The sequence below is a fragment of the Hesperophylax consimilis genome, chromosome 25 (genome assembly GCF_061612785.1).
Source record: "Hesperophylax consimilis isolate HC1 chromosome 25, BYU_Hcon_1.0, whole genome shotgun sequence".
Taxonomy (NCBI): domain Eukaryota; kingdom Metazoa; phylum Arthropoda; class Insecta; order Trichoptera; family Limnephilidae; genus Hesperophylax; species Hesperophylax consimilis.
The window spans coordinates 19,760,474-19,832,562 of NC_142860.1; the positions used below are offsets into that span (position 1 = coordinate 19,760,474).

The following is a 72,089-nucleotide window of genomic DNA, read 5'->3' on the forward strand; positions in this document are numbered from 1 at the left end:
TTATACTGCTTTTCCATTACATCAGTATTATAATTGACACTTTTAGGGAATATCTATTCAGTGGTGTTGCCTATTTTAAATATGCTTCAAACCCTTTTGGGATGTTAGAAAAATCTTTTAAATATTTTACAATTTTTGGAGAGCGGCAAACTTCTCTAACAGCTAAATTAATTTGATTACCAGCTCTATCAATAGATTTTGAATGTGGTTTCCACAAACCCTCTGAGCAATTAGTTTTTTTCATTGCAACTTTTAAAATAACATTAAAACTAGAACAAATATTTGACTTGGATGAAAAAAGGCTTAGTGCTTTATAAGCTAAAAATCTTAAATGATTTATGCAAAAATCAAAATTTATAATCATCGGTTTACTATCGACAATTCTTTTAACAATTAAATCACACATTCTAACAGCCACTTTTCTTTTGTACACACAAAAAATATTTTCTGCATCGAAATTAGTTTTATCGGAATAAATTAGAGTTATTATTGAACAAAATTTATTGGCAGATATGCAAAGAGTTGAAAAAATGTTTTTCCAAAGGGTTTCTTCAGAGTTGATTTCAAGATTAAAAAATAATGGCGTTAGAGGAACTGTTGTTTGAGCTATTCTGTTTTCTAGAAACTTAATAGGTTCTGAAATACCACTGGTAAACGAAATCCTGTAACAGATTTGACCGCTGTAGACTTTACCGTCCCTCGTTACATCTAAAGTATGGGTGTCAAGAATGTAACCAAGAAACGAAATGCTGGAACAAGTTTCTATACCCTCAAACATAAAATTACATACTGTTTTCTTTGGGTTTATTTTACCAGAGTCAATCATTGAATTGAGAAACTGAAATGCTGACTGAATGTTGTCAGTTATAAAAAGATAATCGTCGACAAAACGAACAAATAAACTGATTTCATCGGAAGACGTTTTTGAAAAATCTGATAAATTTTGAACATCGGAATCATTGTAAAAAATTTCACATAAGATGGGAGAAAATCTCATTCCTTGTACAAGACCACGTTTCCATTCATAGGTACATGAGCCCATCCTCACCAAAACTGGTTTTCTTAAATCTGCTATCAATTTTTGGTACTCTTTTGCAACCGCCTTTTTCTTTTCAAAACATTTCTCATTCCTTTGAAAATCGTTGTGTAATTTAGCAAGTATTGTTCTCAAATGTTCAACATCCACAGAGCCGAAAGCATCTGTTAAATCTGCTTTTACAAAGTATAATTTAGGTTCTCCGGCCATTTTCCATTTTGAATTAAGTTCTACGTATTTCTGATCAAAGTTTCCTGTTTTAATGTTAGGAAAAATACATTTAAACATATTTCTTCTATTTTTAATGATCTTTTTCTCTAAATAGCCAAGTTTTTTATATCTAATGATTACTCTGACAGAAGAATTAGATTTTAACATTAATCGCATAACAGGTAAGCGTTTAAGGAAAAACTTTCTTTCAGATCGAGCATCACTTGGTAACTTCTTTTTACGCTGACTTCCTAAACTGAAACTATCAGACTTAACAATATCTTCTTTCTTAATTAAATCCAAAATTACCTCATCGCTCATTCTCTGCCAATCTTCTTTGAAATAGAAGTACAATTTCCTCATTTCGTGAGATATTTTTGTAACAGTTACATAAAACCGAACAGCAACAATAGAACATACAGTATTTTTAAAGAGCCAGATCAAAACTTTACAAAGGGTATCCACTTTACAATCATTGCTAGAAGAACCATTTAACCATGGAATTTTCTCGACATCCCAAAGATAAACAATTCTCTCAAAAGTTACGTGTTGGTGTAACATCCCTTTCATAATAAAACGTATAAGATTAAAAAATGATTTCTTATTTTTATTACATCCATAAAACTGAGCAGGAACCACCTTTTCAATTATAACTAATAATATTTTTGTTATCTCTGATACATCAATAGATTTCAATTCTCTTTCAACAGATTTAAGAGGCACAAAAAAGCTTTTAAAATCATCTTTCGCAAGATGGCGAAAATTCTCTTTTATTTCACGAAGTATTTTATGAATATCAGAAAACAATGACTGGCTAGAATTACTTTCTTCTACTTTGAAACATTTATGCTTTAGTATATCTTTGATCATATTAGTTGGGGTGGCATTTTTCTTAATTAAAATGTTGAATTTATTATTTGTTGCACCACGGCAAAATGATTTATTGCAAATAAAATTTGTGAAACATATACTTTTGGGATTGCTTTTTTGTTGACTGCTACCAAAATACATAATAGAAATTACAATAATATTATGAATAAGAAAATTTTTAATAAAAACTGAATTTACTAGAATTGAAGACAAAATAAAGTAGTTAAGTAATGAAAATATGTAAAATGTTTGATGTAAATTCTTAAAAACAATAAATGCAGTTATTTATTTCGCTGCAGTAAAAATAACAGACAATAAACAAAACAACAAGGTAACAAATAATATCTGCAGTTCACGCAAAAAAATTATTCTGTCTTTATATGAAAGACATATGTGTTAATTTATCAAATATAAATATAAGAAAATAAAACTTTACATATATATTATTAATGAGATGAGAGCTAGATATTTCTTTTATCACAATGTAATATAACAATTTAAAAGAACAACAGTATGATTATAAAAAAAAATAATAAGTAAAACCCGTAGGCAACCAATGTTTCAATTAATTAGTGGCTTAAACTTAAATTGTAATAAATTGTACAGCGCCCTTGAGGTGATTTTTCACAAAAACGGCGCTCTACAAATTATCCAATTATTATTATTATTAATCAAATATTTTCAATTACTTGGTTTGTATTAATAACCACAAAATAAAATATAATTAAAGGATAAAATATTGACAATAACACGTGGGAATTTTTTCATTAAAATCGAATATCAATATTGTTAGAAAAAAATCAAATTATTTTTAATATAGCTGATGATTATATTTAAAGCTTACCATATCAAACTTGTTGATTCTTGGAGAAACAGAATTGAACTGGAGAAATGAAGGGTTTATTGAATTAAATTGTTCACCCCTCTGTGCAGGATTGAACTTGCAAAAGTTTTAATTTATTCAATTATTTAGAGAGGGATGTCATGATATCTCCTCTTTACTCAAAATAGTGGAGCAGTACATTCCAATAATATAATTTTATAAAATTTACAAGCATATTTTTTGAAAACCATCATTAGTTTTTAGAAACTAAAAGTTTCGCACATTTAATAACAACTTAACTTTAAAATAGTTCGGAAAATAGTCTAAAAATTACAAAATAATGTTCATATTAGGAATCCACTTCAATTTGGCACAAATTGATTGAATAATTCACTAATATTTGAAATCATTTCAATAAAAAAATAGGCGAATAACACGAAGCCGTACGTAAGAATTGAATTCAATTTTATAAAATACTATTCCAGTGTAATGTTTCTATCAGATAAGTAATAATACCAATAATTATTTGCACATAAACTAAAAGTTTTTGAAAGCCGGTATTTATTGTTTATATGTATTTTGAAATTTGACGTTTCAGACAGTAAACGTCAAAATCATACTATTTTATTTGCTTTCACAATAAAACATAACTAGCCATTCGTTAATAATGTTTTTTTTAAATTATTATTACACAAAAATGCCGTTCCTTACAAGAGTACTCGATCCAAGCCATAAATAAACCACTCACCATAATACAAGCCGAGGCCTTCACTAATGTAAAATTTGTTGATTAGCTTTCTAACATAATAACTATACTTCTATTTTCGAAGGAAGCAAGCACTTTGGGGTGTGAAATTATATATTAATTGAAAAAAACACACTTTGTAATATACCACTTTTTATTTGAATTAATAATGAGAGCCAACCGGGTTTGGCTTATCTCAAGCTTCATCAGGGCTATATTTTTGTTTTTTATCGGTATGTTGAGTTTAATCTAATCATATTAAAAATGTACTGATAGGTAAAGACATGATATATATTTTGATATTGTCGTGTTGTGAGTAGTTTACATAATATGTGTTACAGTCATGGCGAAAAGAAGAATTAATTTATTTTCTAAATATTTTTCTTGGGTAATATTGTATCGAAGAATCAATTCAATACCGTACTTGTATGGCTTTCTTGGAAGAATTGAATTTTTTTACGGATAATTTTTTTTATTAATTTTCATATTCCGTACGTACACCCGCAAATGAAAAATTCATCTTAATATTTTGGAACTTGCAAAATGTGTTTTTTCCACAATAATAATCAAATTAGCGCCGTCTAAACAAGCAGTTTAAAAATAATTTCAAGTTTATCCTCGTTTCTTATGTCAAAAATTAACTTCTTTCTTTTAAAATTAGGCCACATAAATTTGTAGCTTTGGAGATGGTTTGGGCATGTAGAGCGAATGAGCGAAGAAAGGAGTGTAAGGAAAATATACGATGCAAATGTGAATGGTAGCAGAAGTCGGGGACGCCCGAGGAAGACATGGCATGACCAAGTGAATCAGATACTTGAGTCGGGCCATGTCAAGAGTCAGAAAAATAGAAAAGTATGTATGAGACGATGCATGAATGTGAATGAGGCAAGGAGTATGTGCCAAGACCGAGTTGTTTGGCGGTCCATTCTCTCTGCCTACCCCTGCGGGGAAACGGCGTGATGGTTAGTTAGTTAGTTAGTTAGGAGTTTAGGGAGCTACATTCCTTTTATTTAGGTTCTCCCCGTCCCATATGAAAATATAGGCAAGAACATTATGTATTTAAAAATACGTTTTTTTACTGGCAACACAAAACCTTAGATTTCATTTATTTACAGAGAAAAGTTTATTTTGGATTTTGGCGGTCGCGGAAATTTGACATTGACGGAATGTTCGAATGTTGCGTAGCCGACGTTTTCTCCGGGATAGAAGATACTCAAGATGTTGGAGATATCATTCGATAAATTCATTGACAATGTCCTTGACATTCAGATAAATATTTCGACCGGTGCTTGATTGACGAATGTGACGTCAAATGAGAATACTGATACGTAGGCGAGCATTGATATTTTGTCATCATTTCCTCGTGATGCTCGTGATTATTTGAACGGCTCGCACTGTTCGCAGCAGACGTCTTTGCGTCTTCATCCGAAGTTTATTGCATCACCGCCGGTGTTATTGGGTTTTCTGATGTAACGATTACCTGAACAGTGCCTAGTCATAATTTCGAGCAGCAGTCTTGAAACGGACATAATTGATAAAAACCAAGAATCAGCAAGAAAACCCATTGAAAGAAAAAGATTTACCTTAAAAATGCAAGAGTGGCTTAAGGTTTCGTTGTTATTGTGCACTTTTGGTCTGGTGAGAGAAATCCGTCCATCCGAACCATATGTGTCTGAATTTTTGCTTGGACCATGGAGGAATATTACAGAAGAAACGTTGAACAAAGATGTTTATCCTGTGGGAACATATTCCTATCTATCCCAACTGGTCATTGTGTTTCTGGTGACGGATTATCTAAAATATAAGCCATTGATTGTCTTGTCCGGTAAGTACTATTTTCTGTATGCTATTATCACTGTCTTTTTTTGAATAAATTTGAATACTGCTTAAGAGTTACAACTAGGGTTGCCAGCTCCCGTTTTCTGAATTAGAGGATTTGATACGATTAAATAAAGGACATAATATGATGACAATAAAGGACATCAATATTTTTTTAATAAAATGCTGTAATGGTAACAGTAGTTACATTTACTAATAAAAAAACAATGTTAATCGAAGCCAAGTAAGTAGTACGACCTTAATTAGTCATTTTGCATTTAAAGTAATAAATAAAGTTAATACTTGGTATTACTTTTGGCTTTTAATGTATCAATATTTAACTTATTTCGGTTTTGGTCCACGTATTCGTACACAAGGAAAAAATCATTTCGGCTTGGGCATTAAAAGCGGGGATGAAAAATACGTATTGTATTATTTTTACCAGATTCTTGTTTTCATCCGTAGATTTGAGAATCTGATTCCAAATTTCAAGAACATTTTCTTATCGTCTATAATTTTCGTCAGGAGAGGCTCTAATATACAGAACTCTTCTTACAATGCATCAAGGTTAATATTAGGTATCTGTAGTTTTGATACCATGATACACAAATCCTGGAACTTAATTTCTTTCGTCAGTGTCAGCGGCTGCAAACAATGGATATTACTGTTTTCTGAGAAATCGAATCGCGATTCTATATATGTCAGTACATTTCGATACCACTCCAAAAAACGGGTGTATCGGCACTAACCCGACAAACTTTAACCAGCTATTCCTTAGCACATTTGGAGTAAAAAATGTTATGTACACTTTGCTGTCCGGTAACATTTTTTTTCTTTTAAAAACAAAAAATAAATAAAATTTCCACACTCCGCTACTGCCCACAGTATAGGGGTAAAATAATTGGCAACGCCGCGCTACTGTCATCTCTTTCACACATATTCTGTCTCAAGTCCCGTGTGGTTCCCGCCACCCCGTCTCGTATCAGTGGTCAGTGCTGTTTTGGGAGTTCGCATGTCATCAAGTTTCTAGTTTCGTTTTTGTTTTGTTATCTAAGTTTTTACTGTTGAAATATGCCCCTCAATTATCCACCTGCCGAGCAAGCAGATATTGTTTTTGTTTATGGATTTTGCAATGGAAATTCACGAGCAGCCGTAAGGGAGTATCGCATGAGGTTTCCTGGAAGACGCGTCCCACACCATGCTACCTTTGTCCAGGTTTGTACCCTATCAATTGTTTATTGAAACTATTTACATTCATTGATAATGCCAAAAAGCGCTTTTGAAATTTAAACTGGGAACATTAAAAACATAACAAGGGGCCACCAACTTTAAAAATGTAAATTGTACTTTAGGTGATTTGTGTTCAGTGGTCACTAAACGGCGTTTTAAAAAGTTAATTAATTTTAATCTCTAATAAATGCATCATTCACTGCAATTGAATTCACTCCCTTTCTCACCATGGGATTATTTAAATTACTTGAATTCAATTTCACCCCTGTGAATCCAAGATATCAACCGTACCTAGTTAAGAAAATTATAATTTAAAACACTTTGTTATACATTTTACTATAAAAAAATGAAATAAATGAAGAGAAAACGTAAGTTTTCTGATATGTGCCTAAAATAAGTGTTCTTTAAAAATAAAATGAGTGAAAAAGCCCGCGATTGTTTATTTGACATTATTACTGAGCTGAATAATAAAAGCAGTTGTTATTTGTTGTTTTGTTTCAGATGTATCAACAATTGCGTGACTGTGGCATCGGACGGATTGAAGGCGCCGGCGGAGGACACAACATCGTTCCTGTGGCAGTTGAGGAGAGAATCCTGAACTTAATTACCGAAGACCCCACGCTGTCCGTGCGTCGGGTCGCTCTGATGATAGGACACAGGGAACACATGGCGGTATGGAGAGTTCTGAAGAAGCACGGGCTCAAACCTTTTCACTATAGGCGCTGCCAAGGCCTCATGGAGAATGACCACTTTTCCAGAGTCGTGTACTGCAGAAGAATGCTGCATAATGTCATAAGAGATGCAGACTTCATGAAAAACATATTGTTTACCGACGAAGCACAGTTCACTAAAACAGGAGTGCTAAATGTGCACAACTTGCACCATTGGGCTGAACAAAACCCCAAGCTTGTTCGGGAGTCGTCGAGCCAGGACAGATTTTCCATCAACATGTGGGCAGGAATCCTGGGAAATCAAATACTCGGTCCAATCGAGTTGCCTCCCAGACTAAATGGACCGATGTATTTGGAGTTCTTACAAGTGCAACTGGGCGAGATTCTGGAAGATGTGAACCTCGAATTACTACGGAGAATGTGGTTCCAGCACGATGGAGCCCCACCACACTATTCGATTGCCGTGCGGAACTACTTGGATGTCGAGTTTCCTGGTCGTTGGATAGGCCGTGGAAGTCCGGCCATTGCTTGGCCACCAAGATCACCCGACCTGACCCCCCTGGATTACTACCTGTGGGGGGCTCTCAAGGAAAAAGTGTATGCTAAGCCAATAGCCTCAAGAGAGCAACTGCTCGAACGAGTGATGGAAGCCGCTGCAGAAATTAAAGCAAATCCTGCAAACTTAAATAATCAAAATATAACAAGACTACACGCTTGCATCGAAAATAATGGTAGTCACTTCGAACAAATGCTCCAATAAAAAAATTAACATAAACTACATGTCCGCATTTTCATTTATTATTTATTGGTAAAATTCTCACAATGTCATTCATTTACACATCAATATTACCTACATATCAATATTTAATAAAATCTGTAGAAGAGTATGCCCGTCGGCATTCAACAAGTTTTTCGACAAGTGTGTCGAAAAGCGTCTTCTCTCTTTCCTACACACTAAATATTAATGGTTAAAAATGAGACGACTGATGCTTGTAAGCGCGCCAATACGTAAAAACAACGAAACTCGAATAAGAATTGCCAGGTGGGTTTTTTAATCGCTTTAATCTGACTTTAAACAATAATTAAACACGTAAAAATTATTTAATATAATATTACAGTACAGTACTTTGAACCTTCGCAATAAATTTATTTGATTTTAAGTTTAGTTTGTAGAACTCCATTTCAATTTAGAGATTTTTTTTATTTTAACAGTCTTATTAAAAAATTTATAAAAACAGTGTGTTTATAAACAAGTTCTGCTAGTTGTAATTATTATTACGCGTGACAGCTGTTTCACCTTCTGACGGCATTATCAAACTTTGGTAAAGCCACTTACAGACGACGTAAGTGATAACTTTCTTTTTTTATTATTCTGGCTTTATTGATTTCCGAGTAAATTGTCGTAAATTATTATTTGCTAATCCCAATATTATTTGCTAATGCTAATAATTAAGTGAAATTTTAAACAATGCAATAATAGGATTATTGCATTGTTAATTTCACTTAATGTCGTTGGTATTTCCAACTGATGACTCAGGGGTTTATTTCCCTGAATAATTAAGTATTTTGGGGTCTAATTATTATGCATTTCATTACATCCGATAATTTAAACAATTTTTATGTTGAATTGGGGTAAGTTTTATGGCTAAGGGAAGGAGTGGAAGGTGAGGAAGTACCTGGATATTCAGATCTGGTCACCAAATACGGCTAGTCATTTCAAGCAACGTTTAAATTCTAAACCTGGATATTCAGATCTGGTCACCAAATACGGCTAGTCATTTCAAGCAACGTTTAAATTCTGAACTTGGATATTCAGATCTGGTCACCAAATACGGCTAGTCATTTCAAGTAACGTTTAAATTCTAAACCTGGATATTCAGATCTGGTCACCAAATACGGCTAGTCATTTCAAGCAACGTTTAAATTCTGAACCTGGATATTCAGATCTGGTCACCAAATACGGCTAGTCATTTCAAGCAACGTTTAAATTCTAAACCTGGATATTCAGATCTGGTCACCAAATACGGCTAGTCATTTCAAGCAACGTTTAAATTCTGAACCTGGATATTCAGATCTGGTCACCAAATACGGCTAGTCATTTCAAGCAACGTTTAAATTCTAAACCTGGATATTCAGATCTGGTCACCAAATACGGCTAGTCATTTCAAGCAACGTTTAAATTCTGAACCTGGATATTCAGATCTGGTCACCAAATACGGCTAGTCATTTCAAGCAACGTTTAAATTCTGAATTAATTAATCAATTACGAAAAAGCGTGGGGTTAAGAATATTTTTTTTAAATTATAGTTGTAATTTATTGTCGATTTTTTAAAAAAATTGCGATATTTTAAATAAAATTTAATAATTATTGTTTAAATAAATTAGCAATCTGGCAGCATTCATTTGCAGGTGGTCAATCCAATGCAGTCATGACGTTTGTGTGAGTGCTTTCCTTTGTCTCAGTGTGTTGCGCAGCAGTTTTATATGAACCGTTTTTTGATTCATCGGGATTGTTTTTAAAACTATACATTCTTTGTACCTTCAAATTAGTGGAAATAAACTTAAGTGTGTCAAGCTGCTCGTTATATTCCGGTAATTCTGGAAGGCTTTTAACATAAGCAATAATATTCATAAATCACATTCCGCGAAGTTGTAAATAACTAAATTTATTAAAAAATATACGTTGTAGGATAGCCTAGCAAGTAACATTTTGACAGAGCACTTACGGTGATTTAAAAAACAACGGCGCTGTTCAAATAATCCAATTATTATTATTGATAAGTACCTAAGTGAGGAAAATTGTTTTTAAAAGTGCTCAGAATTATTGGACTTCGATTATAAATACAGGAAATCTACTAATTAGTTTCTTAGTTTCAAAATTAGACTATTTAATACGTGAAACGCGTAAGAGGTGAAACCAAAGCATTCCAGAGGTGAAACAATTTAGATACAAAAATAAAACTGATGTGTACAATACAAGAAGACAATCAGTGATTCGCATACGAAAAATGTGAATAATCATTATTGTTAAATAAAATATTTCTTTTCTGGTACTGGATTATGTAATACGGGCTTCGTTCGCAGCAACACGCGAGAGTTGCGATGTTGCTTTCAAATTTTGACAAAGGATAAAACAGTGGTGACATGTGGTGAAAATATGTTTAATTAATTTTTTATTAAAAAAAAACGTTACCGGACAGCAAAGTGCACATAACATTTTTTACTCCAAATGTGCTAAGGAATAGCTGGTTAAAGTTTGTCGGGTTAGTGCCGATACACCCTATAGTAGTTAATTTTTCAGCCTGAGAAGTAGACATTTTTCGAAGAATTTGCTGGACTGCCATTCCAAAAAAGCCATCTTCAATTCGATTTACTTGCGTACAGACGAAATAAAACGCTCTCTAACGTCACGCGTCACCTCACCTAGCAGAGGAAATAGGCGCTGAGCAATATTTGCCCGACCGTGTTCCCCTCCCCCACATTTCGACTCAGCCGCCCGCGCCGCGCCGCCGCCCGCCGCCTCGCAGCACATAGCGCGAAATCACGTTGATTCATTTATTTTTTCCAAATTAAACGACAAAGTATTGTCCTCTATTGAAGATTTTAAATTAGAGGACAAGATCAATTTTTGGGTCTGAAATAGAGGACGTCCTTTAAAATAAAGGACGTCTGGCAACCCTAGTTACAACTGCTCTCGACTGTTCGAAGCCAGTGGGACTATAGCAACCCTAATTAGTGTATGTTGTGAGGCTGGAGGAGTGGGAAAGAGGAAGGTTGGGAAGTACCTGGCTGTTCAGATGCTGTTGCCAAACAAGTCATTTCAAACAAGATGTCGACTTTAATTTGTGGTTTTCACCAAGGCGGTACTATCTACAACTCTGTTCATCTTTTAATAGTGTGTGTGAAGGAAAGAAAGATCTGGGGAGGAAAAACGTATGAGAGATCTGTAGGAACCTGGTTATCAGTATGTCCAGGAGTGACGGATGTTTAAATTCATCTCTCCTACTGCAGTGCATGGCGATGGGTCGGGAGAGTCCTGCTGGAGAGGTAAAAATATCTCCCTCAGCCAGTCTCTCCAAATCTAGACGCGTCCGCCGCCAAGACCTAGACTATCCCCACCCCATGAACCCGGGCACACCTGATAAGTCAACAAACTTAGAGAACTTATCTTATAAGGTTATCCAATGAATGGTTCCCGGGGCGACAGTACCCATACTCGCCTCCCAAATTGGAATATACACAATGCATAAATACACACAATGCATACATAAGTACATGCTGGTCACCTCGTCCACTCTCATTGAGTGACCTATAAATATTTTTCAACTAATGCCTCTAAACCATAGACTAAATTAGACTAGACACGGCATATTCATTTAAAAATAACCCCAACACAATCTTGGTTTGGTTCACATGCACATTTATGAAAAGGCCCACGCATTAGGTCGCAGTGCGAAATGGGCACTGTGCATTGAGTTTTACCTTTTGTTGGTCTATTTTGCTTCTCAGCTATGCTGGGCAAGTTCATTTTTTCAATCACAAAAATAACCGAGTTCCAAATATTTAAATTTTAATTATGTCCATATTACAACACCTCTGACAACAAATTCTCCGTGGTTTCGCTTACGAGTTTGAACGCTTGTACAAGGAGTTTAAACAGAGTTGGGTTGTTAAGTTCATCTCCATATTTGTGACGTACGCTACGTGGCGTTATTTTTAAAATGAATTTAACTAGACAGGGCTAATCTAGTATAGTACATCAATGCTCTAAACGATAAATGCAAAACTTTATTTTATTTTAATGTTATGTTTGAATTCATTCCAATTGCATTTTGTTACGGTTCTATTGTGACAATTTAATTCCAATTAAAATGTTTACAATTGCATTTTATGCATTCACATTTATTTTTACAAATAAATTGGCAAATGAAAAAATGCAGTATCGTAAAATAGAATTAATTTCAAAGACATTTTTGTAAACACAGTGGAATAACTAAGCAAATGTGTAAATCATTAGGGCCTAACTAATGACAACCATTTACCATACATTAATGCTTGTTTATCGGTTGTGTAAAATTTAAAACACGCCCACAGCAAACTTCTATCAGTTCAACTCTTCAGTTTTTTATGCACACTCAAATATAACTTTATTGTATTGTTTGCTTTCTGCACATTTGCTTAGCGACTTGTGACTTATCTCCTTTACTCGAGATTATAAGAGTATAAAATCTTGCAGATGCTATTATAAGATTATTTTTTACAAAGATCCTATTATATTTTTTTAATCTTATGACAACTTTGTTGCTTTGTCATTTTTATTATCTGTGTTTATCTTATTATTGTGTGCATATATAAAAATTATTATTATGCCTCATAATTATGCGCTCAACCAAAATAATCGCTAAAGTATTAGGAATTTGATATTTATCTATAAATTCACAGATATAACATCGTTAATAATTTTATTGTAACTATATTGTGGTCTAGCTCGACACGGATAACTTTGAAGTTGGTAGATGCTCTCAGTATCGCCCCTGTGAAAGACCACCATTCTAAATGGTATTAGCCATGTTTGATGACCAGATCTGAATAGCCCGGTACTTCCCAACCTTCCTCTATTCTTCTTATTCCCTTCCCCACTCCCTTCAATCTCACAACAATCGAATGTAAAATTTTATAACTAAATAAAATATGATTAAAAAAAATTAAAAATGTTCTCTTTTTTTAATTTTTTTTTTTATCGGTACCCTTCCATCTTAAATACGTATGTATATATGTTTTATTGTTACAGTCAGTTTTAAAAGGGCAAAGCACAAAGGATAACAAATTATTATAAGCAATAATTATTAGCGTGCAACACAGATACAAATTGAAAAAAATTAAGAAAGGAATAATTGTTGAATGAAATACTAGTATTTATTGAATTATTTGGCGGTTAAAATAACCCGACGTAGCACAGTGGTTCTGTGCATATGACCGGCAATCAGAAGGTGCGGGTTCAATTCGCGTCGGCGGCATTTATTTTTTGTGTTTCAGGCCAATAGTTTATTATTATTAAAAGAATTTGCGCAGTTTTTAGGTAAAAAAATAAATTGTTTTTACAGGAAAATAAATATTCTTTTTTGGAAAATATTTTTGTATCTGAAAATAAATATTGGAAATTTGAAAAAAGTTATTTATCTTTTTTACTTCTACCATCATGTCGAATCACCCCCCGAAGTTAGCGCACTTTACCCCCGGACACCCTGTATACTAGTATGTTTGCGGTACGTTCCAGAGTGGTAGATACTTTCAGTGTTCGTCCTGATGAAAGAACACCATTCAGAATTTAAACGTTGTTTTTTTATGTGAATACCACACAAGAGTCCCAACTGCTCTCAACTATGAGAGACTATTGCATCTCCAATTGGGGTATGCTGTGAGGATGAAGGTAGTGGGGAGGGGAAGAAGATAGTGAAGAGGAAGGTGTGGCAACACCTGGCTATTCAAATCTGGTCACGAAACAATGCTTAAGCCGTTTTTGGTGACTAGCTCTGAATAGCCAGTTACTTTCCTCTTCGCCATCTCCTTCCTCTCCCCACCCCAAATGGATTTTCCGTTTTGGATCTCACTGGCTCCAGATGGTTGGCGCGATCTCACATAAAAAAAATCACTTTAAGTTTAGGAAAAATATGCCATTGCCCAAGAGTCCCAACTATCCAGAGCTAGTGGTATTACGGCATATCCAATTGGGATATTTTTCGAGGCTGAGAGGAGTATGGAGGAGGAAAGAGACAGACAGGAAAGGTTGGGAAGTAGCCAACTATGGTTAATGCCACTTATGTTTAGTTTATGAATGGTGGTCTTTGATAAGTATAATACGCATAGTATCCACCGCTCTGGAATGGGCTAAATATATGTTGTTGACTGCTGAATTTTAAAATGTTTTTGAAAGCAATTGTTTTTGCTCGACAACAACAAATAATAATTCCTGTTATTTTGTCGTTTTTCACAACTACCTGAATGATAAATTTATTTTTGTCTACTGATATCAAATATTATTTTAATATTACACATAAAAACTTTAAAAGATCGATGATTATTTATTATTGATAGCTAATTTTCACATATTATGCAAGTTGATAATTCATTTGAAAAAAATTGATAATAATGCAAGTAGATAACCACTATTTCATACCTAGTATATCTTTTAGGTATTAAATGATACAGTATGTAACAGAATGTATTTATTTATTTCATATATTTATTTAGTATGTTTTTATACTTTTAATTTTTTTGAATTCAGGTACAAATATATAAGCACTATTTCATTGGTATTATATTATACAGTAAGTCTAAAGTAATGGTGTTTGAAAGAGAGAGTACGAAAACAGTTTGCAATATAGTTGTGAATGAGGAATACTTGGATCAGGTGGATGAGTTTGTGTATTTGGGAAGTATGTTTACGAGAGATGGGAAGGCTGACAGATATTGAAAGAAGGGTAAATGCAGGTAACTCCATTAATGGAGGACTGAACGCAGTTGGCGCTAACAAAATTTTTTTGTAAAGAAGCGAAGCGAAGTCCACGATGGAGTACTGGTACCTACCCTGATGTATGGCAGTGAGACATGGAGATAATTTATAATTTCGGATAAAAATATAAGATCAAAAATTTTTCTTCTATCATTTAACTTGAGCAATTTCAATGAATGTAATAAAAAATCATAATCTATTATTTCTAAAGGAATTCCAAGCCTAAAATTAATACACCAAAGAAATATAAAGAATAAATATAATATATAAAGAAGATTGTCTGTGGAAGGCGGCATGAATTTGATTTTTATACAAATTTACAGTTTATATATGTTAACAGAAATGTATGTAATCCGTCATTGTATTCAATTCCTTGGAAATGTATGTAGTTAACAATTAATTAATTTGTATTCAAAATTATTTAATACCTACAATTCCTAGGAAATGTATACATTTCCCAGGATATGTATGTATTAAATAATTTTTAAAACAATATTTTATACATTTCCTAAATAGCTTCGGAATTGAATACATTTCCTAGGAGTTGTGTACAATTCCTAGATATCATACATTTCCGGTAATATATTATATACTATGAAAAAATCATTTCTCTGAATATAACTAGCTATTCTGGGGAAACTACTTATGATAGATTATGTACTATTTATATAAATATATGAACACTTTATATGGTAATGTGGTACAATTCACAAAAAACATAATTTTGAAAAAAACAATTAATTATTACGAAAATCGAATCTGTTGGCAGAATTAAATAAAAAATCTAAAGCAGAATTTCGTTACTTCTCGATGAATTTTCACACATGAAATTAAAAATAAGAGGAAAATTATTGTCTACATTTGATTACGAAAAACTCTGTGCAAAACCGGGACAACGGTGACATTATTTTTACAAAAAATTTTTTTTTAATTTTTCACATATCGCCACTTTGTAATGGCGGCACCCTTCTACCATGTAATATTCACCATTCCTTTCTGTCCAATGTTGTCGAAAAGCAGTGTAATCTACGTTAATATATTTTTAATAAGAATGATTGTTTAATTGCAGGTTTTTGCGGGATAATAGTGTACTCCATATTGCTGTGGACGGAGAGCTTGGCATGGCTGCAAGTATCACAGTTCTTCTATGGCCTCTATATGGCCACGGAAGTGGCATATTATACCTACATGTATGCAAAGGTAATATCAAATTATAATTTTTTTCCTGTAACCAAAGAATTAAAAGTGGATCCCCGTTCTTTATCCTTGTCTAGGGACATGTCCTTAATGTACTTATCCCCTCATTTTGGCTTTGACACAGACAGGAGCGAGTTTTATAGCCGTATGGCGATCCGGTTTTTGCCAAGGCTGAAATGATTTCCTATCATATACTATCATACCTTCCTTAAAACAGCCTTACCCACATTGGAAAGAAGAAGATGATTTTGTTGCATTGTAAATTGTCGCAAGTCAGTACATTATTCGCATTTGTGGCAAGCAGTTGCAATCGTTGTATCGTCGTGAATTGGAGTCGTGTATTCACATGCTTTGTGCTCTGTTTGCAAAATATCATCTCGTTTTGGAGGAAATTTTCACCCTGCGTACAGTGCCAGTTCGTCGAGAGCCATACTGCAGGGATTCATGGGAACTCGAGGAAGGCTGTTTCCATCATTCCACATTTCCCGTGATTTTCAAACACAATTGAATGTGCTTTATATTTTCGCATCCTTGTTGATTTGGTTTACAGTCCATTCCGTGTAATAGTGCACGGTACAATTATATTGGCGACACTGTCCTTGACTTGGGATGTAGAACGGGAATCCGACTTCAGGTCTACGCTTCGACGTATTTTAAAAGACACTAGCTGACGTGTACCCATGCGTTGTTCGTCTGTTCTCTACTTTCCATAGATATAATATGCATGTATTATGTAAATAAACCTACTGGAAGAGATTTTCTAAATGATAGTGAAAACCCTATCAAACTCAGTTGCGTAGTTTAGAAGAACTAAGCGCACAAACAGACAGACGCGGATAGCGATGTTGTTTTATATTATTTAGAGATAGACATTTAATGCACACTTTTTCATTTCACTTTTTACTTGTTCATTTTACGTTGCGTTAAATAGCTGATTTTTTCAAATTTGACCTAAAAAATTCCAACTTCAGACTCCCCAATTGGAGTGTGTTCTGAGGCTGAAGTTAGTGCGGAGAGAACGAGATAGAGAGGTGGAAGGTAAGAAAGTACCTGGCTATTCAGATATGGTCACCAAAGTCATTTCGTGTAATATTTCGATTTTGTTGATGGTTATTCACTAGGGCGATACTGAGAGCATCTACCATGTGGTCTGAACAACACTGATACTAGGCAGGTACATTAGTTTCCGAGACATATTACCTAATAGAGCCTTAGGCCTATAACCTAATTCTATAATTTATTCATTTTATGCTTTCACTATAATCTCAATCGTAGTTTTATGAATTTTAATGACCTTATAAATAAATTTAATAATGAACCATATTTTATAGCTAACATTAGCTCATTTGTCATTTTGTTTGGTAAATTATATATGTACATACATTGTTTTCAAACTTTAACCATGATATCATTAACAAACTATATACAGGGTGTTTAGGGTCGTACTTTACTTGTACTTGAATTTAACCAGTGATTCCTGACATTATTTGGTGTAAAAAATGTAAATGAAATTTTGGTCTCCAATGACATTTAATTTTTTTTTTTTTAAAGAGAAAATGTAGAAAATCAGTAGTAATCGGACAGCTAGGGTCGATTTGAGGGATTGAGCAGATGCTAGGCTGAGTGACCTAATGACATGCGGAAGAATTTAAAAAAATGTTATTTTTGAAAAAAAATAATTGAAAAATTTTGAAAAAAAAACAAAATTTCATTTTTATTTTTTACTTCAAATAATATAAGGAATCACTGGTTAATGTAAGTCAAGTACGTCCCTTAACACTCTGTATAATTAGGCTTGCATCTTTTGTTTTATGAAATGTTTACTACATTTTAAAGTGTTGCTTGAATATTTATTAAATTAAAGGAAATGAACAAAAACGTGAGGCTGTATGCAATGTGTAATCGAAATCAACAACATTTAATAAAGGGTTGCTATATTTGTCATGAAACATGAAAAGTCGCTGAGTCAAGTTGTGCTATATCTGTCACCAACTCACACATCCTCTTAAAGCTTGTTCTATCTTCATTTCTATTATAATCAAACATAAGATAACAGTTTTAGAAAGAGAACACAAAACTTTCTCTTTGCATAAAAAAGTTAACCATATATATTAAATGGAAATCAATTTATTACGCCAATCTTTAAAACAACTCAAATGCAAAACCATTATATTTACCAAGCCATAAAAAACTACAATAATCTCCCTTCCGAATTGCGCTGTATTACGAACCAACAAGAACAAATAAATAAAATCAAACTTTTTTCCAAAAAAACTTATAGTAAAAAAAAAATATATATATTATTATATATAGTTTACACATAACATAATATTATAACATAGAATCTAAGTAAGAATCGTGGCTCCCTTATCAGGCACAAGAGCTCCTCTTTTCTGATAAGGTATACATGACCAATTATGAAGCTAAATATTATATTTTGCAAAATATGTATGTAGGGGAAAGTAGGGTATATTGGACCGGTCGTTAAATTGGACCAGCGTAAAATTAACGAAACTACAAAACATATTTTGATCCTGGCAATACTGAATGTTGCGCATCTAACTTTAATGTTGCCTTACCGACCGGCATCACATTCGAGAAGAATTAAGAGAAGTTACAGGGACAAAACGAAATATCTCTGCTTCGATGTAATATTTGGAAAACTTTCATACGTCTTTAACTGCATCCATGGTTAAAGTTTTTTGACTATCTTTTCATATTAAACTCGGTCATTTTCATAATTTTATGCCCGCAATAACCGGAATATCCAAATATGTAGGTTGGGTTTGATAAAAAAAAATTTTTGAAAGAAGTAAGAGTACGATTAATTGGACCACTGTGAGTTCGGCAAATCGGACCGGTCCAATTTATCTTACTCAATGCTGCTACAAGTGAAAATAAATTGTGACTGCAGTTAAATTTGTATTTATTTTAGATGGCGGATAGTAAACATTATTACAAATGGACACAAGAAGACCCAAGGCAAGCAATATTTGCGTTTCGTAATGAACATGTTGGTTTGAATGAATGTGCCCGTGTTTATAAAATTCCAAAACCGACTTTAAAGAGGCATCTAGATTAGAATAATACACAAAGGACGACCAACATTTTTAATTTTTAGAAGTAGTTGAAAATGATTTAGTGAACCATCTCCAACACTGGAACAGTGTATGTTTGAAAAAGGCGCGTGGTGCTCAGAAAGCTTTCATATTAACACCAAGCCCTTATAAGAAATAATTTGGCAATATCTATTCAGAAACGTCTAGGTAAGAGACCAAAAATGAAGCCTATTAACAAAACCAGTAAATGCGTAGGAATCGGAAAAAAGAAAAAGATGAAAGCTGCAAGCAGTGTATCGCTCAAAGGTTAAGCCATTGGAAAGAAGACAACTAAACCCAATAAATATAACAGCAGCAGTGATTCAGATACTGAGTTAGAAATTGTGTTGGACGACTCTGATAGCCTACCATCTGAAAATAAGGAAAATGCATGCGGTATATGCAATGGAGATTATTTTGACTAGCAAGGACCAAAATTAGACTGGGTGCAATGTGTGCATTGTCATAAATGTCATCACGAAACCTGTGTAAGCAACCCAGATATTTGTGATAATTTCTTCAAAAAATAAAGCGTTCTCTCGTATTACAATACATTAGGTAATATTAGTAAGGTGGGTTGGGTCAGGTTAGGCTAGTTATTTCATGTTTATTTTTTAGGTAAATAAGGTTACATTCTAACAAAAGAATAATCCTAGGTCCAATTTACAAAACCCACTGGTCCAATTTAACAAACCGGTCTGCTAATTTGGAACAAATGCCTAAATGAAGTAAAATATTTTTAATAAAATAACTGTTAACATTTAATATAAAATAATAAACGGCCTTTGTAGTCTGATAACGCACCTTTCATGTCAGTATATTTGAAGTCCTCTAATGTAATGAAATCCCAATAAATTTACTACTTTCCGAAAAGTGGTCCAATTTAACAGACTCTCCCCTATTAATGTAACCCATATGATCTATATTAAAATAATAAAAAAAATAAAAAAATGCTCGGAAGCTCGTAGTATGAGTGGGAAACTGGTAAATCTACATCGTCACAGAGAATCTGAAAAAAAGATTTTTTTTTGCGTGATCTGAGTGATTTTTTCCAATTGGAAAATTCCAACTTCTGAATTGATTTACTCGCAAAAAAAAGCTTAAGAATAGATAGCACCCTAAAATAAAGTCGGAATCTTAACGACGTAAGTGAAGAAGCCATGCTCAAAAATATGCAACGTGCTGCTCTGGTGTATTGGACAGACCTACGGTTGAATTTGCCTCATCAAATCTCTAAAATAAAGTGGGAATCTTAACAACATAAGTAATGAAGTCGTGTAAAAACAATTATCGGCGCGTGGCCCGGCGTAATGGACGAACCCACGGTCGATTTTCCCTAGCAGGCGTAGAAAATTGATCTTTCTGTGGGATTTATTTTAATTATTTCTGATGAACGTATTACTAAAATCTCAGATGTTTCTAGAGGAATCCCTCGGGAAGTTACTAATTCATCGTCCAAAAAAATATAATCTATAGTAGGTACTCTTTTTATTCATCTTAAATATAAATAACTTACATCCATATGAATCAGTCTAAAAAAAATTATTTATTATTGTTACGAATTCGTCGGAATTGATTAAAATGTGAGCCTCGAGCGAACCCCCGTTATCATTCTTGTGTCAACTTGTATCAAAAAAAATGATACTGCAAAATCGACTCCAAATGTGATGTAGATTCTCCGTTTCTTACTTAATAATACTAATAATAATATTTGGCTAATTTATATAGCGCTGTTTTCGTGGGAAATCACCTCAAGGGCGCTGTACAAATATATTTCTTAAATAGTTAATACTACAACTACTGACTTAAAACTAGTGACTAGTGCGACTTATATCTAGTGACTTACGACTATGGCCTATAACTACTATCTTAAAAAAAATATATATCTACATATGTAGGAACTTATAGCTAAAATTAACATTAACAATCTAATTTTACAAGCCCCAGAAGAAGGAGGAAGTTCCATTAAAATTAGTTTTTATTATTAGCTGGAAATATATCTTAAATGAATGAATGAAACTAATCGTCGATCTTTAATGCATTTAAATGATTCATCTGCCAACAATTAAACCGATTGACGTGTTATGTTCCCAGTGATATTGTCCATTGTCCATTGGTAGGCAAGTCAATAGCTACTATGAGTTTCTGGACACCGTGTGTATTAAACATATTATAAAAATTTTAAACAGAAAAAGATTCATTCGCATCTAGGAATTGAACCCAGGACCACAGCCTTGCCGGGGTTTTGCTCTAACCACTGAGGTAATTCGACCCTGTTAACTTCGGTCTGATTGGTTTGTGGATGGAAGAAAGAATCGGGAGTGCTTTAGAGAACATGCCGTGATTAAGTGAATTAAATAATACTTGACTTGGGTCATCCAAGAACTTGAACAACAGAAGTTTATGTTTTTGAGAGATAATTGATATTGTGGATGAAGCAAGAAGTTTGTGCTAAGTTAGAGTAGTTTTGCATCCAATGTTCTATGCCCGCATGGCATGGATTACCGAGATGTGAGAAAATTAGCACTGTTGTACTACAAAATATGTTTTCTGTGTTAATTGGTATGCGGCAAAAACAATAATACCACATTGCAAATGTAATACCTCATAAAGTAGTATTCAATTACATAATATACATACTTTAAGTATGTCATATACAAACTATATAAAGAAAAAATGTTGCTGACTAAAGTAATATATGTACATATCTACTAGATAATACTATGTAATACAGTCATTGGTTGTATTCAAATGGACTGACAAAATATATTACTATTAAAATTGAACCAAACTTAAATATATATTTGCATGCACTAAACTACACTACACTTCTTTTGCCCAGCACCATTATACCCACCAAGGAAAACATTTCTTTAATAAATTACCAAAAGAAATCAGAAGCATTAATGATAAAAAACAAATAAATGTTTTAGGGAAATGATTAACAAAAAATAATTAGTAGCCTGAAATATCAATGCAAATTGAAAATATCTCCCGAGTAAAAATAAATTCCGCCAACGGGAATTTGTATTATTGATATTTCATGCGACTAATTATTGCTTATAATTATTTGTTATCCTTTATGCTATGCATAAAATCTTGTCTTATAAACATTACTTTATCATTAAAAATAAAATAAATAAGTTTAGTAATATACAATACATTTGTTGCACCGCACATATACTGCTGTTTTAGTATTCTCCATCTTAGTGATGTATCTTAAAAAAACTCCAAGCAATCCCGAATAGAACAAGAAACAAATTTTTAAGTGTAATAAAATATTTTTATTTTTTAATTAATCCAGCTTAAAAAATATTTAATTTATTATTAATTTTAATTTGTTTTATTTTTTTATGAAAGACAAATATTCCCGGATCACAAATAACTTGACAATATTGAAAAATCTCCTGCTACCACCACAGTAAGCGGAAAATGTTGCTTGTGCTGTGATGGAGGACTTGGCCAGATGAGGAATTGAACACAATACGCCTGGGTTTGACCCAAACGCGATTTCAACTCAGCCACCGACCGGTCGGTGGCTGCAGATTATTAGTTTTTAAATGACTATTTATAAATTCTACGTATAACAATATATAATAAAACTCATATATTCAGAACCAGCGTTTCTTGGTCAATATGAACATGTTTTTTAATTCATAATATTTTTCACTGGAGTTCCTTATTATTTACTATATAAAGGCGTCTAAATGAACAGCTTAGTTACTTATTAATTACACAAATAATTTATTACATTTTTATTATTTACTTACTGTGCCCCGCCACGTATTGCTGTGGCTCAGTCTGTCTGTGCAGATAGAGAAACAATAGCACTTGTTTGCTTTTATAGTAATTTTTTTTTTGTAATAAAAATCTTTTTATTATAACAGAAGTGTTTTTGCACAATGAAACTATACAATACCTTTTTTACGATCTGTAGCTAATGAATTCATATTTAAACGATGAAACACAACATAGAGTCCGCTCCCTGTAAGAGTTTTGATACATACTATGATGTGAAGTTCGTGGTGACCGGTTATGTCATCAAAATGACAATTAAACACACCTCCAAAAAGTGATATAAAGTCATGAAAAGTGATGAAACAAAAATTAGTTTAAATAGGTTACATAAGTAACTATTAAAACTAGTTTTTGTTTCATCACTTTTACTGACTCTATATCACTTTTTAAAGGTGTGTTGAATTTTCATTTTGATGAAATATCAGGGAACCGAAGTTCGTATGTTTCTTTGGCTAAGACTTAGCGGCTGATACAGAATGTCAATTTTTAATTTTTAAATGTGATGCAAGTGGCCAGTTCATTGGGAATGTCACTTTGTGTCTTATTAGAAAATGCCACACATTTCTTTGACCTCCGTTACAGGTGGAAGCAGACAGATATGACCAGGTGTCCAGCTGGAGTCGTGCTGCGGCCCTGGTGGGCAGGTTCCTCTCCGGGGTCATAGCTCAAATCCTCGTCTCCTTCAGCGTCATGGACCTGCGACAACTCAATTATATCACCTTCTCTTGTAAGTATGTATTCATTTTTATAGATAAAATAATTGATGATTAGGTTAGTTAGTTAACTTTTCAAAAATTTTGTAAAACTTCAATGTTTGTTTTGAGTACCACAAGAGAGTCCCAACTGTTCAGAGCAAGTGGGACTATGGCATTCCCAATCGGGGTATATTTTGAGGCTAAAGAGAGTGAGGAAATGAAGGAGATGGGGGAGGGTAAATTTGGGGAGTTACTCAGATATGGTTCCCAAACACTGCTACAACCATTTAAAACATTTATTTATACGCCCATTGGGCTTTTACATACATAGTTCATAAAAAAATTATATTCTGAAGATTGTAAGTTCACAAAAGTCCATTTGACATATTATAACATCAAGTAAATAGTAAATGCATACAATAATTATTTGTAGGTATAAACCTGTTGTAAAAAAATAAGAATATTCCTACTCCTAAGTTATACAGACTTAAATTAGTTAATAAATAATGTAAAGTTTATATGTAAATGCTAGGTAGTGGCAGCAGTAACATGATACAATACGACACATAGTGTATGAGGCCTTTGAGTTAGAAAGTTAACGAAATAATTATTGGCAGTATTGTTAACAAATATACTGCGTTTGACAGGTTGTCGTGGCCTGCTAAATCGAGGGCGATCGGTCAGCCATTTTACATAGTTTATATAAAAAATATTGTGAACATTATAAATATAGAATAGTAAAGCAATAATATAATATTCACCATTTGACATATAAAACCAAGCAAAAAGCAAATCTAAACATGATAGTTTGTAGGTATAAGCCTGTTTTGTCAATCTTGAGGAAATAATTCAATAAGAGGTGCAATAGCTAGATATTTATTTTTTTATTTTAAAAGTTCTAATATATTGGTTTTAAATTTGGAAACCGATTGGAAATGATAGACATCGATTGAACTATATTTGTTTCCAATATACAAATGATTCAATTATTTTTATTTCCAGCCCAGATATTGAGCATCATCTGGGCGGTTCTGCTGCCAGGAGTGGAGAGAAGTGTCTACTTCCACAGAGAAGTAGCTCTTCCATTGACTTCTGGAAGATCCACAGCTTCTGCAAATACTCAGGTGCGAATTAACAAATTTACTTATTTTCGTTTTTTGACACTTCACAAGAACTTTGGGAGAACCACTGTAACTTCATCAGGCAAACATCATCCTATCATTATTTAGTATTTAGTGTAATTGGTGTAACTCGGATATTCAAAATAAATTGGAAAAAATACAACATTCCAGTGTAAACCGATTCAAATTTACAAAATAATAATACTAATTAGGACGATTTATCACCACGTAAACATACGTTTTTCGACGTTTGACCGCAACGGCTGTCTTTTAGATTCAAATTTACAAAATAATAATACTAATTAGGACGATTTATCACCACGTAAACATACGTTTTTCGACGTTTGACCGCAACGGCTGTCTTTTAGATTCAAATTTACAAAATAATAATACTAATTAGGACGATTTATCACCACGTAAACATACGTTTTTCGACGTTTGACCGCAACGGCTGTCTTTTAGATTCAAATTTACAAAATAATAATACTAATTAGGACGATTTATCACCACGTAAACATACGTTTTTCGACGTTTGACCGCAACGGCTGTCTTTTAGATTCAAATTTACAAAATAATAATACTAATTAGGACGATTTATCACCACGTAAACATACGTTTTTCGACGTTTGACCGCAACGGCTGTCTTTTAGATTCAAATTTACAAAATAATAATACTAATTAGGACGATTTATCACCACGTAAACATACGTTTTTCGACGTTTGACCGCAACGGCTGTCTTTTAGATTCAGATTTACGAAATTTTATGATTTATTTTCGCAAAAATCGAACAAATTTTCATGCGCGGACAAAAATAAATTTCGAATTAAAAATCCATTTTGTATGAAAAAAATTTTCTATGATATTTTTTTGCGGCAAATTTCGAATTACGCGTTTTTTCGAATTATCGGGGTTCGAATTTACGGGGTTCTACTGCAGTATTAAACAAAGTTGCAATCTGCGTCTGTCTGTTCGTGCGCTTAGTTAGATGAACTAAGCGCATTACTCGACAGATTTTGATAAGGGTTTCACTATCATTTGAAGAATTTCTTCCGGAAGATTAAATACATACATGTACATAAATATACACATATATACATAAACCATGCATATTATATTTATAGATAGCAGAGAAAAGTCGATGTTTTGTAATCAAGTCGTAAAAAAACAATTTTCGGGCGCTTACATTGCTAACGCTGGCTAAACCTTTTGATATACACCAAAATAAGGTACTACGGAATTGTATATCTTTAAAAGGCCTACAGAAAAGTCCGCAATGGTATACCATTGCGGACTCCTAAGGATAAACCCCAACAACGCCGGGTACATGTCAGCTAGTATTATTATATGAATATATGACGATAATTTATCCATACCCACCAGCGTTGCTATTGTAGTGGCGACTTCTTATTTATTTCGTTGTCGTTGTCTATTGTTAAGTTATTGATTTGACCGTACTAGAGCCCTTGTCTTACGCTACTTCAACGTCCTTAGTCCGTTTGCAGACCCAGTTTCTTCTTGCACAGCCTTTAGTGTTGCTTTCCACAACTTTGTCTAGGTACCTTAATATGTATGGAAATATTAACACATTCGCGGACACGTAACAATCGTGACTTTCTTATTTTTTGGAATATTATATAGGGTTAGTAGTAAATATGCAGAATACAATGTTTTTAACCCAAAAGAAAATTTACGGCAAAATTTTTCATTGAGATATGTTAGACTTAACGCCACAATGTTAAATCCACACTTTTTTATGCACTGAACAAAATTATATGGAAGATTGACGGTTATTGCCATCTTACTTTGACTCTTACTGCCGTCTTACTCTTACTGCCGTCTTACTCTTACTGTCGTCTTAATCTTACTGTCGTCTTACTCTTACTGTCGTCTTACTCTTACTGTCGTCTTACTCTTACTGCCGTCTTACTCTTACTGCCGTCTTACTCTTACTGCCGTCTTACTCTTACTGCCGTCTTACTCTTACTGCCGTCTTACTCTTACTGCCGTCTTACTCTTACTGCCGTCTTACTCTTACTGCCGTCTTACTCTTACTGCCGTCTTACTCTTACTGCCGTCTTACTCTTACTGCCGTCTTACTCTTACTGCCGTCTTACTCTTACTGCCGTCTTACTCTTACTGCCGTCTTACTCTTACTGCCGTCTTACTCTTACTGCCGTCTTACTCTTACTGCCGTCTTACTCTTACTGCCGTCTTACTCTTACTGCCGTCTTACTCTTACTGCCGTCTTACTCTTACTGCCGTCTTACTCTTACTGCCGTCTTACTCTTACTGCCGTCTTACTCTTACTGCCATTTACTCATTTACACGCCTTTCTATCTTTCAAAAGCCGTCATTCCTAAATGAGAAACAATTTGGATGGCTTTTGCAGGCATGTCCGTGAACGTGATAAATAAAAGAATTATTTGATTATGTGTGTTTTCAGATTAATGGTGTCCAGTTGCTATGGGAGCATGCGCGCTCGGCCTATTCCAAGCCGGTGGTCCTGGGCTGGTCCCTGTGGTATGCTGCCTCCATGGCTGGCTTCATCCAGGTGCAGTCCTATATGCAGCTGCTGTGGCAGGATATACAGCCCCATCAGGAGGTAGGCACATATCATGATGCTTCTTTAGTTGTTACCTCATTTCTGAGAATCATGGTTTACACTCCAATTTCCCTTGCGAATAAGTCTCATCTACTCCTTGCGGTCCTGCGCTGACATTGACGTTCCGCAAGTCTGTGACATTTGATCACTCCAACGCATTGCTGACTGATCATGAGTGTCCAAAGTATATATAAGCATATATTGTAGGCATATACAGGGTTTTCCAATAAGAGGTGTTATTTTGAATAGCCCGCTATTTCGGTAGATGTTACTTTTGAAGCTGTCATTTTTTGACATTTGACAAGTAGAAACTACGCCATTAATAAAAATGGAACGATTCACGCTTCAACAACGCATTGAAATTATTAAAATTCACTTGAGTGAATCAAATGCAAATCATCTTGAGTGATGAGGCCCATTTCCACCTCGGTGGCTTCGTCAACAAGCATAATTGTCGCATCTGGGGCTCGGAAAACCCAAGAATTATTGTTGAAAAGCCTCTCTATCCTCAAAGTGTGACTGTTTGGTGCGGTTTGGTCCGGCGGAGTCATTGGACCTTACTTTTTCGAAAATGAGGCTGGAGCAACAGTTACGGTGAATGGATTGCGCTATCGAGAGATGATTAATGATTTTTTATGGCCGGAATTGGATGGTATTGATCTGGACAGCGTTTACTTTCAACAAGACGGCGCTACGTGCCACACAAGCAACGAAACCATTGATCTTTTATGATTGAATATTAAAATAACACCTCTTATTGGAAAACCCTGTAGTTGACAACCTATTATGTATGCCTATTTCCTCCAGAATTAATATATTAGTATGCCTGACTGTCTATGGAATCCTGAGCATTTTTCTCCAGCACCACATTTCGAAAGAGTCTATCTGCTTCACTTCGCTGATTGTGTCCATGTCTCGATACCCTACTGAAATATGAGCAAAATCAGCGCCCGGACAAATCTCATCTTTGTGATCTTCGTGCATGTCATGATAACCAACTTCTATTCCTTCAATTTCCTTCCTTCTCACCACATTCCCTAACGGGGTGCGCAGTAGCCCTACTAACTTGACTTCAGTATAGTTAAAGCCTTTGCCCTTAGGTTGACTTTAGCAAATACCTCCACCCTTGAATGTTCAGTAATTTCTTCCTCACTTACTTGAACCATTTTTTCTTTTACATTTTTATAAAACTCTCTCTCTCTGGTTTCAATCCTGGGATTGGTTTGCAGCAATTTTATCCAATCTCCTCTTCCATTCTTCCCTGTCTTGTGCGGCTCTTTTGACTTGTGCATATGATGAGCAGCGCACGTCCACCAGCAGGTCCTCCAGGTACTCTCGGCGTGGGCGTCCCCTAGAGTTGGTCCCCTCGGTCATACCCTCCATTATGACATGCAAGAGGCCTTCTTGTCGTATAACATGGCCGATCCATCTTGCACGCCTTTCGGACAAGGTCCTGAGCAGGTGCCTTCCTCCTTCGATTCTTTGGAGAACCTCCTCATTTGTAACATGGTCTCTCCAGGAAATTCCTAATTTATAAAACTATTCACTAGATTATTTGCATTGTACTCCGAAGTGTCAATAAACTCATTGTGGGGTCGTATTGTGCAGCACAGCTTTTGTGCAATTTACAATTGAGTCGTGTGATTTCTATACCCGTTATATCAACTTTCATTGATTTGGAGAAAACCGCAAAAAACTGTCACATCTCTAGCGTACATAAGTAATTGCATTACAATTTTTTATATAATGAATTGGAGTAATAAAATTTCGAAAAGCATTTATTTTTCTATATATGTCTTGCAATAATTAAGTAATTTAGATAAATAAAATGGATAAAGCAGATTTTGATACTCACTTCGTGATATAGAGGCTTTTGAAAGTCAACTGAGCCGACATGGCGGGTTTAGAAACACATGCGTAAATCATTTTGACACACGAGCGTGGCGTCAGAGCGGCGGCCATATTGTATTTTGGCAAAATAACTGCTTGTGATTGGTTGAATCCGAAATAGCGTGTTTTGATAGTAACTTTCTGTATGATATAGCGGATTTGGTTTCTCACTCGCAGTTTTAACATGGTTTTTGGTCGTGATAAGGAGGGTTTTGAAACTCAATTTTAGGCTCCTCTTGTTGCTCGCAAAAATGTGAACAAGATGTCATACTCAGATCATTTTGTCAAAAAATCGGATATAGCGGGTATAGAAATTATAGGATTCAATTTACAATTCGTAATTAAAATTTACTATAAAGACATACATCACTGGTATATTATATAATTATACCTTTTCCAGAGACACATCACAGCATTAATGGTCAAGGTATTCTTTGAAATTATTGAGTTTAAGCATCCTACTTTGAGACATTTCTCTTAAACTTGCATGTTTAATCCCGTTAGAATTTGAAAGATTTTAACTAATGTATTTTGGATATACATGCATAAATAAGTTGTGGTTTCTTGTGTTGTGTTGGTGTACATCGTGATTGTAATTAAGGGTGTTGTTAGGCCTTTCGTCCACAGGAATGTGCAAGTATCTAAAACTCGACAATTCAAGTATCTTGATGACTACCGCCATGCGTCTGAGCCAGCCAGAAGGGCGAGGTTGTCACGAATCACTCGATACTTTAAACATGGCGTCACTTGTGTCAGATATCAGAGTGTGCTTTAAATCAATACAAGTAACAAAACAGTCAACAAAGAATGACCGGATATAAAAATGACAGCAACTGTTTGATTGTGAGTGAGGTTATGAAAGCACTCAAGTTTTTTTTTTTGTTTTTTTTTTTTCTTTATTGGTTTAAATAGGTACAGTTATAATGTATACATATTACAAAGTTGTTTTTTTTTTAGATATCAGAAAGAGTAAAGTAACACACCTTTTCTTTGAGCAAACGCTTGTGTTAAAAAGGTGGGGAAACGTAATTAATTACTATTTCAACAATGTTATTATTTTAAAAACAGAAAAATAAAATACAGTTTACAGACAATTGTTGTAAAAAAATAATAGAAAAAAAGGAGGAGAGAAAAAAAGAAGAAAGCAGAAAAAGGGATATCTAATATTATTTTAGAGAATTATGATATTATTTTAAAAGTGTTATAATTAAAGAAATACTGCTGAATTATATTTTTAATTGTGTTTTTGAATTTCAACAATTTTTATTGTAATCTTACATCTAGAGGTAATTCGTTAAACCATTTCACTCCATTATATTTATAAAATGTTTGGGCTGTGGTGCTTTTGCAGCACGGGGAGGTTATAGAACCTTGCACATTTGGTACGTTGCTGTTTGAAAAAAGTATTTGGTTTTCGTTGTTGAAAGAATCTTTATGAAATTGTAAAAGTGATGTTTTGAAGGGACTTTAAAATCTATAAATAATCTGATGGTGGGGTAATCATATGTCTTATTTAAAATTATTTTTATTAATATTCTGTGGATGATTTCTACAGGCAAGAGAGAGGTTTTGAATACACCACTTCAGCCAACAATTCCATATTGCAATACAGATTGAATCAATGAAAAAAAAAAAAAAAAAAAAAACAACGTTTCGAGAATTCAACAATGATTGTTGGCGAGGCTTGTCTCGTGATTTCAGTAGCGATGTGCAAGGACTATGTGCGACACGTTGTTTGTGACGTAAGTACCCAACATAAGTATCGGATACTTGCCTATCCTTGTTCAAGAAGGGTCTTAGTGTGTGTCGAGTGTTGAATTACATGCAATGTTGTTTGTTGTTGTTTGAAAAGTGGGAGTTTTGTTAAATGGAAGTATTTTAGAGTTTCTGTAGATGTATTTGAAGTGTGTGTCCCATGACAACCTAAAGATATTTCATAGTGCCCTGTTTTAATTGACTTGGACCTCTGAAATCATTTTTTGGTAGCAAACCCACCGATACCGGAAAGAAATATGTGAATCATAGCAAGGTAGAGAAGTAGGAATAACCCGCAAAGTCAAACATTGGTTATGGGGTTAATTTTGGAAGAAACATTTTTAAATCGATATTTTCAAGTGAGTTGTGGTCAAGATATTTTTTAAGGGCAACAGTTGCGCGGCCTTTTTCATTCAAAGCTTTAATTTGGATTTTAGGCCAAATTATAAAATATTGGCAAGTTTGGCAATTATTTGTGACTTGGTAATTATAATATACGTTGAATGGTAATTATTAAAAATATAATCTTGCCTTTTTTACCATGCAAATGTAATGAAATTTAAAATAAAAAGTATGAATTATTAAAAAAACTCTTTTTATGTGTATAAATTTAATTTTCAAAAGACTGATTTATGTTGGAACACAAATTTATCATATGTATATAAATTTTCATTTTCGACACAAAAATTATTATTTAGTTTTGTTAAGTATTTTGGCCTCAAATCTAAATTTATGTTTTGATTCCTCTTAAAGTCAATTTTTTCGAGATTGTTTTCCTGCAGATATTACCAAGACCAATGTTCACTCATATAATTTTATTGTTTCCAAATAATATTTTTTATTTAGTCATATTCAGAGTAGAAGACCACCATTAAAAACTGAAATGTTGCTTGAAATGGCTTTAGCTGTGTAACTATGAACAGCCGGGTACTTGTTCTCCCCACTACATTCAGCCACACAATGTACCCTAATCAGAGATGTGCAAAATGGGTACCCAAAACCATTTGAAATGCAAAATGGAAATGGGTCAAAACTTTTCCATTTGAAAATGCAAAATGGTTTTTAGAAAAGCATTTCAAATGCAAAATACCTATTTTCAAAATGCATTGAAAATGCAAAATGGTTTCTCAGGTCAAACAATTAAAATAATTGTAAATGCCGATTTCCATTCTCTTCTAATGTTTATTTTTGATGTAAATTTATTTTTATTTTAATGTTGTTTTTTGTTTAAATGTATAAATTCGCATATTTTAAAATGGGGGCCTCAGCACGGGTGAACAACCCAGTGAAGCCAACGTTGCTGAATTGAAATGTAAAGTACTGTAGAGTAATGTATCAATAAATAAAATAATAAAATAAATTATAGAATTTTTAAACAATTTTTTAATTTAATAATGGACATCAATAATAATGGACATAATATGTTTGTTCATTTTGCATTTCCATTTGAAATGGATTTATTTGAAATAAAGCACATCTCTGACCCTAATGAGGTTATCTCCTACAGTGAAAATTCATGTTTTTAGAGCGTTAATTAGATAATTTCACGTTAATTAGAGCATGCTAAGAACGGAACTTTTAGAATTTTTAGAAAATACCGAATACCACTTAAGATATATCTTATAAGCTGTCAAAGTGTTGATATTTGCAGCTGGCCGAAAAGCTTGTGACATTGCGGTTCTTGTGCGGCGGTATTGCAGCACTGCCATTCGAATTATGAATTGTATTGAATCGTGTATCCTGTGAAGTCACGAGATACCATTGCATACGTTTTACCCAAGTTCACTTTGAAAGCTCATAACTTGGTTAGTTTTGGAGATATCAAAAAACTAATTTTACCATCATTATTAACTCTTTAAATACAAGGTGTGGCAGAAGTAATGTCATAATGTGAATGTGTTTTTCAAATGGCTTCCTTCAACTTGTTGCATTTATTGCCAATTGATGGGTGATGAAAAGATTATTATAAATAATTAATGATGGATCCTAAGATTGTGACATTAATTTGAGAATACCATTACAATAATCATGTCATCTCAACCACGCGCACTGACAATAATGTATGTGGGTAGCAAATGTAATCTGTGAAGGAAGTTCTAAATAAAAGAAGGTTTTAATTATTACAAGAAGCTAATTTAATGAAACAACAATTGTTATATATTTGATCAATAAAACGAACATGAGACTCTAATAAATTTTATCTCCGGGCGTGTCAAGAATGCACGTACGATAAACGCCATCTTGATAAAATATGACTAATGAGCCGATAACATGATTATTTAAAAACTCTAAGAATCTTGTAAAGAAATGTTTGAGTGGGCGCCAGCATAGTATTTACTAACCCTTTGAACGCGTTAATTTGCTCCGTTTTATCTATACCCGTACGCGGTACATATTTTCAAATACCTATGCACGCAATTAAATGTCAAATTATAGCATTCTGGCATGATTTATTGGGCTATATAGACAGAACAGATTATTCTCCACAATATGATAACAAATCCTTGTGTGTCAACACTCTTAGATGTTTATAAAAACAAAATCATAAAATTTCATACAAAGACGTACCGTATCTTTTGAATGTGGTCCCGCCATTCACTCGGCGTGTGTGTACTTAGGCCACTGCGTTGATAGACACAAGTGGAACACCATGAGCACTTATCATGTTTTGTTATGAAAACTTTTTTTAAAACTGGACACTTAAATTTTATGTCACTTAATATAATAACAAAATTGAAGTAACGCCATCCGTTGACAAAATTGTAAACTATAGCACTCGAAGGCGCAAAGAGGCTCACTTGATTATCGATGTTTTTTAATGAAATACAATTTTATTTTCGAGAAATTCTTGTAGATGTCAGCATCGTGATAGTTCTATGAATGTTCAAGCGAGCGGGAAATAAATTTATGTCAAAAGACCGCTGGAATATCGGCATTCAAAGTTTCCGTATCAACTGTTGATACAGCCGCGTGTGAGTATGGACTTTTTGCCGTAACAACAGTTGATACGGCCGCGTGCAAAGAGTTAACTATGCAAGAAGTTAAAACAGTAATCCCTATCGGAAAGTTAAATTAAACGTTTTAAAATAAAAGTTAAAAGAAAAAGACCTTTCGTGAATTGCAAGAAAGTCCCTCATGTTCAGCGTCGCACGAAACACAGCGCAATCTCCTGAGTCCAGCCACCAACTAAACCAGTCGAAGAACGCTCTGCACCGTGATCTCGAAACCAGGAGCGCCAACAGGAGAAAATTAACCAACTGATTATTTCCAATCGGGTAGGAACTCGCCGCCCAGGAGTAAGAACTGCTACAAACTGTCATTATTCTTTGACATTTATGCTGTAGACAGATAGAGAATTAGTTGAGTAGTAGTTAAAGCTGATAATTTAAATAATAATTTTTTATTTTCAGAATCTGTACAACGGTTCTGTGGAGGCAATCCTCACTGTCTTGGGGGCGCTAGCCGCTTTACTGGCGGGGCGCTCTTCCTCCAAGTTGTCCAAGGCAGCCCTGCCCGCGCTGCCTGCTCTGGCGGCCTTGGGGCAGGCCGGGGGCGTGGTGGCATCAACACTGGCCACGGAGCTGTGGGTCAGCTATCTCGGGTACATTGTGCTGGGGGTCATCTATCATTATATGATCACGCTTACCAGGTGAGAATCTGATACTGACTTTGTATTTGATCCGTAATGTTGATAATTATACACAATAGTACACAACTGCTGACCCTGTACAAATCTCAAGTGCGCTCCACTGTTGAATTTGACTGCCACCTCCGGTCTGGAGCCCCAAAATACTTGAAAATATCCATGACTGCATAAACAAGCGTTCCATTTGATAGTTTCCTCTATCTTAACAAACAGTTTGCAATCTTTAGAGCATGTGTGTCAGGTGCGAATTCTGTCCTTATTCTACCGGTATTTCAGTGGAAGATACTCTGAGGAACATGCCAAACGCGCCTTGAACACGGTTGACATTGTGCCCACTGTGGAGTTAATGTAAAAAAAAACAAAATATTTTAGAAGAACCTTTGCAGATATTTCTGGAAATGAAATACCGTCTGTCCCTGATATTATGGAATTTGATGGACAAAACGTTTACCTCTCTGAAAGCAGTATAATGAAGGCCATAACAGGCACTAAGGCTGGTAAGTCTCCGGGACATGATAACTTAAGTATTGAACACATAAAATACGGAGGTAGATACATACCCAAACTACTACACATACTGTTCAACGCAATACTTAAACACAACCATATACCGGGTGCAATGACGAAAACGATTATAACTCCAATCCTGAAATCGGGACAGCCTGACATGACTAACTCCAGCAATTACCGGCCAATATCTTTAGCAACTATAACTGCTAGATTATTTGAAAGGGTAATATTAAATGAGATAAATGATAAACTAATGTCTAAAGATAACCAGATGGGATTTAAATGTAGACTATCCACTAATATGGCAATATATACTGCAAAGCAAATAATAGAATTCTACAAGAAACGAAAAACTACCGTATACGGGTGCTTCTTAGATCTAAGTAAAGCCTTCGACAGGGTCTGTCATAAAACATTATGGGATAAATTGAAAGCTAGGAATATACTGTCATATAACAGATTTTAGGCGCAAAGATCCTACAGTTGCCAACTTGAGTAGCGGGAATTATCAGGCTAGTTGCTGGGTCAAACGTAACGCGCAAAAGATCCGCTACAGTTCCCCCCACCCCCGGCGACCGAGCTCCTCGTCCCCCCCTTCTTACGCGCCGACCTCTGACCTAGCTGGACGTGTGTTCGTTTCGGCGCCCGCGTTCCAATTCGCACCGCTCGGTCGAGAAGCCAAATGTACGACAATGTCGCGCTTTGAACATCGACAGGCTGGCACCGTTTGTTTGAAACACGGCGCACAGTCCTGCAATCAACAGGATACCCCGACAACATCATGCTGTGAGTCTCTTACATTTCCTATTACCCTTGAATGTGTCCGCTAATAACCTAAATTCGTCCACGCTGCCTGTCGGTCTAGAGAGAGCTGTTAATTATTTCCCAGAGAGAGATTAGGGAACCCTTTGATGATAATTCTAGTTAGGATGTAACAACCTGTATTCTATTGTCATTCACCCATGTAATGTCCATTTTGCCGCTCAAATACAATGTTGATTTATAAAAACCTAACCTCTTTCATTTGGGGATAGCGGTTGTATGGGAGTGTTTTGTGTAGACGGTGGGATATGGATTCTTGAGCCTCGCGCTGACCCCGAACCCTGACTATGAGAGAGACGTCTCATGCCCCCGCATCTGAGCTGGCCGAGGGAAAGTCAGGGCCCCCCCAGGTCCGACGCGCGACACTGGCGACCAACTTAGGGCAGAATTTTTTTTTAAACATATCCTTCCCGACTGCACAAAATTGCCTTTACGATTGCCCCCAATTTGAAAACATGTACTATGCAATTTTGTTGCCAAGCGCATTTTCGCCGCGAGAACTTTTGTTTGTTGCCAAGCGCATTTTGCCGCGAAAAAATAACGGTAGGAACCCTCTCGAACGAATAAAAGAGACGCACGAAATTCCCGCCAAAACGCTGTGATAACGAAAGTTTGAACATAATGTTTCTTCAATAACATAGATTCTGTGTTCTTTGTTTAAACAAAACAAACCCACTGTTTTAATTTCGGCATAATTTGCACCGTAATAATAACAGTCAGGATTTAGAACTGTGAAGCCAATTTTTACACCGGAAGTGATTTTTTTTTAAAAAAAGCACAATACACCCAACGGCCCATCGAAGCTGATTTCTAAAAGTATATCAGCTACAACCTGTAAAACACAAATAATTCTTTATCCCGATTAATTATATAGGTACGGTGTTTGTCCATTTTCTTGTTCTTTTTCAGCATTGACTGTTATAAAAGTGATTTTAAGTGAATTGTTTCAAATTAACTTCAGAAGTGCAGTGTTTTTTTGCAAAGAAGTGCTTTCTCGACGCAATAATAAGAACGTGTGTTCAATCTCACAATTTAGTGCCAGTAAATGAAGCAAATATAAAATCTTTCCATCAAAAGTGTTTTTTCGCTTCTAAAGTGCTGTTTTTTGTGCCTTTTTCGTGCCTTTCCTCGAGTGCAGTGAATATAAGTGCGAATAGTGCCCACAAAATTAAATAATGCAAATCCTAAAGTGTCCCCCTGGCCAAATTTTCTTCAAAAAGACTTAGAAAAATTTCGGAGTTTTTTTTTTTTTTTCCTTTTTTAAACCATTCTTTAACAATGAATTCCAATCAAATGGCTACATCTTTGGACATGGGTGTCATTCCCAATGTACACAACTTATCCAAAGTGCACCTACAAGCCGTCTTAAAAGACAGAGGAATATCACCACTAAACAAATCAAAGTCAGCATTGAAAGCATACGCTTTGTTATTCAACAAGAAGTTCATCAGGAAAATAAACCTATCCGTTGCAAGTGAAGACAAGGCACCCAATACCCCAGTTTTGGAAATCCCCGTTTCTAACAAAGAAACCAGGACACATGTTACAGTAAAACAAGACAATGCACCCATCACGGCACAAGAAAAAACATACGATCTCACTCCTTGGAAGATCAAATATAACGGTGTTTCTGATGTACTGGATTTCATTGACCGAATCGAAGAAACGGCCTCAATTAAAAATGTTCCATTTGACGTGCTGCAGAAAAACTTTATAGAACTAATATCTCCAGAATTAATCCCGTGGCACCGAATACAAAAATCAAAATGCAAGGACTGGAATAAACTCAGATCAGCCCTGATCACTAGCTTCGGCAAATCAGAGGCCCAACACAGAATTAAATTATCGTTACTATCCATTAAACAATTAGTAAACGAAACTGTGGCAACATTCATAGAGAGGGCCGAATCCATCAACATCAAACTTTCCCACCCTGTCTCGGAAGCCGAATTATTACCAGTTATAACTGATGGCCTCCTACAAAGATATGAAAACATTATCACCTCACAGAAAATTGTGTCGTTGGCCCATTTAAACGAAGTTTGCCTCATTTTGGAATCCCACCAAGACAGGAAAAACAACAAAACCACCACGGACAATATCACTGTACCAAGCCGTCCTTCTGGATTAAAACCAGAATTTGACAACAAAAAAGTTTGCTCCTTTTGCAAAAAAGTAGGTCACCTAGCTACCACTTGTTTCAAGCAGGCCAAATTTCTGGAAGCTAAAGAACCCAGAACCTTAAAGAGACATCGCTCCAGGGATCGTTCTCCTCCACGCGACGAACTGCGTGAAATTTTCAAAAAATCAAGAAATAACATGGAAAGGTTGCAAGACCCTCACTTTGTTAAACCTCAAGTGGATTTCTCTAAACCCCCACCGAATTTTCACGCAAGAAAACCAAAAAACTAAATAATAACCTCTCAGGTATTCATTCTGTACCAAGGTCTAAGGAATGGACTGATTGGTTATCACACATTAAATATTTTAACCAGACCTTAAATGTTTCTTCGGTTTGTTGCAAACAAGCTAAAGATGGAAGACCTTATGCCCTTTTCTCCGTTAACAATGTCCCCTTCTCTGGACTACTAGATAGTGGTGCATCTGTTAGTTGCCTTGGCAACAATGCCCACCTGCCTTTTGTTAACAACGGTTTTAAAGTTTTTTCCAAACCTACACTCGTGACAACTGCGGACAATGCTCCCCAGACAGTCATCGGTACTCTGCAATTACCAATTAAATGTAACAATAACACAGTTACAATTAACTTTCTAATAGTACCCTCTATATCCCAGAATTTCATCCTTGGCGTTGACTTCTGGAAGGCTTTTAACGTTGCTCCACAAGTATTTAATACTCTTGGCCAAAAACCTCCGGTCGCTCAAGTTGGTGAGATTCGCACTATAATTCCTCACGAAAACCTAAGCACTGACCAGGCTCTCCAATTAAAGGAAATGATCAACAAATTTGAATCAATATCTTTCGAAAAATGCGGACTGGGTTTAACTAATTTGGTAAAACACCACATCAAAACCAACGGCCCACCAATCAAGCAACGCTACTACAATTTAGCCCCCCAAAAATTGAAACTTTTAGAAAACGAACTTGATGAAATGTTGAAAATGGGAGTGGTAGTTCCCAGCAGAAGTGCTTGGACCAACCCAACCCTTTTGGTTTCAAAAAAAGACGGCTCTGCACGCTTTTGCCTCGACAGTAGACGATTGAACTCTTGTACTGAAGCCGACGCGTACCCACTGCCTTTCGTTCACGCAACTTTAGACAAATTACGCAATGCCAAATTCATTTCTTCCATTGACCTAAGCAAAGCTTTCTGGCAAATACCTTTAGATGCGGAATCCTGCGAAAAAACTGCTTTTGTTGTACCTGGTAGGGGAATGTTCCACTTTAAAAGGCTACCTTTTGGTCTAAAAAATAGCCCCGCCGAACTACAGAGGCTGATGGACAAACTATTCGGCCCTGAAGTTGACAACAACCTATTCTGCTACCTTGATGATCTCATCATCGTTAGTGACACCTTCGAAAAACACCTGTTAATGCTGGAAAAAGTTTTTCAACAACTTAAATTTGCTGGTTTAACCATCAATTTAAAGAAGTCTGAATTTTGTAAGTCTCGCCTGCGTTATTTGGGATTCATTGTCGACGAAAAAGGTCTGAGAACAGATCCTACTAAGGTGGAAGCAATGGCAAATTTCCCCCGACCCAAAAACGCGAAAGAAGTCAAAGGTTTCCTTGGACTTACAGGTTACTATAGGAGATTCATTAAAGACTTTTCCACTATTTCGGCCCCATTAAACAAAATTACTGGTATCCGTAAAGGTATCAGCAACTTTCGTTGGTCTACTGAAGCCGAAGAAGCTTTTACGACTTTAAAAAATGCTCTTCAAACAGCCCCTGTCCTGAATTGTCCTAATTTTGAACTACCTTTTACCCTCCACACGGATGCTTCTAACGTAGGGATCGGTGGAGTCCTAACTCAGGAATTCCCCGATGGCGAACACCCGGTAGCCTATTTTTCCCGCACCTTGAATAAACACGAGAAAAATTACGGAATCACCGAAAAAGAGTTACTGGCAGTATTGGATTCTGTTCACCATTTTCGCGGTTACATAGACGGTAGCAAATTTACTGTAGTCACAGACCATAGTAGTTTGAAATGGTTGATCTCTCTAAGTAATCCCTCCGGCAGACTCGCTCGCTGGGCTTCTCGCTTGTCCCAATACACTTTCGATGTCATCCACCGTAAAGGTGCGGACAATATTGTCCCAGATGCCCTGTCAAGAATTGAACTTGCCACATTAAACATCGATACAATTGCCTCTACCCCATCCACAAAAGATGAATGGTATCTCAAAATCTATGAAGGATGCAAAAACAATCAACAAAAGTTTCCCAATTTTATTATAAAAGAAGGACAACTATATCGCAATTGTAAGGCCCCACTGTCCATCCTTGAAGATTACTCTTGGAAACTCGTTGTGCCCCTCGAAAAGAGAAAACAAGTAATCATCAACAATCATAGTGCCCCCGACTCTATACACCCAGGAACCTTCAAGACGTATAAAAAGATTTCCTTGAAGTATTACTGGCCTGGTCTTTTCAAGCAAGTTCGCAACTACATCTCCAAATGTGAAACATGTAAAGCTTACAAACATAGTACGGCACCCCCTGCCGGCCTAATGGGAAAACCCAAACGTGCTGATAGACCCCTCCAATCGTTATCTATGGACCTCGTCGGACCTTTTCCCAGGAGTTATTCTGGACACATGCATATACTCAGCATTGTGGATATCTTTACCAAATTTTGTTGGATCTTCCCCTTAAAAAGAGCCAACGCCGCCGCCATTGTCAAACTTGTGGAAAAACACATTTTCATACCCTACGGAACACCCAAAACCGTAATAGTTGACAACGGAAAACAGTTTATAGCACAAGAATTTAAAGATTTCCTTGCTAAATACGGGATTAAAGATATTTATTATAATACCTTGTACACTCCCCAAAATAACACTGTCGAAAGGTATAACCAGACTATTAACACAGCTCTGGCCATTTTGGTTGACAAAGACCAACGTAATTGGTGTAAGAATTTAGATAAAATTCAAGCTGCCATGAATAACACTGTTAACCTAACCACTGGTTACACCCCCTTCTTTTTAAAACACGGTATGGAACAGGTGGTACATGGTTCATTGCACTGGAACACGAATTTCCCCACGTCAACCACCTCCACAAGCAATCCTGCCGTTGATTACGCTCATCGTTTGGAAGAACTTACTGCCATTTATAGTGAAGTTACTGATGCCCTATTGCTGGCCCACCAAAAAAGTGCGGACAGATATAACCTACGTAGGAAACACATCACTTTTAATGTAGGCGATGTTGTCTGGAGAAGGAATAACACCCTCTCTCAAGGAGCCCTGTACTTCTCTGCCAAGCTGGCACCCCGTTTTGTCAAGGCCAAGGTTGTAAGAAAAATATCGGACTTAGTTTACTACCTGTCCGACTCCTCTGGCAAACATACTGGTAATTACCATATTAAGGACATTGTAAAGTCTGGAAGTGAGGAGACAGTTGAAACTGCCCCACCACCCCAGCAACTTTAAACTAACCCATTGTGTATTATCACAAACTATTGTAAGCTTATGAAGTCTTACCATAATTAGGCGTGTAAAGTGTCAACTACATGTCAACCTATTCGTCAAAAACGAGTTTTAACCTACCTTTGTAAATAAATGTATATTAACATATTATGACCATGAAGTATTATTCCTGTAATAACGTTCTTTCCCTCACGACAATCGTTTTCTCCCTTTTTACGTTTTATTTTCTCACCTGTTCTGAAACTGATCATTTTAGAATAGAGACACGTTTTCGAGTTACAATCGCCGGAAAGTCGCGAACCCGCTTTTGCTTCTCAACTTCTACACTATGCAATGTTTATGTCATGTCACCCCATTTTCGTTTCATTTTGTTCCCTTCGTCGTGTTAGAAAGAACCACCCCACTTTTGTTTTTGTTCCTTGTAAAATAACGATTGGTAATCACTCATAAGAGTGCCATCCAAAAGAGTTCGGATTTTGTAAATTCCAAAGTGTTAAATACCGACCCTTTTTTTAAAAAAAAAAGAAAACCTGTCAAGTACAGCCATTAATTCTTTCTTGTCCAATTCAACGTTACCTTGAGTATGTAAAACCCTATAGTGGTCTCAAAGGCAAGAACCAAGTAGCAATTAATCACATAATTGTCTTCTTTGTATGTATATAATTTTTTTCATTTTTTTCAATTTTTTCCTTTCAAAAATTGATGGCGTCCTACCCAAGCTCACATTTACCAAAAATCGGATTTTGACACATCCATTTTGGGAAATTATATTTATAAAAGAAAACCAAATGTCGGTCCTATAAAACCACATACCATAACTGGACTCGCTTCAACTAAAAGTATGTAAAACCCATTAAGGTCTTTTATTGTATGACGAGATCTCGATTTCTTTTCTCTACTGTTACGTCACGTATGTCTCGTACCTCACGTTTCAACCCTACGGGACAGGTTAGTAAAACCTTACGGTTATCCTGATCTTCGAACGCAAATAATTATATCACAACGTAAATCAACAGGACTTTGTTCGATCATCGTTGCATAATATAAACACCCAACCTTTGTCTCACCATTTAACCAAGTGTTTGCAACCCAATTGCACGCTACAATGAACAGTATGTAAAGCCATTATGGGCCTGTTCTCACCCATCGCACGATGTAAGTAGAAATACCTCCTACCATCATCTTGCACCTTGTAACAAATGAAGTAACATTGAAATTGTTTATCTTCTCTATTGTTCCATCGTACGCCTCTCCAGGCTACGGAGTTAGTCAATCTAACAAATCTTTGCAAACAGTATCAAATGATACTGCTAGCTTTTGTTGAATTATATTTAAATGTAAAAAAAATTGTCACGCGATAGGAGAGATCCTTAAAAAATCCACCACTACACGAGAAGTTCGTTACAATTACTTAATACTTATAACCATGTGTTATAATTTGGTCGTGTGACATTAACTTGCCATGAGTACCGCCTTTGTGTATAATTTGGTCGTGTGACATTAACTTGCCATGAGTACCGCCTTTGTGTATAATTTGGTCGTGTGACATTAATTTGCCATGAGTACCGCCTTTGTGTATAATTTGGTCGTGTGACATTAATTTGCCATGAGTACCGCCCTTGTGTATAATCTGGTCGTGTGTCATTAACATGTCATGAGAACCGCTTTTGTGTATAATTGTGTACAACCCTATACACGAGACGTGGAGACGTAATAATAATACTTACCGTGATTCGTGTGAACGACATAATATCGACATCGTCATCTCCTTTAAGGAACTGTTTTTACACTCTTTGACTTCTGTCTATAATTGAGTTGTACCTTGCATATACTGCATACTCGTACACTATACGTGAAGACGTTACAATACTCACCATGAATCGTGCGAACGAAATAATATCAAACCTTTATATGTGAACTACGTAAGTATTTCACAGAAACCTCTTTGCTCAACGCCAATGCCCGTGGACTTCCTGTTTTTGCTGCTTTCCAAAAAGAAAAGAAGCCCAGGAATATCTACTATCCCAAAAGGACTAGTTTTCAGCTTCACTGTCAATTATGGGGCATAGTGCCGCAGGAGTTAATCGATGGGCACAAAACCACTAAACTCGTCGTCTGGGAAACGAATAAGAAGAATCCCAGGTTTGTGAAATTGGAACTAGGGTCTGTCTTTTCTCACAATCATGTAGAAGTTTAAAACGACCCCTAATCTTTTGCCAAATACACGCAAAAGATTAGCCTCTTTAGTACAATGTGTATTCAAATGCTGTTTAAAATTAATCCACTTTATTAAAATGTAAAGAGTCAGGAAATCTGCTGGTTGAATATGTTTCACTCTCACATAGAGGTTGAATTGGAAATTAGTCCAGTCTCTAGCAAATTTCGTAACTCAATTCCCGTCCTTTCTCCTCCCACTCCCTACCCCCATGCCCTCAGGCATATGTATGAAGTGGAAAATCTGTTGTCGACCATATTTCGCCCTCACTTCGAGTTCGAATCGGTAATTGTTCCGGTCACCAACAGGCTTCCTACCTCACCTTTCACGTATGTTGTTTTTTTTTCTCTCCTCAACGAAACACATTCATGAATTTTGAATATGTATGATACGCACTTGGCGTATCGTCTGTCTTTTCTGACAACCTTTATTCATGAATTAGTTTCCCTGCTGTTGCCGTGACTCGTTCACGAATTTTTTTGTCTTGTTCTTTGAAATCCTACGAAAATGTTACCACCTGTATGTTAACATAGGCCAAAGAAGGCCGGTTGTTTTTTCAACCAAGACAGTTTGTCATTCGGCAAACGCCAAGTCATCCTAATAAAGGATAATGTTTATGTAATCAAAACTAGTTAGGAACCTCTCTACCTCTCTCTCACACTCTTCGTCACTCTCTGGACCGGCAGTTAAACCTCGTTTGTTTATTTTTTCTGGACACATTTTGTTTCTCTCCAAACTTTTCTTCATTGGTCCCTAGGCAGGTAAACTTCAAGAAATTTGCTTTAATAATAATTCCCCCCGGATTTAAAAAGAAGCCCAGGCGGATGCCATCTCCAGCAGCCAAGCTGAGCCTCACCTCCTAGCAGCCTGCGCTGTGGTTACAAAGGCCCCTCGACTACTACTCGCTACACACTTGTTCCATCTTGTTCCATCTTGTTCCTGAAAGCACAGACCATACCACTCATATGTATGACGTTTGTCACACCACTGCAAGCCGAGTTGTCCCACTATACTTTATGACACTCTGAACTACCTTTCGGACACGCTAGTCCCGGAGTTCAAATTTCTTGCCCTCAATGCCAATGCCAGTTATACCGTCTCTTGCTCTGTCATGCAGTGACACATACCAGGTCATGGGTGAAACATAATTACCCTTTGCCCCTCCAGTAAACACAAACTGCGCATCTCTAAAAAGTTATCCTGAGCTACATTATGCTCCGATAACCAACACATACGATCCGTGCCCACCATAATAGCACATAGGACTCGTACTGGCATAACTACGGAACCTGGACTACTCTCTCCAATGACCACTGTAACCATAGCCGCAGCCCCGCAAACCACAGCCCCACTTCGCAAACATCAACGCCCACAACGAAGCAAAGTGTTCTTTCCAAGGCCTAAGTGTACTCCTGAGTGTTATCTCAATGGGTCAGATTACAGTGATAATGTAATCTTTTAGAGTCAGTGAAATCTCGTTTCCTTCGCAACTCTTCGAAACCAAAAAACCAACGCAACGCAAACTTAGTTTCCAGACCAATGAAACCCTAGAATCACACCTTAACATTCCGTCTCTTGTTTTTCAATTGTATAATGTTGTCTATTGTTTTTTCAATTGCATAACCATGCCCTTTTGTCTTTCAATTGTATAATTTTGTCTTTTGTCTTTCAATTGCATAACCATGTCTTTTGTTTTCTAATTGCATAATTTTACTTGTTGTTTCCACACCTGCTCTCTCCCCAAAATTATTTGCTCCAAACATGCTATGTACCCTTCCTCATTTCTCCCCACAAATATTGTTACCTAGCCTATGGCATAAGCTAGTCATTATGTTTTAGCTAGGCATCTCTCTGGCCATCCAAGTCTCTCAAACTAAGGGCAACTCTTGTTTTGTCAAAAAAACCCCAAGGGAGGCACATAGAGGATCTTTTAACCCTGATGCTCCATTACCACGTCGCCCTTTTTACGAGCGCGGGGGGAGGTGTCATATAACAGATTTTAGGCGCAAAGATCCTACAGTTGCCAACTTGAGTAGCGGGAATTATCAGGCTAGTTGCTGGGTCAAACGTAACGCGCAAAAGATCCGCTACAGTTCCCCCCACCCCCGGCGACCGAGCTCCTCGTCCCCCCCTTCTTACGCGCCGACCTCTGACCTAGCTGGACGTGTGTTCGTTTCGGCGCCCGCGTTCCAATTCGCACCGCTCGGTCGAGAAGCCAAATGTACGACAATGTCGCGCTTTGAACATCGACAGGCTGGCACCGTTTGTTTGAAACACGGCGCACAGTCCTGCAATCAACAGGATACCCCGACAACATCATGCTGTGAGTCTCTTACATTTCCTATTACCCTTGAATGTGTCCGCTAATAACCTAAATTCGTCCACGCTGCCTGTCGGTCTAGAGAGAGCTGTTAATTATTTCCCAGAGAGAGATTAGGGAACCCTTTGATGATAATTCTAGTTAGGATGTAACAACCTGTATTCTATTGTCATTCACCCATGTAATGTCCATTTTGCCGCTCAAATACAATGTTGATTTATAAAAACCTAACCTCTTTCATTTGGGGATAGCGGTTGTATGGGAGTGTTTTGTGTAGACGGTGGGATATGGATTCTTGAGCCTCGCGCTGACCCCGAACCCTGACTATGAGAGAGACGTCTCATGCCCCCGCATCTGAGCTGGCCGAGGGAAAGTCAGGGCCCCCCCAGGTCCGACGCGCGACAATACCTACCTCATTTATAAACATACTATCCCGATGGCACTCCCAGCAAGAAAATGTTGTACGGTGGGCAAGTACATACTCCCAGCCGATATATTTGCGGTCAGGAGTAAGGCAAGGAGGGTGTATGTCCCCCATTCTATTTAATGTATACATGGACGAGTTGTCAAGTCGCCTGGACATCAGAACGGGCTGTCGTGTTAACAGTATATGTATGAATCATATAAGCTACGCGGACGACATGATCCTCCTAGCTCCGTCGATCAAGGGATTAAGATTACTCCTAAACATTTGTGAAGAATATGGAAAACAGCATAATATGATGTACAACCCGAAGAAGACGGAATTGATTGCGTTCAACCACGGAAAAAGTCAAGATACAAGTAATATGCTCCCCGTATACCTTAACGAGGCAAAAATAAATACATGTTCGAACGTGAAATACTTGGGGCACATTATTAATGAAAACCTATCGGATGATGGCGATATCGAACGACAAAGGAGAAGCCTTAGCATAGTTTCTAACATGATTGCCCGCAGATTTTGCAAATGCAGCAATACCGTTAAAAAAATACTGTTCAACGCATTCTGTACTGGCCTGTATACGTGTGAGACATGGTGTTACTACCGAACTTGCTCGATGGAACGACTCCGAATTCAATATAATGACGCCTGTAGAATAATATTTGGATACCGAAGATACAGCAGCGCATCGACAATGTTCACGGAACTAGGACTGAATGGATTTGCCGGCCTGATGAGACACCGGGTCACTGGAGCCAGGATGCGGCTAATGGCCTCCGCCAATACGTTGGTGACCGCAGCCTACCAGCACCAAGCGCCACTCCTGAGTGAGCGCTGGGCCCAAGCGCACTCAAGACCACACCCTGCATAGTTTTCCTTATTTGATAATTTATTATATCTATTGTACAAAAAAAAAATGTATATCTATATGGGACGTGTGGGATTGCACAAACCTCCCCACATCCTGGAATAAAATATTATTATTATTATTATTATTATTATTGTTTGATTAATTCGTAGATTGCGTAAATTTTTTCTTAAAAATAAGTCTCTAATCTCGTCGAATTTAATGTTTCAAAGACCCAATCCTGTCTGATTACGTCTAAAAGGGATCCAAATGATAATCTAGTCTCCTTCAACGGAAGCAATCTTCCGAACAGGCCTTCCATTGATATGCTTGGTGTAACTATAAGTGACCAGCTCAGGTACGGGGGCTCCATCGAAGCCTGAGTAAAGTTGGCCTCTCAGAAGCTGGGCGTACTGTACAGGGCCCGCAGATACTTTAATAGTACACAACTGCTGACCCTGTACAAATCGCAAGTGCGCCCTACTGTCGAATTTGGCAGCCATCTCTGGTCCGGAGCCCCTAAATACCTGAAAAAACCCTTGACTCTGTGCAAAAACGGGCGGTCCGTTTGATAGATTCCCCAATCTTAACAAACGGACTGCAATCTTTAGAGCACAGGCGTCAGGTAGGTATGCCGTCCTTGTTCTATCGGTATTACAATGGAAGATGCTCTGAGGATCTAGCGTCATTGATCCCTTCGGCACCGGTGCGTAGTCAGGATACACGCCAAACGCGCGCCCAACATTTGTACACGGTTGACATTTGTCACATGAGAACGGGTCGCTTCTACGATTCGTTCTTAAGTTCAACAGTTCGGCTGTGGAACGAACTGCCGGCCTCTGTGTTTCCTCCCTCCTACAACATGGGACTCTTCAAGACCCATGTTCACTCCTTCCTCTCCACAAAAAGACCCTCCACACAGCATCCTCAAAGATGACATAGGCCCTGAGGGAAATTATTTTCTTCAGGGCCTCCTGTGTTGAGTTAATATAAAAATAAAAAATAAAGTTTTTAATACCATTTGGTGTTAAAATTAGTCCCACTTCGAATAGTAAGAATTGTAAATTCGTAAAAATAATCCATTTTGTTTTTAAACAAAAATTAGTAAAATGTCCATGCCGCCATTTTGCTGAATTAAGTAAACTTCCTAACTCCGTTTTAAAATAGAATGTCTTAAATTACAAATGTTTAAATATCCAAAATAAATACAGAAAAATTATGGTACGTTCTGAACGTAAATAAAAATATTAACCTGTCTGTTTTTTTTCACTGTGTACAATGTTTTTAGGACCCCTCTAAAATTTGACAAATGGTAGTTACGCATTCTACGAATTAAGCCGACGATATTGTGATTCCAGAACAGTGACAAAATAGAACATTGAAGAAAAGCGATAAAAAAGAACAAACAGAACAGAGCTATAATCAACTTGCAAATATTATGAAGACAATGTAAAGACAATTACAGCCTGACTAAAAAACGTGTTGAAAATTTTGTTCAATTGATAAACTACCGTGTATGTGAAAACCTTACTAATGGAAACATAAAATAGTTCATGGAAAGATACATAAGATATATACATTGCTTATCCAGTCACTGGGGTAGTTTATTTGTTTATTGATTTAAAAATATTTCATTAATTAGTTCCCCCTTTTTCCATCCACCTTCAAAACTTGTTAAGCTTTAATATATTTTTTTCACATTTAATACTAACCTATGACTCACAGAGCTGGAGAATATATGTAAACCTAACCTAATGAAAATTTACATTATTTGCTCCATAAAGTCAGTATTTATAATGTTTTCTAATTTCATAAATTTTTTTTCATTACTTTCAGCGCTGAGATAGCCCGCAACCTCGTGTACGACAGCTGCTTTGGCCTCGTGTTTGGCATCAACACCCTGGTGGCCATCATCCTGCAGTCCATTCTCACGCTGGTCGTCATCTCGGAGTCCGGCATGGAGCTCGGCATCCGCGACCAGTACCGAGCCTACGCAGTTTGCTATGTCATCCTCGGCGTTATTGTATTCCTCGTCTGGCTGGGCATGTTCATCAGGAGATGCATTCAGAGACGAAAGGATAATAAGGAGATTGATGTCGTAGAATCGTAAATCAATTCAATAATAAGTAGAGCGATGTGGTAGAATCGTGAGAATTCAATTCAATAATAAGTAGAGCGATGTGGTAGAATCGTGAGAATTCAATTCAATAATAAGTAGAGCGATGTGGTAGAATCGTGAGAATTCAATTCAATAATAAGGAGAGTGATGTGGTAGAATCGTGAGAATTCAATTCAATAATAAGAAGATCGATGTAGAACTTGAGAATTCAATTGAATATATGGGAATCGATATGGAAATCTATTTAATAATAAGGAGGTCGATGTGGTTGAACCGTGAAAAATCAATGAACAGATCAACTGAAACATATGTTGTAAGTTCGGAGAAAGAATGCAGTGATAATTATTAGCAACATTTTCCTATTAAAAAGACAAATAACTTTGTTTACATCACTTTTATTTATATATACAATCTACATGTTTTGTGGACGATGTTCACATCATCAGGATTAAATGTACACTAAAGTTAAAAATTATTTATAGATCACCTATGGAGAAGAGGGGTAGAAAGAAGGGGAGGGTTAAGAAGTGGTGGGTAGCGGATAGTGTGGATGTAGGACTATCAGACCATCGACTTATTCGCGCAGAAATCGATTTTAACCCACCGAAAATTCCTTACGTTACTATCACATCAAGAGCATGGCGCGGTTTTAACTTTGACGACTTCCTGTCAGAACTAAAAGCTTCTCCGCTCTGTACACATAGCGCATGGGAAACAGAGTCGCCAACCAAACTAGCAGCAGATTATAACACCATCCTTTCAACCCTTTTAAATACATATGCTCCAATTTCTACAAAAACTCGGCGTCTACGAAAATCCGATGCCTGGTTTGACGAAGAATGTCGGAGCCAGAAGAGATTGATGCGTAAATTGGAGAGGTCCTACAGACACTCGGGGGTTACATCACGGAACGATTGGATACAGGCTCAAAAAGAGTACATGATCTTAATCCGTTCAAAAAGGTCTGAATATTGGACAAATAGGATCACTTCAGAGCGTCAAAATCCACGTAGTCTTTGGAACTCGGTTAAGACAGTCATTGCTGATGTCCATGCACCAAATACAATCGACATAGCTCCGGAAATCTTCTCCAAGTTTTTTCTTGACAAAATTGAGTCAATACGAGCCCTAACAACCTACGCTCCACCACCGTATTTTACTAAATGCAATAGAGAAAACCTTTCTGCCTTCAAACCTACATCCCTAGAAGAAGTAAGGAAATTAATTCTTACTTCACCGAACAAGCAGTGTTCGCTCGACCCTATTCCAACGTGGCTACTGAAATAGTGTTGCAATGAAATTGCTCCCTTTTTAGTTCATCTTTTCAATAAGTCACTTAGCACGGGTGACTTTCCAAAATCCCTTAAATCAGCTATCGTAACTCCATTATTAAAAAAACCACAACTGGACGCTGAAGATCTTTCAAATTACCGACCCGTTTCAAATCTGCCTTTTATATCAAAAATATTAGAAAAAATCGCTGCCTCACAGATCATATGTCACTTAAATTCAAATGAATTATTAACTAAATACCAATCTGCATATAGACGGTTCCACTCCACAGAAACCGGGTTACTACGTGTTTTGTCGGACATAACTACTGCCATTGAGTCGGGTAAACTGGCACTTCTTTCAGTCTTGGACATGAGTGCTGCATTTGACACGATTGACCATGACTTTCTTATTAAACGATTAGATGAATCATTTGGTTTAAACTGTGATGTTAAGACCTGGCTGACATCGTACCTGGCCAACCGTGTACAAGCCGTAAAAGTGGGAAAAAACCAATCAAATTATGCAACCCTTTCATCTGGAGTACCCCAAGGGTCCGTTCTGGGCCCACTACTCTTCATCCTCTTCACAAATGATGTCGCTAAAATAATCGAATCATTCGGCCTTCTATCTCACTGCTACGCTGATGACCAGCAAGTTTATTTTTACTGCTTACCAAAAGAAATAAACAGTCTAAAAATTCGTATAACTGAGTGTATAGAAGCAATTACTCGCTGGATGACCTCAAATAGATTGAAACTGAATCCCACAAAGACTGAGTTTCTGTGGACTGCTACAAGCAGACGTCAGCATAACATTGAAAACTCCCCAATAACCATTTCCGGAAGTGACATCACTCCAAAAACGTGCATCAAATTACTGGGTGTCAATCTGGACGTTAATTTTTCCCTTAAAACTCAGGTGAACAGAACTGTAAGCACGGGGTTCTTTCAATTAAGGCAAATTAAAGCAGTGCGGAGAAACCTGCCAACAGAGGCGACTAAATTGTCAATTCCTATGTTGTTTCACGTCTAGATTATTGCAACGGAATATATGCAAGTCTCCCCAAATGTCAAATCAACAAATTACAATCCGTTTTCAACGCCGCGGCAAGGCTTATCACCGGAGTATCTAAATACTCCCACATTTCAGAGCATCTCAAAAATCTGCACTGGCTCAAATGTCCTGAAAGAATCCAGTTCAAGGTATGCTGGATGGTATTTAAGTCACTTAACGGAATGGCTCCGGCTTACTTATCAGAATTGTGTATTCCAGAAGATTCCAATTCCCGACAGTCAACCCTTAGGTCAGCAACGTCATCAGCTATCGGAAGGTTGAAGGAACCAAAGCGCACACCAGATACTAAGTTCGGTGAGCGTGCTTTCGCCGTGTCAGGACCTAAAGCCTGGAATGGACTGCCACATGATTTGAGAATGATCGCAGACTCGACAGAATTTAGGTCTAAACTTAAAACGCACCTTTTCAGACAGTCGTATCCATAATTTCAGAAACCTCCACTTTCACAGTCGACGGCAATTTAAATTAACAAAATGTAAAAAATACTAAAAATAAAATAAAATAAATAAAAATAATAATTAAAAATAAATAAATAAAAATGACAACAACTAACAATTTGTAGGCTTTTAAGACAGTTAAAATACATTTAAATTTAAATAAAAACTATAGCAGACTTAAGATCATGCGACGACCAGTGTTTTTTGATATAGTGTCCTCTGCGTGCAGTTCTATCTTTTATAAGCATAAACTTTTTAATATAAGTGTGTTTGTCGGAAGTGACTTGCCAGGTAGGTATGTTTTGGTATCTTTTCTAAATAACAAATGTAGATCCTAGGAAATAAATTGTACAGCGCCCTTGAGGTGATTTTTCACAAAAACGGCGCTCTACAAACTATCCAATTATTATTTTTATTATTATTAGTGGGAGTTTACCACTTCTTAACCCTCCCCCTTCTTTATACCCCTCCTAGGTGATCTATAATTAATTTTTAACTTTAGTGTACATTTAATCCTGATGATGTGAACATCGTTCACGAAACATGTAGATGGTGTATATAAATAAAAGTGATGTAAACAAAGTTATTTGTCTTTTTAATAAATAAATAATGACATCACAAAGTGATAAGCCTGATGAAGATTTTTTCTTCGAAAAATCAACATTTTCCACTTACTTTGGTGGTAGTAGGAGATTTTTAACTCATTGCACGCGGCCGTATCAACTGTTGTTACGGCAAAAAGTCTATACTCACACGCGGCTGTATCAACAGTTGATACGGCAACTTTGACAGCCGATATTCCCGCTCTCTTTCGTCATAAATGTATTTCTTGCTCACTTGGACATTTGTAGAACTATCACGATGCTGACATCTACAAGAATTTCTCAAAAATAAAATTTTATTTCATAAAAAAAGATCGATAACCAAATGCGCCTCTTCACGCCTTTTAGTCCTTTAGTTTACATTTTTGTCAACGGATGGCGTTAGTACTAGTTTGTCATTCACAACTTTTCATAACTAAGAATGATAAGTGATCATGGTGTCCCACTTGTGTCTATAAACACAGTGGCCTAAGTACACACACACCGAGAGTGGTTTATTTATGACGCCGAATGAATGGCGGGACCACATTCAAAAGATACGGTACGTCTTTGTATGAAATTTTATGTTTTTGTTTTTATAAACATCTAAGAGTGTTGACACACGAGGATTTGTTTTCATATTGTGGAGAATAATCTGTTCTGTCTATATAGTCCAATAAATCATGCCAGAATGCTATAATTTGACATTTAATTGCATGCATAGGTATTTGAAAATATGTACCGCGTACGGGTATAGATAAAACGGAGCATATTAACGCGTTCAAAAGGTTAAATAATGTCAGGTTATTCATAACAAGGGAATGTTTGTCTTTCATTTAAAAAAAAAAAAAAATTTCGGCTAGAAATTTGGCCGAAGTTAGATAGTTTCACTGTTGTAACGTTACTCTACTCAAGATATTTTTCTAGTCGTTGCGATTGTTATTGTCACCTTTTTCATTTGTAATACTTTACGTCACACATTTCACTGAAATACTTTTCATTGTTATACTTTTCATTGTTACAGTTTTCATTGTTTTCAGTTTTAGTTGTTACATTATCGCTAGGTGAGTCGTAATAAGTGAAAATGGCGTTACGATCCAATGGTATTACAGGCATCAACCATTTGGGGAATGTTGCGTAACTGAAGAATGTTGAGGAGGGGAAGGAGATAGGAAATATTTTTGGAAATGTGCTTATTTTCGTTGAAACTCCGATCGACTATTGCACAATATTGCATTTTAGTATAGGTAAATGAAACTACGTAATAAGTATAGAATCAACTAATAATTAAATTTAACAGTAATGTTAGGGAGTGAGAAAGACTTAGTATAATATGAATTTGTATTATTTTTTTGGTACTTTATTATGTACTTATTAGATATAATTGTAATGTTCCTGAATAATACTATAAATTTGGTGATTATAAATAATTTACTTTAATGTTGTTAAGATTTGTTTGGGCTTGATGAAGTCTTCAATAAGAGACGCATGGTTTTTGTTTTTACTGCACAAAACTGCATTTTTACTTTATTTAATGTTACAACGAGTTAAATTATTCCCTACCCGGACAAAACACTTTTACAAATGGTCTGGAGATCATAATGACTGCTTGTTACTATTTTATAGGAGAGAAGAAGTGAAAAATCCAGTCGGCGAGGCTTTTTATAATCTAACCAAGTAACACACATTGACAAGCTAATTGTAAACAATTGATAAAGCAAAACATCTGTTTTATCTGTTAGCCCTAGTTTGACCTCTGACCGCTAGGTGCTAGGCAGGAGCCTATAAAGTAACTGGTGGTGAACTTTGCTAATGGTTCGTACATTTTTAACATATGTATTGCAATGTTTTTAATATTACTAGCAATTAACATCACATTCGAACCAAGTCACTCATTCATAACAAATCTCATAACTATTTGTATCCTTCATCAGCCAGATTCATGCCTCACTGCCATACTTCAGTATTAATACCAGAACTCCACTGTGGACCGTCAGCCTTTCTGCCTTAAGGTGATGCACTACGTCGTGTAATATTTTAAATTAATCAATAACAACCCTTACGTAGATGGCGATAAGGTTTAAATTCCCGCTTAACACCATGCGCCTGTTTTGATTTATGCAAGAAAAAAGCTTGGCCAAAAAGTGCCTTTTATTTTATTTTGTGGATGTTCAGGCATAAATATTTAATTTTTTTTCTATCATTTTATAAATAACTTAATTGCCACATTATACAATAAAATCATAACCGTAAATGGGTTCGCAAGTAGGCGATTTTGAACTTTAAAGCAGTTTTCAAAGGCCTATACATTATTTTTTTCTTGGCTTATAAAAAGACTTATACACGGTGTCCGGAAACTCGTAGTACAAGCGGGAAACTGGAGAATCTACACCACATGGGGAACCCAAAAAAACATAAAGTTTTTTGATTTGAGCAATTTCAAAAAAAAAAAAAACAAAAAAAAAATATTTTTCGGCTATTTTAGGGTTAAAGTTTTTTCTGGTGTTTAGGGTTGAATAACAGATGTTTTAACCCTGCAGAGCAGAAATATTTTATGATTACACCGGGTTAAATGAAGGGTGATTTCAAAATAATGCTTCAAATCCGAGTTTCTTCATTTGTTTTACTTTTAAATAGTTTTAATTATTTGGGTACTTTGATCTTCAGTAATAATTTATATTAATTTGATTAAAAAAAAAAAAAAAAAAATCAACTTCAAACTCGATTTACTCGATAACGAAAGCTCAAATAAAAAAAATATATACTACAAAATCGACTCCAAATGTGATGTAGATTCACCAGTTTCCCGCTTGTACTACGAGTTTCCGGACACCCTGTATAAAAAATACTCGATTATTTCAAAGGTCAAGATGTATTCTACTCGCAGTATTTAATTAAAGCATCTGAAATATTTCTAGGCGACCAAATTTTCAAAACAAAAACACATGATTTTGCATTACTACGTATGGCATCGCCTTAAGTTAGGTGGTTTCAAGCTCTTGTCACACTTGATGACCGATGAATAATGATCAGCGCCATTTTGAATTTTTTACACTGATTTTGAAATTTGAATGGTCCCCGTTAAACGCCACGATACCTGTCCCGTTTACACTTTTGGTTCAAGTGCAATTAGCTAAAATATAAGCATAACAGATGACTGTTATGTTGTGCTCATAAATAAACCACTCACTAAATCGATATCTTCGGGCTATCTGTATGAAACAAATTGGCCCCAAAAAACCATAGATATGCCAATACATAGACAGTAAAATTCTCATTCGGAGCCTACTTATTATATTATACACCAATGAAAAACTCTGAAAGTTTATTCCATAGACTTTCAGAGTTTTTCATTGGTGGATATAGTTAGGCAATCATATGACGTTACAATATTTCGGTACCAATTTTATATCGGAGTTATACCTCCTGGTTATGCTTGACAACTGATCAGTATTGTTTTTCGTTTATATTTCTTAGATTGTAAAATACCACATAGATATGTATTTAAAAATAGAAGACAATAATTCTCAAAGATATGTTCATCACCAATGATGTTATAATATATATAGAGACGCGCTGTAGAAATTTTAAAGTGGCAAGCAAAAAAGTATGTCAATTGTAGTACTTTCGATTTTGTAGTTTTAGTACTAAACTGCCACGTGTCGCGTAAGGTCGTTTGCTACCTCTAAGTAAATTGTGCCAAAATACCTTTGAGTGTAATCAGAAAGTGTTTTAATTACGTGGCAAACACTAGTAAAGTCAAGGAATAACATGTAATTTGTAAATGCAGGCAAATTATTTATTTTTTATCTTTAAGTAGTCGACCGATATAGCAGAAAATTTCAAAGTTTGTTCTTATTAGTGCCAGGAGTATTTAGATAGTTGTTTGAATGGTAGAAGAAATGATACAATTGTTTCCCGCCCTGAGATTTTATGCGTTAGAGAAAATGCAAGGCTGACTAGGGTACAGGTTTGGATGCCTGCCAAATTACGAAGTCAAAACTTCACTGTTTAAAATAGTCTAATCACTCGGTTTATTTATATGCTTGCGGTAAAACAACATACACATCAGCAGTAACAATGAGTATCAAGAATCGTCGCCATTTGCAAACTGTCGTTGCTCTATTATGGCGCCGCACTGACTTGATCACTTGACACCTCAAAATCCGCCCAACCCTACAGTCGGCATCGAGGTATTATTCGACGCAACCTTTGAATACGAAAACGCTGCCCGGTCCTATCGTTTATTTCATTCACGCATATATACTTTTTGATGTTCATCTTTGTCATACGTGAATAACGTTTGAATTAAGAATTTATTGGAAACATAAAGAGTGTCTTTTTGCCTCATTTTGTCTTAATTTTGTGAGACCATAACAAGTCTAGATGTATTGTAATGTCATTGTTCAGCATTATTTTGTGGAAATAGTCAAAACAATTAAAAATATAAGAGATGAAAAAGTATGGTTATTTAGAAATTGGCTGTTAAATCCTTACATTAAAAAAAATTCTTATTTCCGTCTTTAGTTTTTTAAACCTTTATTAAAATGTTTTTATTTTGGATGAACTCAAAATGTTAATGTAGTTGTGGCGACAATTGGCAACTATTTAAAAATCCAAACAATTTCTAAAAAGGCTCCCTAGTGTCGCATCGCACCTACATATACTGCAACGGATTTCGATGCAGTGACGCAACTGTTTCCCGCGACTAAAGTTACTTGTGTACGCCTGGACTGAATTTTTAAATAATATATATTTTTGTCACCACAATTCGAATTTGGAATTTTCTATAACTAAGTATTTGACTAACATTTGTACTTTTAAAGTTTTTTTTTACTATTATTTTTTAGATTATTATTAAATATTTGTGGCTTAATATAGTTAACCCTTCAGTACTTTCATCACTTTTGTACAGTTTGCAATGTTTTATGTGCATTTTAAATGCACATAAAACATTGACGGCCGGCATAGTCCAGTGGTAACGCATTGGACTGCCATTCCGAAGGTCGCGGGTTCGAACCCGGCGTGCGCAGATAAATTTTATTTGATTAATTTGTGTTATTTCACAATTAATTAATTAAAATAATATATAGTATATTTGCGGCACGTTCCAGAGTGGAAGATACTACCAGTATCGCCCTGGTGTAAGACCACCATTCAGAATTGAAACGTTGCTCCAAATGGCTTTAGCCGTGTTTAGTGACTAGATCTGAATAGCCAGGTACTTCCCCACCTTCCTCTTTCCCTTCCCCACTTACCTTCAGCCTCACAACATCCCCCAATTGGGGATGCCATAGTCTCACTGGCTCCAGACGGGAGCAGTTGGGACTCTTGTGAGGTATTCACTATAAAAAAATTAAAAAAAATGCGCTGTATACATCTTATTTTTTAATTTTCCCTAAAAACAAATACTGTTTTAGAAACTAGACAAAATTGTCTTTCCGGTCTATGCATTTAAAATAAACATTACTATTTCTAAATAATAAAATTTTTATATCAAACCTGAAAAATGTTGTCAAAAACGCTAACCAAATTTTGACTTAATTTTTTACTCCAATCATAGAAAAATTGAGAGAGAGTTTCTCTTTATTTATTTATTCATTAACGCTCTTTTTCGGGGCTTTTACATATGAATATTAAGAAATATGCATTATTTATTGTACATAAATTGTGTATGTATTTATTGTACATACATTCTTTCATTAACAACATTTTATATTTGTTTAATGATATATTGAAGATGTCCACTTGGTATAATTGTTTCCCTCCATTAGTATTCTGGGCAAAGAGGAATACATATGGTAGTTGGTCCCAGAATTTCTGCACTGAAATAAATAATTTCTTCTTTAGACCGACTTCAGACATAAGTTTGTCAACTGTTAATGTAGATAGGATTAGAGGTAGTGTAACAGAGTACCTGATTTTGCTATTTTTTGTAGGTGTATATACACGGTGTCCGGAAACTCGTAGTACAAGCGGGAAACTGGAGAATCTACACCACATGGGGAACCCAAAAAAACATAAAATTTTTTGATTTGAGCATTTTCAAAAAAAAAAAATATATATTTTTCGGCTATTTTAGGGTTAAAGTTTTTTCTGGTGTTAAGGGTTGAATAACAGATGTTTTAACCCTGCAGAGCAGAAATATTTTATGATTACACCGGGTTAAATGAAGGGTGATTTCAAAATAATGCTTCAAATCCGAGTTTCTTCATTTGTTTTACTTTCAAGTAGTTTTAATTAGTTGGGTACTTTGATCTTCAGTAATAATTTATAAGAATTTGATTAAAAAAAAAAAATCAACTTAAAACTCGATTTACTCGATAACGAAAGCTCAAATAAAAAAAAAAAATACTACAAAATCGACTCCAAATGTGATGTAGATTCACCAGTTTCCCGCTTGTACTACGAGTTTCCGGACACCCTGTATATATATACATAATACAATAACTAATTTTATTGTTAAACTGTTTAATAAGATAATAATATGTATTTGTATAAAAACTCCAATAAAACATAATTTCAAACCTTTTTTTCACTTACCATTAAGAAAATAACTATGTGTTTAACTGTTTTAATTTTTTCAATATATAGGCACCTATTTATAATGATATAGAATTTTTTTATTACTTTTCAAAGAAGCGAACTTGCTATTTAAGTTCCATTATACAGAGAATATTTTTTTAATAAACATGTAATATAATAATAATAATAATAATAAAAAAAACAAACTTAACATCTTCCCGCATGATGGCATCACACGTGTCAGGAAATTCTAAAATTTATTTTGGCTCCTGTTTTTTATTTTTAACAGAGGTTGTAAAAGTGTCAAGCTATCATTCACAAATTTTTCATTTGGTGTCGAACACTGCCCTTTTTACACAATTCAACATGAATGAACAAAGTACGTTCGATTTCGAAAGATTTTGACGCATGCTGTTTTGCTAAACAAATTAAAAAAAAAATTTCAATGAAAAGCACTGTTATCATTGGTAAGAATTTTTTCAAACATTAATGAAACCTTTTTTTTTATTTTGTACCATGTCTTGTCATAAAAAAACTTATATAACACTTATAGGTATATAAGGTTCGAAACATGAGGCATCACAAGATACCATCACGCAAGAAGGAAAGGTCTATGACCAATTCTCATCGAACTGATCCAAAATTATTGCGAATTAGTGACTCAATTGGATATCTTATTTGAGCCATGGTATTTTTCAGTCAAGTTCCTTATGTGCAGCCCTATTTTAAGTTGATTTGGGTTAGGTTGGGTTGAGTTGGATCAGGACTCTTGCATTTATATAAAAACTATCTGTTCCGCGCCAAGCGTTGCCGTGGCTCCTTCCGGAACTTCCAAGAGCATTCTCGAACTTTTCGGAACCTTTTAGACTCACCAACACACTCCGCCCTCCAGTTTGGAACCTTATAGAGCTTTTTGAAATTTTCCTTCGAGAACCTTCTAGAGCATTTGAGAACCTTCATGAACTTTCTGGAACCTTCCAAACTCACCGACACACTCCGCTGTTCAGTTTGGAACCTTATAGAAATTTCTCCTTCCAGAACCTTCTAGAGCAGTGGTTCATAACCTTGTTGGAGGTACTGACCCCCACCAGTTTCATATGCGCATTCACTGAACCCTTCTTACTTGTAAAAATAAAATATGATAGGTGCACAAAATGAATAAAACCTTTAAAGAACAAAACCATTAAGAACGATGAACAAAACCACAAAAATTATATATGTTATACATGTGTATCTATATTGTAGATTTGTCCGACCACTTTCTTTTTTGCTCGACATAGTTAGTATGAAGTGATTAAAATATTAACACATTGTAGTCGGGCGCTTCAAACAATAGACTATCCTATAGCGGGTGTTTTTCGTGATTAGGGCATAAATATATCGCTTTCCTAAAATTGACACAATTTCTAAACCAAATAATATTTTCAATTGAAATATTCAAAAAAATCATATATGACATTTGATCATCAAAAATAAATTATGATTGCTTTGATTACATCATAATTTCACCACATTTCAAAGCTGAATATAAAAACCTGATATTAATTCAGTAAATAGCATTCAATATTCAATATTTGAAAATTCCAAGTAAAAAGATAACATATTTATTCATATCATATAGTTATATAATAAATAATAATATATATTTGCCATGCCCGCAATTTTGCAATTGCTGGATGTGTGAAATCTGATCGCATAAATTGAACAGTGTCGCCTAAGGTCGAAGGCGCACACTCAATAACTTATATGTTTAATTGCTTCTTGTCAAAAAAGAGTCTTTTGCGGTTGCCTCGCCTAATTGAAGAGCCCATTCCACTTATGAATCATAGTATTTCACGCTGATAACAAACCCGTATAATGCCGTTTCCCGCCAAAAACCGACAGTCGACAAAAACGGGATTTGCCGTGTCCCGCAGTTGACCGACAGTCCGCGAAAAACGCCAAAGGCCGTGTCCCGACGACAATGTGTTAAAAAAGGTATGACACGACGTACCATCACGATAGTTACAATATGACTACTGGGCGCACCAAATTCCCTGCAGCACAGATCCATCCACAGGCAAAGCGATGTTGCGTGATCACCTGTAGCCAATGATGGACAAGCGGGTTGTGTCATCACGAATCATATAAATTGGGGGTGTGTCTTGACCTCTGCCGAACCCGCGAGACTGACCTACCGAACCCCTGGGGTTCGATCGAACCCAGGGTAAGGACCACTGTTCTAGAGCGTTCGAGAACCTTCATGAACTTTCTGGAACCTTCCATGCTCACTGACACACTCCGCCGTTCAGTTTGAAAATGAAAATTAATGAAAAGGTCAGAATAAAAAGACCTGCTCGAAAGCCAAATTTCACATACCATTTCGTGCCCTGAAGGCAACCCAAGTGACAACCTATTTGTGCCAAAGTGGGGTTTGGGCATTTATTGAATTTTGAAACCTTTTCATTAATAACTCGCAATTATGTTTTCCTGTTCATTCTTCAAACTGTGTAAATATATATGTAAATGAAAAGACAATAAAAATGAATATTGCACAGCATTCCAAAGGTAAGCATCATTTTATGATAAAGTTCTTTTTGTTATATATACATACAATTAATTTATTAACGCATGAACACTTACCATCTTACTCATAATAGGTAATATGGAGGGATAAGACCAGGTTAAAATCAAACGTTACACATAATTATTAGAATATAATGAGCATCACGTTCACATACTGTAAAGCGTAACTTGCATAAAGTGTATTTTAATAAAATAATTAAATTAATACCATCTATGAACGCATAGATTATAACACAATTAACAAAAGTGAAGATATGGTGAATGAATAAATGCACTCAATAAGCTTTATGAATTTTACGCTAGATGACAATTCGATATTTGATGTTTTAAAATATATCGGACAGAGCTATCTAGCGTCAACTAGCCGATGCATCGGGTCGGTAAAGATCCAAATCACTTGTCCTGTATTAATTGTAAAATACTTCTACCATTCACCACTAGATGTTTAAAAAGCATAAATAACTTGAGCTTCTGTTTCATAGATGGCAGTAATATCGCAAAGCTTATTGGTAGAACGAAAGCATGCTATTATTGAGCAATTTCAAATGCAGTAAGCACATTTTTCAATCTTAGCATTCTAGCTTACTGAAAAGTCACGGACCGCCACTGAAAACAATAAACCGCAAAATAATGTTTATATAGTCTTCTTGAAGGGTTCATACAAGACAGTGCTACAACACCCGATCGTGATTGGGATATAAGCGCATTAAAAAGTTTAAGATAATAAAATTCTAAATACCGTTTTTATCATTTTTAAGGCGATGCCATACGTAGTAATGCAAAATCATGTGTTTTTGGTTTAAAAATTTGGTCGCCTAAAATTTTTTCAGATGCCTTAATTAAATACTGCGAGTAGAATACATCTTAACCTTTGAAATAATCGAGTATTTTTTAAATAAGTCTTTTTATAAGCCCAGAAAAAAATAATGTATAGGCCTATGAAAACTGCTTTAAAGTTCAAAATCTCCTACTTACGAACCCATTTTCGGTTATGGTTTTATTGTATAATGTGGCAAATGAAGTTATTTATAAAATGATCGGAAAAAAATTAAATATTTATGCCTGAACATCCACAAAATAAATAAAAGGCACTTTTTGGCCATGTTTTTTTCTTGCATAAATCAAAACAGGCGGATGGTGTTAAGCGGGAACTTAAACCTTATCGCCATCTACGTAAGGGTTGTTATTGAGAGCGGCTCAATTTAAAATATTACACGACGTAGTGCATCGCCTTAATAGGATACACAAGTTATGTATGAATACATTGGATATATGTATAATCTTTCTGAACTTGGAAAGGAAAACAAATCTATTTGGGAGGTGGGCTTGGATATTGCCGCCCCGGGAATCATTTTTTGGATAACCAACACCTCTGTCATAGGCCACCTCAAGTGGTTCACCACGTTTGACGATTTAGCAGGGGTGACCGGGTTCATCGGGTGAGGTTGTCAAGGATGCTGGGAGATGTGCCAGATCGGGAAAGACTGATTTGGGCACACCCTTCGACCTCTCACCTTGCGCCGCTGCGGGAGATATAGGCCCTGAGGGAAACTATTTTCCTCTGGGTCTCCTATGGATGCACTACGTCGTGTAGTATTTTAAAATGAGCCGCTTTCAATAATAACCCTTACGTAGATGGCGATAAGGTTTAAATTCCCGCTTAACACCATCCGCCTGTTTTGATTTATGCAAGAAAAAAACATGGCCAAAAAGTACCTTTTATTTTATTTTGTGGATGTTCAGGCATAAATATTTTTTTTTTCGATCATTTTATAAATAACTTAATTTGCCACATTATACAATAAAATTATAACAGAAACTGGGTTTGTAAGTAGGAGATTTTGAACTTTAAAGCAGTTTTCATAGGCCTTTACATTATTTTTTTCTGGGCTTATAAAAAGACTTATCTAAAAAATACTCGATTATTTCAAAGGCCAAGATGTATTCTACTCGCAGTATTTAATTAAAGCATCTGAAAAATTTCTAGGCGACCAAATTTTCAAACCAAAAACACATGATTTTGCATTACTACGTATGGGAAAAAATAACCCTCACGGGGCGCCTGGCAGAAGTGAAATATCGAAATTGATTTTTATTCTAGGAAGTGAACTTACTTTTCACTTACAGCAAACACTTTGTGGATACATTAAGTTATTTTATTCAAATTATTTTATTTTTATTCAAATATACCCACTCAAAGACTTATATTACAAATTTAAGTTCATCATCAATTAGAAAAGATAAATTGCCAATTTTAGTGAGAAGAGTGGCAAATATACCGCACAGAGTTTTGGTAGCCGTGGCGAACGGAAAAAGTCAACGAGTCACGAGGGTGGCCAAATGAAACGTCGATTCACCCCTGGTAAGGTCGGGCACCCCTCGTAAGTCATCAAAAGCGGCGAATCACTTGGGGTGATTTATGACAGATATGTTGGTTATCCCATGAACGGTTCCCGGGGCGGCGGTACCCATACCCGCCTCCCAAATTTTTGCGTCGGAGATATAGATACACCCCTGGATACATCATCACGAATAATCAAAAAATTATAAGACATACACCATGAGAGAAACTGCAGTGCCTAAGTAATGTGTGGAGTTAATAAAAAATAACATCTTGAAGTAAGGTGGAAATAAAAACTCCGATAAATCATTCCAGAGCCGAGCTGTCGAATACAAGAACTTGTCGTAGAAGCGACCCGTTCTCACCAATCTTTGCCACGCTGGTGTGTCTCCCAGCTGTGTACTGGTGTATTATTCTACGTATAAACATCACAAACTTTTCGCGAGCTGTGCCGCGAATGATGGGAAAGGACAATCATACAATATCATAGTTGCTTTGTTCTTTTCCGTAATTCGTCGCACGGTTCGCAGAAATGTTGCCCTGTTTATACGCACCCTAAAAGATTAAGGTTGCCAGTTCATCGAAAAATAGCAGCAAATTTTTTTTTCTAAAGTAAAACATAACAAATGGTATACCATTTAAAAACAAAAATTCACTAAATGAGCATTTTTTAAAATAACTCTCAAGGTTAGCGTAGTAAATTTTTACGATATGAGGAGTCAAAATAAAGTAATTAAAAAAATACATACTATTTTTATTTTTCAAAGGCATTGGCACTTTTAGTTCTATTTTGATATAATGATATAAGGTTTCGATTTTCTCGAAATTCATTTAGGTAAGTGCCAATATCTCGTAAACTAACGACTTTTTATTAAAGTCACTGTATGAGATTCTGGGCCACCGAGAGTTGGCCTGTCAGCCATCGTAGGAATAACGTTGAGATTTTGTATCCCTAAGGAGTATGTGGGTTAAAACCATGTAGAGATATGCAAAGAATGCAAGGCTGATGATAAATGGTTTGGCCGTGTAGAAAAAATGAACGGAGAGAGGAATGTAAGGAGAATATATGGATGTGAATGGTAAAAGAAGTGGGGGACGTCCGAGGAAGACATGGGACGATCAAGTGAACCAGATATTTGAGTCGGGCCATCTCAAGAGTTTGTATGAGACGATGTATGAATGTGAATGAGGAGTGGGTGCCAAGACCGAATTGTTTGGCGGTCTGTCCTCAGAGACTACCCATGCGGGAAAACGGGGGTTAGTTAGTTTTCTGTATGCAATCCATCCGTCAAGGTAGAGACTATCGATAAATAGATGGAGCACCTTTCATTGTAATACAATACCTTGCCAATAGAATAAATAGAACATTCCTACATGAAAATTCTCCAAGCTACCTTGTTCTACCCCCCGCCGGCAGGTGGTGCCTCGTATCTTGTCGCCTGTCATACCATCCGTCGTCAGCCCGTCTTGCGTTATAGTATATTTTGGCCGTGTGAATCTAGTTTAGGAAGGTCCCACCGTCATACACCCAACTTCCAACTTCTAACGCCCAATAAGCCCGGCTAATGTGAACGATTTGTACTGACCGGTCGTCGATCCCCGACTGAGCACGGAGAACACACCGCTTCTTAAACTCATAGAAGGAACTAGCTTCTCTGCTCTATGAGTATGGATTTTCCAGGGGCGTGCGGTACGTGATCATGATACATCAGTCAGTTTATAATTTATATTTCGTGATATCTCGAGAATTTTCTTGATTTTTTTCTAATTTCTTGTATATTTCGTGATATTTCGTTAGATATATTGTATTTAGATTAGAAACGAATCAAAAAATTGGTTCAACTTAGTTAAATATCCCCCGACGCTCTGGAAGACTGGAAAACATTGGAATCTGCTGAACTCGGTCCTCGGGTTGCTCACAGTTGAACCCGCTTCAACGGGATATTGTAATATATGGATAGTCTCTAATTGTGTGGTTTTGATACTTTGGGTTTTTTAGGATATTACACATGGCGGGGCAGGGAGGATCGAGTCAGGGTTGACTGGAACATTTCTCCCGGTGAGGATACGGCAGGAAGCGAGTACCGGAAAGCAAGAAGGCGGAAACGAGAAGCATCGGGAGCGAGAAGCGGGAAGCAAGAAGTTGCAAGAATCGTGAAGTGAGAAGTAGTGGAAAGCTGGAAACGCTAAGCGGGAAGCAGGTAGCAAGAAGCAAACAGTAAGAAGCAGCGCAAGCGGAAAGCATAAAGGAACCGTAAATGGGAAGAAAAAAGCCGTGGAAATCTGGAAGTGTGTAGCTAAAATAATGGGAAGCTGGAAATAAGAAGCAAGTAGCAGCGAGAAGCAACAGCCAAAAGAATTATACGCAGGAAGCTGGAAGTGTGAAGCAGGAAGCTGGAAGAGGGAAGCAGGAAGCGGGAAGCGAGAAGAAGCGGAAATAAGCGAAAAGCGAGAAACGAAAACCAAAGCTCAAATAATTCCTTCGTTCCTATTGGCTTATTAGGTTGCCATGTATACCAGTCTATTAAACTCTAACCTCCTTCCCATCCTCAGAGCACATGTTCTAATAAATTCCCCTGGTGTACCGGAATTGCCGAAACAGGAGTGCTCCTGGCTGGGGTGGTACCATAGTATCGTGTCGTATTTTATTTATTGTTTAGGAACATTTACAGACTATGCAACAATTAAGCGCTGCAAAAAACGTATATGTCAACATTCCACTTAAAAATGTTCACATCGTGCACAGTTGAAGTGTCATTATACACTATGTATTAACAAAAATGTAAACAGCAAAACGTGAGCAAAGGCAAAAAAAAGAGATGTAAAAAACAAAAAATATATATTATAGTATATTTTATATTATTTCGTAATGTACAGTGTGTCCGGGGGTAAAGTGCGCTAACTACTGGAAGTGATTCTAAATGATGGTAGAAGTAAAAAAGATACTTTTTTTTAAATTCCAATTTCTATTTTCCCATACAAAAATATTTTTCCATGGAAGAATATTTATTTTCCCACACAAACAATTCAACTTTTTAACATTACAACTACCTTAAAACATTGAATGGGACCGCACGCCCCTGATAGACTTTAGTTCAAACCGATGCCACGGATAGTCAAAACTCTTGTTCTGTAGTTTAAAATGTTAAAATTCATTATTATTTATTGACAGTTTACACAGATAAATGCGTGTAATTGAATGTGGATAAACGGTGCCCTTTTTGCGTGAAGACAATTGCTTCCCAACAACTAAACCAGAATATGGTAATGAAAACTGAAATATGCTTTAGTGTTTTCCGTGCGGTGTGAATACTGTGTTAGCTCGACAATCTGTTTTTGTTTTTCACTAAAAACTGTCGATATAAAGCTTGGTGTCATAAACTGATGGAATAAATGGAATACCAATGCAACCATTATCAGCTTACAATGTAATTTTCACAATGATTTTTGAAACTTTCAAATTTTAATATTTATGCTGTCAAATGATAATTTGGTAATGGCCAAAGTTGTCGTTGTTTTTGTTCGAAATTTCAAAATTGTTCAATTAGTGTTAGTTAATACTCAGGCAAATACGGATATAATTTACTAGTACATTTATTAATAAAATGGACGATTGATTATTACGTACTAACTTTCAAACTATTCATTTTTTATATCGATGGATATGTATGGTTTTCAGATTAAGCTTCAAATAGCAGGTTCTTACTATTGCAAAACGGGACTCAGCAGTATCAAATCACATACATCGACTCATATAAATACCTCAGAAAAGCATCACAAAAATCATGCTGGCTGTTATCTTTATATATGATCTAATTATATGAGATAAAGATAGCTGCAAATAAAAATGTGCGATGCGGAAATGAAGATAATGTTGGTAATACTCATTCGAAGTATGATACAGTTAAAAATGACCGAAGGAGATAGGGTCTCATTAGCTCAGTTGGTCTACCAACTGAGCTAATTAGACCCGGTGTAATAGCGGTGCCACGGCAAGACGAAGGTCTTGGGTTCAAGTCCTAGATGTGACCGTATCTTTTTCTGATTGCCTGTTTCAAAAATTAAATATTACAATTTGAGGTTTTACTCATAAAGTTATACCAGAAAAATATTACAATTTGAGGTTTTATTCAAAGTTATTCCAATAAAATATTACAATTTGAGGTTTTACTCATTAAGATTTTCAAATAAAATAAAGTTAATTTGTGAACAAATTCTGCTGTGTAATTAATTAATTATTTGTGGAACATTCTAATTTGAGTTTTTATTTTATATTTTCAATAATATTATTATTGAATTGAGATCAAGATCCTACATCATGGTTTTGCATTCTCAATTAACTTTAAAACCGCATCTATGGGAATTTAACACCTTGTATTATGAAATAATGTATGAAATCCCTGAGTCACCAAGCTTTTTATTTTGGAAACACCTTACATTAACGACCTTTCATTCAAAGTTAAAGAATACAATAATTGGAGGAAATTTTAATTTAATATTTTCCGATATTTACTCGGAAATCAATAAAGGCATAGGTAATACAAATGAAATCTATCTGATATCATTATAAGTATCTATATAGAAACAATATAGGTACATATATCGTATGTTAAGTGTCCCCACAAGGGCATCAACAGTGACTTTCCAAATATACAAAAAATCATTTCCTAAATATTTTGTTTTATCATCTGAAAAAAAACAAAGTTGTAAACACCTCTGGACAGGCCAAGATACCAAACAAAACGCCTGTAACCAAGTGGGTCTTCCGACGACCCCATGCATTTTTCTGTCTTATGGGCTTTTAAACTATCGAAATCCCAATTATTCAGTCAATTATCAGTGGTAACTTATGTATTTGTGCAGAAATACGTAAAATACTAAAAGGATATGTCAAGTATTTTAGCTAATATAAGGAGGATAGTAATTTTAGGTGCTACCTACTCCCCCACTTGGCTGCGGGACAGTTAATAAACAAGCTAAATACGCCTGTGTAATTCTACCTTCGGATAAAGAATCTCAGATTTTTTTGTTTAAAGTTATTTGCTAAATTCCCAACCACTATCAAATAAATAATAACAAAAAAATTTCAATCTTTGCAACCACTGGAGTGATTTTTAGTCATATTTTGCCATTTTGCACTAACTAACTAACTAACTAACCATCACACCGTTTCCCCAAAAGGGCAGAGAAGACGGACCGCCATAGAACTCGGTCTTGGCACACACTTCTTGCCTCATTCACATTCATACATCGTCTCATACATACTCTTCTCTTTTATTCTGACTCTTAAGATGGCCCGACTCAAGTATCTGATTCACTTGGTTGTGCCATGTCTTCCTCATTTATATTCTCCTTACACTCCTTTCTTCGCTCATTCGCTCTACGTGCCCAAACCTCTAAGCATCCCTTTCTTGATCTTATTCATTATGCTTACATCAGCCCTGCACTCATTGCGAATCTCCAATTTTCTCACACAATCATACATGGTTTAACCACACATACGCCTCAGGGATCTAATTTCTACAGCATTCAGTCTACTTTCATCCTTTCTCTGCCAGATCCATGCCTAACTTTCGTACATCAGGGTAGGTACCAGCACTCCATTGTGGACTGCTAGATTCGCTTCTTTGAACAATTTTTTGTTAGCGCTAAATGTGTTCAGTCCTCCATTTATGGAGTTACCTGCATTTACCCTTCTTTCAATCTCATGTAATATATCAATAAGAATGGTATTATTTTAATAATATCGTAAATGTATATATATGATGCCAAACACTAGAATGGTTGAAATTATCCGAAAAGGAACTCATTGGTATTTTAAAACATCTTCATAGAACATACTGAAATAAACATATCCAAACCATGAAATTAATACCTAGAAGGTGCCGAAAACCCACTATCTAAAACCTAATTCACCTCAGCACAGGATTAGATTATAATATGTACATAGTAATGGTTAAAATAAATAATTAAAACCTAAAAAGATATTACATTTTTGTACGTATCATCGCACGTCTTTGGAAGAATTGTAGAACTCGATATTTAAAAACTTTTAGAACCTATCCTATGTCCATTGTTAAAACCAAATTTGTTTATTAAAAAAAACACATATGCACCAATAATCTGTTGTCTATCGTACACAGTTTTCCATGCTCTGCAATGCTGATTGGTTATTCTTGAAAAACTTAGCAAAATATGTTATAATTATAGTAAATTTCTTATTTACGTGTTTGGTCAGCTATTCTATAAATTAAATTGATTTTGAGTTTACACTGTTTTATTTGTTTTTCTTTTAAACGATAATTAGAACAAGTTTCCTAGTGAATAACCAATGTTACTAGGAATGTACCTAAAGCCTCTTAAAAGTAATCCAAAAACGGCATACGCTATACGACTTACAAAATTACGATTGCACAATTTTTTTTTTATTACATTATTAATTTGTTTTTTATAATTGGTACTATTTTCTTTAAAAAATTCCGTACCATTTTTTTCTTAGATTATCGATTATCTTAGATTATTTTACCCCCAAAATATTGCGGTATGAACGGTATGTAATAAATAAAAAAGAGTGTCTATGGCAGCGTGGCTTCGTTCATTTATACAAATCTACAATTTTATTCCGAGATTGATGAAATTTTGCACACCTGACCTACAAAACAAGCGAAATTCACTGTCTACATGAGTTTTCTAAAAACCACCCTTGACGTACAAACACAATTAATTGACGTTCAAAATCATAGGAAAACTTCGTTCTAGACTTCAGCTATATCTTCTATAAAATACACCATAATTTATTCCCATTTGGTTCCCATTAAAATTTTCCGCAAACGCCTCCAACCAGCACAAACCATTATAAATTACCACATATTAAACACAACATGCATGAGTTACACATACAGTATACACGTAATACACGTATCAGCATATATGAAATATCCTATCCCATATAATATCTGTATATAATATATATAGCCCCATACAATATAGTTTGCATACATTCATTAGGGTGGGTCGTCAAGTTTTTTTCTCCGAATATGGACATGTTAGGTGAAGAAAAGATGAACCGATGAAAGTGTGTTAAGGGCCTGTCTGTATGCCCGAAATAAGATCCAATTAAATAAATAGGTCCGAAAATATTTAAAAAAAATTACTTCGGATGAAAGTTATCAAAATTTATAAAATAGAATTTTTAAATTTTCTAATTTGAAAATCATTGGCCAATAGGAGTCGAAAGATTTGGACCTCGAATTGGCGAAACATATTTTCTTTCAAATCTTATATCATATTTCTTGAGATTTTCTGTTAATTGTTAACCGTGGATAAGCGTAAAATAAATTATGCATCAGAAAGTCACCATACTGCTGAAGTGTAAATTTAAAGATAAAATTCTTATTTTTTCATATTTTTTTTACATAAACATTCTAATGTATGTCATAACATCACTATCATTATGCTACACCTATTTACAATTAGATTAAAAGGTGAAACGCACCGAGAGTCGGCCTAAAACGGGGGCTGTTAAAATGTGAAAAATTTGAATTGGTATTGATCAACTATTTGATGCTAATGAAATGTGACGAGAGTTCGAAATAACCTAACCTAACCAAAACTATCTCAACCTAGTGTAATATTCAAGCCACAGCACGGAGAAAACTTACTGTCTATTCGTTATCCGGTTAAAAACGGGATTG

At 35.7% G+C, this 72,089-nt stretch overlaps 2 protein-coding genes across 2 annotated transcripts in view; one reads left to right on the forward strand and one right to left on the reverse strand.

Annotated features, from left to right (window-relative positions):
* The window catches only part of LOC149411644 (telomerase reverse transcriptase-like), a 2,342-nt gene extending 125 nt beyond the window's left edge, over positions 1-2,217 (reverse strand). The window contains exon 1 of the mRNA XM_089646816.1: positions 1-2,217. This exon is cut by the window's left edge and continues 125 nt beyond it. Within this exon, the coding sequence (XP_089502942.1) occupies positions 71-2,116 (2,046 nt within the window). The 5' untranslated portion in view covers positions 2,117-2,217 and the 3' untranslated portion in view covers positions 1-70.
* Positions 2,218-4,811: 2,594 nt separating this feature from the next.
* On the forward strand, positions 4,812-55,567 carry LOC149411645 (thiamine transporter 1-like). The gene is made up of 7 exons (XM_089646991.1): positions 4,812-5,509; positions 15,986-16,116; positions 23,592-23,736; positions 24,707-24,828; positions 27,270-27,428; positions 34,484-34,722; positions 49,315-55,567. The coding sequence occupies exons 1-7, from the start codon at positions 5,275-5,277 to the stop codon at positions 49,586-49,588; spliced, it is 1,305 nt and encodes a 434-aa protein (XP_089503117.1). The 5' UTR covers positions 4,812-5,274; the 3' UTR covers positions 49,589-55,567.
* Positions 55,568-72,089: the final 16,522 nt, after the last annotated feature.

Excerpts from the sequence above, each read along its gene's own strand:
- LOC149411645 (XM_089646991.1), top strand. The coding sequence starts at position 5,275 with ATGCAAGAGTGGCTTAAGGTTTCGTTGTTATTGTGCACTTTTGGTCTG. Across the intron at positions 24,829-27,269 it reads CAGCTTCTGCAAATACTCAG|ATTAATGGTGTCCAGTTGCT; the intron begins GTGCGAATTAAC and ends GTGTGTTTTCAG. Across the intron at positions 34,723-49,314 it reads TATATGATCACGCTTACCAG|CGCTGAGATAGCCCGCAACC; the intron begins GTGAGAATCTGA and ends CATTACTTTCAG.